General features: G+C 37.3%; 1 protein-coding gene across 2 annotated transcripts; it reads left to right on the top strand.

Annotated features, from left to right (window-relative positions):
- The first annotated feature begins 1,588 nt into the window (after positions 1 to 1,588).
- SLC15A2 (solute carrier family 15 member 2) lies at positions 1,589 to 34,729 on the top strand. 2 transcript variants are annotated; one of them, XM_028110656.2, is made up of 23 exons: positions 1,589 to 1,631; positions 3,160 to 3,349; positions 5,173 to 5,260; positions 5,850 to 5,991; positions 10,730 to 10,822; positions 11,922 to 12,021; positions 14,314 to 14,404; positions 14,683 to 14,760; positions 19,772 to 19,854; positions 20,302 to 20,388; positions 20,561 to 20,650; positions 20,743 to 20,787; positions 21,933 to 21,965; positions 22,685 to 22,773; positions 24,038 to 24,119; positions 24,677 to 24,811; positions 25,972 to 26,136; positions 26,285 to 26,331; positions 27,862 to 27,972; positions 28,440 to 28,536; positions 33,364 to 33,510; positions 34,107 to 34,211; positions 34,553 to 34,729. In XM_028110656.2, exons 2-23 carry the CDS (start codon positions 3,245 to 3,247, stop codon positions 34,727 to 34,729), a joined length of 2,190 nt encoding a protein of 729 aa, XP_027966457.1. In that variant the 5' UTR covers positions 1,589 to 1,631; positions 3,160 to 3,244. The 2 variants fall into 2 exon arrangements, with proteins under 2 accessions (XP_027966457.1, XP_027966458.1); XM_028110657.2 differs by lacking the exons at positions 1,589 to 1,631; positions 10,730 to 10,822 and having other exon boundaries at positions 3,245 to 3,349.
- Positions 34,730 to 52,426: the final 17,697 nt, after the last annotated feature.

Here is a 52,426-nt window from a genome sequence, read left to right on the forward strand (position 1 = left end):
GGAATATTGACATTTTTACAATATGAAATTTCTAAATCATGAGCATGGTATGTCTCTTCATTTATTTAGATCTTCTTTAATTTCTTTCAATAATATTTTATAGTGTTTAACATTGAGGTCTTGGACATCTTTTATTAGATTTATTCCTAGGTATTTTTATGCAATTATAGCTGGTATCACTTTGTGATACCTTTTCTATTTGTTTTTGCTGATATTTAAGTACAATTTATTTTTGTGTGCTGATTCTTTTTTTTTAAGATTTTGTTTGTTTATTTATTTGAGAGAGAGAGAGCACAAGCGGGTGGAGGGGCAGAGGGAGAGGGAGAAGCAGGCTCCCCACTGAGCAGGAAGCCCAATGTGGGGCTCAATTTCAGCAACCTGGGATCATGACCTGAGCCAAAGGCAGATGCTTAACTGACTGAGCCCCCAGGCGCCCCTTTGTGTGCTGATTCTATATTCATACACCTTGTTAAACATGTTTTAATTTCTTATTTCTCTTCTCTCTGAGTATATTAGTATCTATCATTTTAGAGCTTCAGTCTCCTTTCTGAATACGTGTAAAATATCACCCTGCTGATATGTTCACTGAAGCCATAAATATTTTTTACCCTTATCACTTATATTTTAGATTCTTCCACTTTCATTACCTCTTTTGTCTCTGAAGAGTTTGTGCTCATTTCTATCCAGGAGTTACTCTTCTCTTTTATTTCTTCCCTTTTATTCTTCTGTCTGATTTCAACTTAGCAAAAATGATAGGGTGTAAGAGACATCTTGATATATGATAGAAAGAGCTCTAGAGTAGGCCATGGGAGGCTAGAGTTCTAGTCCTTGCTCTGTCCCTTCTGAGCTTTGAGCTCTCCTGTAATATTCTGTAAGCTGGACTAGAAGAGAGATTTCAGATCAGTGTTTCCTAAATTCCTGTCATAAGAATCACTAGAGGTGCTTCTTAAAAACAGAGGTTCTTGCATCCCTACTTAAATCTATTGAATAAGTATTTTCAAGAAAAAGGCCTGCAAATCTGTGTGTGTATATGTGTTTGTGTACATATGCATACATACAAAGATACATACATACATATATATGTATATATATATGAATTGTGCTGGAATAAATATATATATGAATGAATAAAATATATGTGAATGAATTACCCTACATCACTCTCAGCATCAGGGAATTTTAGTTTATATAGGACAAGATTAAGATTCCTTCCAACTCTGATATTATTTGATTCTATGAATGCTGCCATTATATTGCCATAATCAAAAGAAGAATTACATCTAAAAGAGTATCAGAGAACCAATGCCAGTACTCTAAAGTTTGGTGTTTGGGGTACCTTTGAGTACGAATGAAGGTACATTGCATCTACAGGTGCATTGTATCTGTAGGTGCTCTGCCAAGTCAAATGCTATTCTAGAGGTATAAGCCAGAGCTGGGGAGCCATTGATATAATTAGATCTTCAAGGCATCTCAAGGTTAACTTGACCAGTAAATCATGACTATTTATTTATTTTTCATTTAAAGTTATAACCACACTAAGTCAGAAGGAATAATACCTTTTGAAAGAATAACTACAGCTTAATCATTAATGCCACAGTCAGAAATGAAGCTGGACTCTTCTTTGGTTAAAGGTTGGTGGGAGAGAGAGGTGATGGGGAGTGAGAAGACATGGTCAAAGTCTGAGGTAAAGTTTGTTCTGGCCTTATTCATCAACAAGTTGTTCAAATAGGCAATTTAAGAATTTTTCAAGGCATAAATTTATACATTCTCTCTCATATTCTCAAATAAAATAATTAATTCTCCTGTTTTCTGATCTCCTTGTTGGTTTAACACTCATTTTCCTTATAGCTCTGTGGCCTTTCTTTTCCCTTTTCTTTTCACTGATAACTGGAAAGGCATCACACTCTTGTTCTTCTTTTATTTACCCCATCAATTTACTGTATTAAATGCATCTATCATCATTATACCTGTTCTTGTTCCTCCTCTAATAAGGGCTAAATATTATATTCTGGAGACATTTGGGAGTTCAACTACTAAGTATTAAGGAAAATTATGTTTGCAATAGTACCTAGATAGTAACTAGTTCATGGGGCACCCGGGTGGCTCAGTTGGTTAAGCATCCAACTTTTTATTTTGGCTCAGGTCATGATCTCAGGGTCATGGGATCAAGCCCCACATAGGGCTCCATGCTCAGCATGGAGTCTTCTAGAGATTCTCTCTCCATCTGCCCCTCCCCCCACTCATGGGCATGTGCGTGCGCTCTCTGTCTTTGAAAATAAATGAAATATTTTTCTAAAAAAGAAAGTAACTAGTTCATAATTTTTGCTCAAATTGAATTTTATTTATTAATGAAATGATGGACTCATCTTGAAGTGATGAAAACACAAGGAATGAATTTAGCAAAGAAGAATGATTTTCCCAAATGTACATCACCAAAACTTTTCTCTCATTTTCTCTAGCTCCACCTCTTTAACTGTTTATAGGATATTTCTAGTTGAACTTTATCATGTTGAAAACCAAAACCAACATCTTTTTCTATCTTTGCGAATTTAATTTTGTGATGACTTTCTCTCTTCAATGCCTTTCAATTCCCCTATATTCCTACATTCCTATTTCCATACCCTCCATTCCTGAATAACGACCATAGGCAAATCTAATACAAATCTCCCATCAATCATGGCAGTTAAAATTCCAGACCTGCCACTTGCTGGCCACATGACTTGGACAAATTACTCAACCTCTTAGGATATTAGTTCCTATAAAATGGGGATTGGGCTAAGAATTAGAATATAGATAGATAGATATGATATATACAATATATATGTAAAACATATATATATTATTGTTGGCCATAATAGATGTTTAATAAATGGCAGCTCCTGTGACCCTCAAATCAGTTTTTTTTTCCTGAAATCAGTTTTTAAATCTATACTTGAGGCATTGTATTCTTAGCTATTTTGTACTCTTTTGCAATTCTCTAGCATTATCTTGCCCCATCTTGTGATGTGTTACTCTTACTTCCTCATGCTCAACGTTTTAGTTAATCATTATTTTGACCAGTCTCTGAGACCTTTTTTTTCCTATAGCTTTGTGCTTTGCTTTGGGCCAGGCAGCTGCTAAAAGCTGAGACACACAGGGTTAAACCTAGTCCACTCCCAGTGCCCGGTTTTACAGCAGGCTGGCAGCTGTCCCAACTGCCTACTGAAGCCAAGTGCTTGAGGAGAGTGAGAGTAAGGAACCAGCTATGAATACTTTCCAGAAAAATGAGTCCAAGGAAACTCTTTTTTCACCTGTCTCCACTGAAGAAGTACAACCTCGACCCCTCAGCCTTCCAAAGAAGCCAACTCCGGTGAGTCCCCAAATTCCAATCTGCTTCTGACAGGAACAGAATTGCTCTTCGGGTTCTACTTCTTGGCCTCTGGAGTGTCAGGCTGACTGTATTAGGTTATCAAAAACTATTCTCACTTGGAGTTAGAATTAACCTGAAAACCAAATCTAAACAGAAGTTTCCTTTACTTAGGAGAAGAAGCAGCAGGAAGAGGTAGTTAAGAGTTCTTCAGTTGGGATCCAGGACTTTGCTGTATCTCATTGTATATTCTGAGTTTCTCTGGGGTGAAAAAAGAAGCAATTTGAATATCCAGGGAAACTTGGCAAGCATTCTTGCCCGGAGAACTGTGTGTGATTGTTCTTTCTAAACCAATATAAAAACTCAACCCTTCATTCCCCCCTGTATTCAGAATCTTATGCTGGACACCAAGGAAAGTTTTAGAAGAGATCCAGTCTCTGTTACGATGTGTGCCAGTTTACCGTGGGAGACAGGACAGAGAAATAAAGAATAATAATGTTTGTATTATATACTTGTTAAACACTTCCAAATTCATTATGTCATTAAATCTTTATATCAAAATCTTAAAAGTGGAGAGGGTAAAGGAATAATAGCCAATATTTACTGAGTTCTCACTATGGTCCAAGAGGTGGTAGTATTCTCATCTCTTTGGAATAATAGAAGTGAACATAAAGACAGGTGCAGTGGCATGGCCAGGGTCAGTAGGTTAACACAGCCAGTACTAGTAGTACATAGCTAGTAAAGTGTGTTAACTAAACTCCAGGTTGCATAATTCTCAAGCTGTGAGCTGGGAAGGTAAGAAGCCAGTTTATTGTGTCTTTCAAGTAAGTAAATATATTAACATATATTAATATTTAGGAGGATTGTTCATGTCTATCCATCTGGGTAAAAATGAAAACATTAATTTATCACTTTATTTATTTAGCTAATTATATATCTTCTGGTCCTAAACAATTTAAGTCTGCTTATAAAGATGCATATATTTCTTATGAAATAAGAGGCAATATAAATTTCATGATGAGATTTGACCGTCCCAAATACAGATATCTCCATCCCCCCCTCATGTTAGTTTGGCTATCATAATAGGTAGGGATTTGAAATAAACATGACATTCCTTACATACTGACTGATATGGTACATGTAATAGCATAGTTCTTTTAATGTCTCATAGGATTAACAAGAAAATGTTATAGAATGTCTTTCACAGGAAGAGTGGACATTTAATGTTACAAGATTTAAGAACTCTCTGCCCAAGTTTAAGGTGATCAATCAGCTTACTTTTAGTTGGGCTCTGAGCCTGGCTCCAGCAGGCTCTGAATGGGAAGCCATCATAACTGCCAGGATTCCTCCCAGCATGATGAATAGGGCAGGTGGGGACAAGAGAGGTTAGTTCTAACACTGTAGCTAAGGAGGTTATTGACCTCTAAATGTAATTGCTTGGGCATCAAGTGCTCCATAGTCTAATTCTTTGTTCTGTTCTTAGAAATAAGTATGATTATTCTCCTGCTCAGAGCCCCAGGCTTTTCAGTTAGTAGTTATAGGAAGATGAGCAGGTCCTGGTCTCTGGGATCAAGGAATGTCTGAGTACTTCCATGTTAAATGAATGAGGAGCAAAGTAATATTCAGAATAGCTTCTATCACTCCTAAGTCAGCAATGCAAGCACTTTCAGGGTGATAATAGGTGTTTCATGAAGAATAGGAGCCATTTCTACGCATTACCTATCACAGTGATTTAAAACAAATACATTTTTCTGTTATAGGGCAAGCTACTGATTTAAATGCGGCGGGGGAGCTCATGCTTGAACCATTGTCTTTTTGTTTCATAGAAAATCTGTGGCTCCAACTATCCACTGAGCATTGCCTTCATTGTGGTGAATGAATTCTGTGAGCGCTTTTCCTATTATGGCATGAAAGGTAATTTTGTGTCCCAAGGACTTCCTTTTCTCCACTCATCCTCACCCCTTATTTGGCAATGTGGTCTTCTTTATGCACTTATTTCCCTTATCCACACTTTCTGCCTTCATCCAAATTGGTCCTTTCCTTTGGCCAACCCTGCCAATAAATACCTCATGGGATTTCACCTAGTAACTCATACAAGCCAAGAACAGAAAGGCCTAACAGTAACCAAAACACAGTCTGTAAAAATAAAAGTGTGACAACTTCCATTTTCACATCTATTTCTCAGGTCTATGAACTATATTGTTGGGAGGCAGAAGGTAGGGATATTGGAAGCACCATATGATCTTTGTGATTGGCTTAAATGCTGCTATGTATGCACATGGACTGAAGGGAGGAGTATTGCATTTGCCCACTAAGCAAAGTCCCATCCACTCCCACAGTTCACATGGGTCCTCCTTCTACTGCCTGGCAGTACCCCCTCAGTCACTTCATTGATAGGAGTGTTGAAGGTCGGGATTACCTTCAAAGACCAGAGATGAAATGTACTTCTCCATAAATCACTTTAATGCATCTATCTTGTTTTGTTTCCCCTTCTCCACTTCAGCTGTGCTGACCCTGTATTTCCTGTATTTCCTGCACTGGAGCGAAGACACCTCCACATCTATATACCATGCCTTCAGCAGCCTCTGTTATTTCACTCCCATGCTGGGAGCAGCCATTGCTGACTCATGGCTGGGAAAATTCAAGTAAGGAAAATGGGTGGTCACATCCCCACATCACAGATTCATCGTGCAGAGATTTTGCCACTTCTAGCCTCTTGCTTTCAAGCAAGAATATACTTATGTCATCCATGACAAATAAGCATCTCTCTAAAACTGACAACACAGAAAGATTATTTCTCTTCATTATCAGTTTTTCCAATTCTTTATATCCTTTCCAGCCAGGAATTGTTATTTTTATTTTCCCTGAATCTAATTTTAATCTTCCACTCTGTAGTTTAAGACCAATTCTTGTTCTGATCTTGAGACAATAAAGATTGCTACCCACCAGAAAATTTAAAATTTTAGAGACCTCAATGTAGTTATTTCATATACTGTTCATCTCTTCTCTGGTTGAATCATCCTTTAGTATATTCTTATGAGTCCCTCTTCTTAGCTGTTTTACTGTTTCTTTTCTCTAATCTCTGTGGTTTCCTTCTTAAGAATCTAATACATATTTTCATGAGTTAGACTGATGGTCTATTCAATTCCATATCTTTTAAGTCTCTGAAAATAGCACCAAGAGACATTTATGGGATAATGTTTTAGTTGTCTCCTATAACATTATCCTCACAGGTTAGATATGAATCTTGGCTATTCATCACCAAGTTATTTCCATAGTCTTGTCATCTATAGATTTATTTTAATTAGTATTTCTCAAAGTGCATTTTGTTGAAATTGGTTGATAGGATACAATGAGTGTAATATAGGAAGATAAAGTTCTCATGGTCAAATAAGTTTGGAAAATGCTAGGCTGAACAAAGTTAAAAAGATTTCTTTACTGCATGACTTCTTATAGCCTTTAACATGGTAATAAACACTGTACATTCTCCAAGAGAAGGTTATGGTAGTAGTGATTGCCAAACTTATTTGAGCATGAAATATTGTTTTAGGTTATTTTGTGGATGTGGTGTTCCAGGGAATCCTCTTTAGTAAATATTGGTTTATATCTCACTTGGGATATATATATATATATATATATATATTCATTGTTCTAAAGTGTTTTTTTAATATTTTAATTATTCATTTATTTTATTTATTCATTTGACAGATAGAAACATAGTGAGAGAGGGAACACAAGCAGGGGGAGTGGGAGAGGGAGAAGCAGGCTTCCCACCGAGCAGGGAGCCCGAAGCGGGGCTCAATCCCAGGATCCTGGGACCATGATCTAAGCCGAAGGCAGACACTTAACAACTGAGCCACACAGGCGCCCCATTGTTCTAAAGTGTTTAATCAGCATTTAATATATAGCTACAACCATAGCATGGTAGTAAACACAGATTCTTGACTTGAGAGAAGGTTGGTGGGAAGGTGTCTAAGATTTATGCTTGCTACTTACGTAGTATTGGTCACCAAGTCCATCCAGATAGGATGTTGGCATTATATGCAGAATAAAAAGTATAAGCCATGGTCTTTATTCAATAAATAAATTTTTATAGAATAAAAGACTCTCATACATGACATAGTACTTTCTTTTATTTTTAAAATGACTTCCTCCAAAATTGAAGCATGGATATGGCTTCTCGTGATGTCTATAAACATCTACTGAGAGGCTTAACTGCATGCTAGAACGCTATTTTTTATGTCAAGTTGCTTTTACAGAGAGCCAAACATTTTTAGTCAGTCCCTAGTGTGGTGTTTATACCCTGTGACCCATGCCTATCAGTTCAGGCTTACAACCACTCTCTTAAATGTGTTTATTGCCAAATATGCTTTTGGGTATCATCTCTACACTTCTCTTTTCTCTTTCTCTGAGTAGGTCTAGAGCATGTCCTTTCCATCTCCTATCCTTTTTGTCTCATCAGAGCTGATCTTCTTCATGCTAGGTCTCTTTCTCTGCCATCACTGCACATCCTTCTCAGTTCCTACACTTTAATTAACAGTGGCTCTGGTAGTGAGATAAAACCTAAAACTTCTTTCTCTTTTCTACATTAACCTGTCTATAATAAAACTAAAGGAACACTAACACTGGTTAGACATAGAATTCTAGACCTAACCCTAACACTAATTAATTAGAATGTCACTTTACTTATTTTTTTTTTCTTTTTAAGAAAGAGAGAGAAGAGCAAGAGCTAGCATGTGAGCAGGGGGAGCAGAGGGAGAAGGAGAGAGAGAATCCCTAAGCAGACTCCATGTTCAGCATGGACCTGGCACAGGGATCAATCCCATAACTCCGAAATCACAACCTGAGCCAAAATCAAGAGTCAGACATTCAGCCAACCTGGCCACCCAGGCACTCCAAGAATGTCACTTTAGGAATGTTCTTTGACATCTCTGGATTTCACCTTCCTCATTTGCAGAGGGAAGATTGGTCAAGTCTGTCCAGAAAAGTTCTGTTTCCTATAGTTAGGATTTCAGTGGCCTCCTTTCAAATGCAGAGTGTCCAAATCCATCTTGGCTTCTTTCTCTTTCTGTTAAAGTTTCCTGCCATTAGCTTCCTCTCTTATATTCTTCATATCCTAGACTAATTCCCTGAGCCTTTCACCTAAAAGTTTGCTTATTTTCTTTCTAAACCATTTATACTTTCTGCATCCATTTAGTCCAACAATCTGATATTGCTCTGATCTCCCTACACAGACTCTATTACTCCAGCTCACACTCCTTTTGTTTTTTCTCTCCAATGATCTAGCAGAGATCATCTCTTTTGGGTTCATGATAGCTGGCCTTTTTTCAATCCCTTTTTATTCCCAGTCTATTTATTCTTTTTATTCCAACAAAGAAAACTTTTCTTTAGAAGATGCTACAAGGCCTTTTGGGAAAGCCTGCCCCCTCCCTCTGATGTTAATTGCTTTGAGCAATTAATGCCCCGGATTAGTCACCCAACCTCTTATACCCTACTTGCCATTATAAACCCCCTAAGGTCCCTTCCCTGGACAGCCAACCTAGAGAGATTAGGCATTTAGGATGAAAAATCCACAACCTGAAATTGCTGGCATCTCCAGCCTCTCTCTGATACCTTCATTTCATTCTTTATATTCCAGCATATAACACTTTAAAATCACAGATGTAAACCATGTAATTTCCAAGGTTCCTTCTAGTACTAACATTCTACTTATATATAAAAAGAATGCTGGCATAGTAATGCACATAAGGAATATATTGCATGTGTGGTAGTGTGCCATATTTCAGTGTGTAAATCTCTACATATTCTTCCTCAAATTCCTCACTGTTCCACTTCCTATTTGCCATTCAGATTTCTTGGAAAAAATAATACAAGACATCCCAACCAACTGCATGATCTTTATCACTGGGCACTCTATTCATAGTTCCCGACTGCTTTCTTACCCTTGGAAACTTGAACATGGAGTAACTGTGGTGAGGATTACAATTAACCCAAGTGTTCAAGTGACCAGGCTGAAACTGAGAGCCCTTTATCTTTCTGTATATCCCAGTGGTTGGGTTTAGAGAAAGTTCTTTGTGTTAACCATCCCTTTTTCCTGTTTACCTGGAGTTTTTTCTTGACCCCTACTGATTTCTAGAGCCAAAGATATTCCTTGATAAAAACATCACAGATCAAAGTATCCTGTTGTCCTGGTTCTCCTAGCTTAAAAAAACCACTTGCCGCAAATCCATCCTGTGGATGCTCTGTGTCTGTGTGGGGTGAGTGAGGGGAAAGGACAGGTCACATATGAGAAAGGAGCTTGAAGGGAACGTCCTTTACCTCTAACACCACAGGGTAAAGAGTTCATTCACCGTTACTATTTCTATGTACATTTCTCAGGAAGGTCTTTCCTCTTCCACCCCTTCCTCCTCCTACTCCATTTATCCTAGTACTGAGAACAGTATGAACTCTGAGGCTCTTACTCAAGCCTCTCAATTCTGTTTATTTTTTTATTTTTATTTAAATTTTAGTTAGTTAACATGCAGTGCAGTATTGGTTTCAGGAGTAGAATTCAGTGATTCATCACTTACATACAACACCCAGTGCTCATCACAAAAAGTGCCCTCTTCAATACTCATCACCCATCTAGCCCATCCCTCACCCACCTCCCTCCATCAACCCTCAGTTTGTTCTCTATCATTAAGAGTCTCTTATGGTTTGTTTTCCTCTCTCCTTTTTCCCCCCTCCCATATGTCCATCTGTTTTGTTTCTTAAATTCCATACATGAGTGAAATCATATGGTGTTTGTCTTTCTTTGACTGACTTATTTCACTTAGCATAATACACTCTAGCTCCATCCACATCATTGCAAATGGCAAGATTTCATTTTTTTGATGGCTGAGTAATAGTCCATTATATATACACAGCACATCTTTTTCCATTCATCAGTTGATGGACATCTGGGCTCTCCATAATTTGGCTGTTGTTGATAATGCTGCTATAAACATCGGGATGCACGTACCCCTTTGAATCTGTACTTTTATATCTTTTGGGTAAATACCTAGTAGTGCAATTGCTGGATCATAGGATAGTTCTATTTTTAACTCTTTGAGGAACATCCATACTGTTCTCAAGAGTGGCTGCACCAGTTTGCATTCCCACCAACAGTGTAAGAGGGTTCCCACATCCTCGCCAACACCTGTTGTTTCTTGTGTTGTTAATTTTAGCCATTCTGACAGGTGTGAGGTGGTATCTCATTGTGGTTTTGATTTGTATTTCCCTGATGATGAGTGATGTTGACCATCTTTTCATGTGTCTGGATGTCTTCTTTGGAAAAGTGTCTACTCATGTCCTCTGCCCATTTCTTAATTGTGTATAGACTGACTGATTTAACTCTCTCAACAGGACAATCATCTATCTCTCCTTGGTGTATGTGCTTGGCCATGTGGTCAAGTCCTTGGGTGCCTTACCAATAATAGGGGGACAAATGGTACACACGTGAGTAAAATCATTGAATAAACTAAACCACTATTCTTCCATTAGACAGGTAAATGTCTCACACATTCGTTACAGGTATTTTCTGTTTTCTTAGCAGAGATATCCCTTTATTTTCAACCTATTGTTTTATTACCAAAGTGGTTGGGAAAAAAACTATTTTATGACCAGTTGAACTCTTTCCTACTTTATCTTCCTCATTTGTTTTTATTAAACACCTGGAGACTTGTAGATTGCCTAGCTAGTATCTTTTTCATAAAAACTCATCATATGCTTGCAGACAATTATTAAAACCTCATGTCCCCCATATTTCCTCACCTATTCACCTACCCATGCATCTGTACTTTGCTAGGATTAAAAAATGTGCATAATATTTCCTTAGAACACAGTGTAGAAGTCTTGTTCAAAGCTTGGATTATTTCCATTTATGTGTAGTTCCATATATTCCAGTTGCTCTGTTCCTCTTTACTTAAGCTATTGATGTTTATTGTGCCAGAAGCATTTGATACATTCTGATAGTTGATTCGGTAAGTAGAGAGGATTACAGTTGTTCAAGAAGTAGATCGTTTATATTCATGTTTATAATGTGGCTACACATGTATTTATCCAATGAGTTAAGAATTTTAAATTTTAATAAATATTAGATGCCTCCTTTTCAGTGTCGCATCAAAAATTAGTGACAATTCTTTTAATTACAATGAATTTTACCATTTTGTTCTGTGGTTAGTAAGGGTATGTGGGATAGGTGTTTATAAGGTCCTTCTATTGGTGAATCCCTTAAATTAAGACAAGATTGAGAAGCAGTGATTTAACTTTGGAGTTCCTTCAGTATCTGCTTCTATCTATTGCACACAAAGGGTAAATGGACCATCAGGGACAAAACCTTCCCATGCAAAGTATACTTTCTGGCAGAGGCCAGAAAGTCATAAAGATTGTAAGTGTCCCTGAGTCTCTCTGAGGAGTGAAGGAAGATGGAAACATGAAGAAATGTGAAGGGGGTGTTTGTCCTTGTGCACATTTTTTTTCTCCTGTATATCTCTATCCAATTTCTGCAGTTGTGTTTAGTATCAATATGGTTAGTATCCTTGCCTCTCCATTTCAGAGTCCTATCATTGGTTGGCCTGAGTCTAATAGCTTTGGGGACAGGAGGTATCAAGCCCTGCGTGGCAGCTTTTGGTGGAGACCAGTTTGAAGAAAAACATGTAAGAATCCTGTTATTTCTGTGATTTCAAGAATGTAGAGCAGGCATTAAAAATGTACCTGCCAGGTAGCTATTTGCCAAGATTGACGTAATCCACAGGTCAGGAGTTCTGTTCAGTGCTGGGTACTGGTCATTAATAGAGGGAAACATTGGAAGATGTTTAAAAGAAAGTGACCAGCGTGGTGAATGGCCTAAGACACATCTTATGAAGAAAGGTTGAAGGAATTGAAGAATTTAGCCTATATAAGATAAGAATTAAAGAAAATAGTATAGCTGTCCATAGATATTGGAAGGATGTCAGTAATTAAACCAGAACTAGGAGTGAAAGCTATAAGAAGTTTTTTGCTCAATGGAAGGAAAAACTTCAAATAGAGTTTGAAGTAGTGAGTTTACCCTCTCTTGAGGTATTTCAGAAGAAACTTGGTAGGTGCTTCAGGGATGGGAGATGATGAGCAGTGTAGAGATGATTTAAGCATCTCTGGCTGAGATCCTGTGAAAGGGAAAATGATTGTTCAGAATAAAACAGAAAGAGATTTTATAGATGAACTTGTCTGATCATTCCCTCTTTCCTAAACACTTTCCACTATTAATGCGGGGGGGGGGGGGGACCCAGTATGGATAAGCTAAAAATGGGCCTGTATGAGGAAACTGTGACACATAGGCAAGGAAAAGAGTCTATTTTTTTTAACTATGTTATGTTAATCACCATACATTACATCATTAGTTTTTGATGTAGTGTTCCATGATTCATTGTTTGCGTTTAACACCCAGTGCTCCACTCAATATGTGCCCTCCTTAATACCCATCACCAGGCTAACCCATCACCCCAACTCCTCCCCTCTAGAACCCTCAGTTTGTTTCTCAGAGTCCATAGTCTCTCATGGTTCATCTCCCCCTCCGATTTCCCGCCCTTCATTCTTCCCCTCCTGCTATCTTCTTTTTTTTCTTAACATATATTGTATTATTTGTTTCAGAGGTACAGATCTGTGATTCAACAGTCTTGCACAATTCACAGCACTCACCATAGCACATACCCTCCCCAATGTCTATCACCCAGCCACCCCATCCCTCCCACCCCCCACCACTCCAGCAACCCTCAGTTTGTTTCCTGAGATTAAGAATTCAGAAAAGAGTCTATTCTTAAGTAGCAACATTTCTGGTTTCCTCTTTTTTGCTCTCTGTTTTCTTTTTTGCCTGTCTTCATGTATTATTCCCTAATCTATAGCTATTTCTCATGTTTCTGGTTTTTCTCTCTCTGTTCTTTCTCTGTGTCCTGCTCTTGTGTTTCTCCTACCATTCAGACCATCTGAATTATTATTTTATATTCTTTATCTGTCTGGGGTACCATAGATCATAATTGCTTGCTGACTTTGGAGAAATACCGACCTTTGGCAGCCTTTGGGATTCTATGCACAATGAACTGTACAAATAGGTGAGTGGAATAGGTTGAAAAGGGGACCAGAGGAGGAAGCAAACACACTGTGAATAGTAAATAAGGAAGGACAGATTATTCTATTGTGTCAGGAAAAGACCTGTGGTGCCAGAATGAGACATAATGAATAAAACATCAGCAACTTCATCGTAAAGTTGCTTCATTTGGTAACTGCTCCACAAAGACATTTCAGTAATAAGACAAACCCACCTCCAAGTTTCCACCAACAACTTCTAAGCTCACAGATTTCCTTTTATACTCTTTGGTAGACTTCCTGTAAGCACTAGGTGAACTACCTTGCTTAATCAACAGTTTAATCCACTGTCCTGTAAGCACTTAGTGCTTACAGGAACTGTGTTCAAGTGCTATTCCTAGCACACATTCCACAATATCTATTATTTAACTCATTCACTTAATTAATTCAGTCAATAAACATGTGTTGAGTCTATAATATATGTCAGGTGCTATGCTAGGTAGTAGGGATTACAGAAACGAGTAAGATATGATTTCTGTTCTAAAGGAACTCTCAGCCTCCTGAAAGAAACAGACATTTAATGCAAAGAAATTAATATTAGAATAGACATGTATAGGGCACAAGTGGCATAGTGTATAGGATGATCATTTTTGCCTACGAAGGGTATAAGAGTGTTAAAGATACTGGTACTGGGATTTGAAAGATGGGTACATGTTTGGGTTATGTGTTAAAATATCTAATCTGATTTTCAGATAGCATGGAGGCAATATCTGAATCTGTTTCTGTGTATGTACCTCCAGCTTAGTCTGAACATAGGGTGGATCTGGAGCTGGGAGGCCCATTGCATTGATGATTTGTCCTGGTTTGGTTTTTGTTTTGTTTTTCAGGCAAAGGAACGGACTAGATACTTCTCTGTCTTCTACCTCTCCATCAATGCAGGGAGCCTGATTTCTACATTTATCACACCCATGCTGAGAGGTTAGGATCTTTTCTGAGGGGACTTGTATAAGGTTTTCCTCTGGCCAGTCAAAAATCTTTTCACGGCTTCCTGATGTCCATCCTCTCCTTTTAGAGGGGTTTAAAAATCCGAGATAATTTTTTAAAATCTTGATTTGCCTGACCCTAAAGAAGGATTATGGATTAGTTGATAGGAGGAAAGAGGATGGCTGTCTATGACGTTACAAACCTGAGCTTGCAGAATAGAGCCTCAAACATCAAAGACTCAAGATTCAGGGTGACTTTTTTTTTTTTTTTAGGAGATGTGCAGTGTTTTGGGGAAGACTGCTATGCATTGGCTTTCGGAGTTCCAGGATTACTTATGGTGATAGCTCTTGGTGAGTGCACTGGGACAGGGGAAATTAATAACCACTGATGTCTGTTGATGAGAAACATCATCTAAGCCATTTAATTCAATCCTCACACTAACCCTATTAGGTAAGTGTTATTGCAGGAATTTTCCCTAGACATTGGAAATAAATTAACTGAATGAAGTCAGAAACCAAAGGAAGGAAGGAAGGAAAGGGAAGGAAAAGAAGAGAAAAGAAAAGTGAAAAGAAAAAAAAGAGAAAAGAAAAGAAAACATACCCAAGGTTACACAACTAAGAACTTTCCTAGAGAGCTTTTAAAAAGACTGATCCCTCTGCCCCATATGGGAGCGATTAAGTCAGTATCTCTGCAGGATGGGGCCTAGGTATCTATAATTTTTTAAAATTCTTAGGTGATTCTAATGTGTAGTCAAGGCTGAGATCCACTGCTCCACACTAAAATATGTAAGGAAGCAAGGAAGATAATTAATTCTTTCTCTCAAACTAGCTTATTTCATCTGAGAGTTATTTATCTGGTAATTGGAAAACAATTTTAATTCTTTTCTTTAAAGATTTTTTAAAATTTATTTATTTGTCACAGAGAGAGAGAGAAAGAGCACAAGCAGGGAGAGCGGCAGGCAGAGGGAGAAGCAGGCTCCCTGCTGAGCAAGGAGCCTGATGCAGGACTCTATCCCAGGACCCTGGGACCATGACCCAAGCCAAAGGCACTTAACTGACTAAGCCACCCAGGCGTCCCTTAATTCTTTTATTTATTTATTTATTTATTTTTTAACACCCAGTGCTCCATGCAGAACGCCCTTAATTCTTTTAAAGTAGCTTCTAGGTTTAGCTGTTTCTGCCCTGCTCTTCAGGGCTCCCAAGGAGTTTTCTCTTGATCAAAGAGAATGAGGGCAGTTGGATAAGTAGGTGGAAACCCATGTAGCTTAGATCAAGTGCCTTCTGTTTACCACTGACAACCCAGTAAAGGAAAAGGAAAGAGGGTGTGTGTGTTGTTTAGTTTACATAGTCTAAGGGGAAACTTGGACGTGATTGTTCCTGATCATTGACCTGGAAACCTGTTCTCACTCTGAACCTTTGGGTGACACCCACCCCTGGAAGATATCCAGTCCAAACACATAAAGAGCTCAACAGAGGAAGAAAGAGCCCAGAGACTCAATGTCCAGTCCTGATTATTTTCTATCAGGAGGGGGTTAATAGTCACAGTCAGATTCTAATTCCAATTCCAAGTTAGTTTATGTGTTATACCAGGAAAACTGTGATAATACATTCCCTGCTTCCTTCTTCCATTGAAGCCAAACATTTTCCCAAATATTGTCCTGGTTTTCTACTTATTAGTGCCGTGTCTCCTCTGGATCATGGCACAATAATATTAACATATTGGAGTAATTATGAAGATCAAAAGAGGTGCTATAAGTGAAATGTTATATAAACTATGAAATGTTAAATAAGTGTTAGTTGCCATTATTAGTCAGCAGCTTCAGTTTTCTGTGTACCAATAAATAACAATTCTCTGGCCTTTCACAATAATTTAATTTAATTTAATTTAATCTATATTTTTCATTCATTGATTCAACACACATTTATTTAGTGAACTTTCATTGTGTCAAATCCTGTGCTAGCTATTGGGGTCACATTGGTGAATTAGAGAGCCACAGAGTTTATGCCTTCAAAAAACTTACATCGTCCAGCAGGAAAAAGGAGACAGACATAGTAAAAAAGAATTTGTAATATAGTATGATCAGTGTCACAACTGGGGAAGTACAGAGAAAGCTATGGGAGCACACAGAGGGGATGTCTGACTAAAACACGAAGACCAGAAAAGGTTTGCCTAAAGAAGTGGTATCTAAGGTGAGACCTAAAGGATTAGCAGCAATTAATCAAAGAAGACAGGATATCTGTAAGACAAGGAGGTGAGACGTAATTGTGACATATCTGAAGGCCTTAAAGGAATTCAGATTGCCCCAGGTATAAAGGAGAAAGATAAAGAGGAGAAACTGACAGAAATCACATCATGAAGGACCCTTTAAGTCATTAAGGAATTAGAACTTTATCTGGAGTAGGGAGCTATAAAAGGATTCTGAATGGGAGTGATTGTTAGATTTTTATTTTTCATTGATGTCTCTGACTATAATGTAGAGAGAGAATGGGTTAAGGGTGAGGCAAGGATATTATTTGTCTTGATTACTGAATTTTTGGCATTCTTTAAAATTTGTGTGTTCAGGATGAGTGCCTCCCTCAGCTCAGACTAGTCTCAACCCTGGTGGAATTGACAAAACTTGATATGTGATTGGATATGTGAAGTGATGGAGAAAATAAGTCAACATTGAATGTAGCGTTCTGACTAGAGCAACTAGGTAGATAGTGGGATCATCATCCTAATGAATTTAGTTTGGGACATGTTACATATTAGATGTCCTTGAAACATCTAATTGAAGTTATCAAACATTTATCTGGAAATACAGGTTTCGAGCTCAGAAGAAATGTTTGGGCTGTAGATAAAGATCTGGAGCTATTAGTGTATGGATAGCTATTAAACCATGAAAATGGATGAAATAACTAAGAGATAATTAAGAGTAAAGTACAAAGAGGACTAGAATAGAACCCTGAGGAATACCAGCATTAAAAAAGATAGGTAAAGAGGGAGGAACCTGGGTGGTTCAGTCAGTTAAGCATCCGACTCTTGATCTTACCTCAGGTTTTGATCTTAGGGTTGTAAGTTCAAGCCCCATGTTGGGCTCCACGCTGGGCATGGAGCCTACTAAAAAGAAAAGATAGGCGAAGAGGAAAAGCCCACAAATGAGACTAAGAAGGAATGGCCAAATTGGTAGGAGTTCTAAGGGAATTGTTCAGAGTAACAAATGTTACAGAGTAGGAAACTGAGATCAGGGAGAAAAATGTCCATCGAATAGAGCAACAAGAAAGTCACTGATGCGGTGAATGTCAGTTATGGTAGATTGGTAAGATTCAAGACTGATTAGAGTAGAGTAGAAAGTGAATAAGAGGTAAGAAAGGGAAAATGATCTGTATAGCTGAAAGTGCCATGGAGTCAAGAGAGGATGGTAGGCATGCTTGAATATTATTAGGAAGACTCCAGTAGAGAAAGAGGTTGATGGTTTAAGAAAAAGACAGTATAATCAGTATGAAAATGCACATGGCAGAATTACCTTTGTACAGAGGTACATCACCTTCAACTAACTGGAGGGAGGAGAGGATAGGTGTGGATACAGGAGTTAGGAAGTTGAGACAATTTCCACCCAAGGGCTTCTGTTTTCTTTGTGAAGTAGGGGGCAATATCCTCTAAAGCAAGGAAGAACTAGTGGGGAAACTTAAGGTTCCCACTCCTCTTCTTTAGTTAAGTGGCCTTTGACATTTAAGTGTGATCGTATCCAGTTTATCACCTGGCCTTCCTTTTATCATTTCCACTGTCCCCTCCACTATTGAGATTGCCAGATCATTCTTAATTTCAGAAGCAATCAATTTCCCCTCCAAAATCTTCCTCTTGTCTAGATACCTCTTTATCTGCCCACTTGTCTCCCAGGATTAGCACCCTTTCTCTTAACTATTTTTTTCTGTCAACAATAAGAAGGCTGTGGTAGGTAAAGAGTGCTATTTGGAGAAGCTTTGGAGAAACTGAGAGGATGAATAAAGAAATAGTGGTAAAGTGAATATGAGAGGACTAGAGAATTTAGAAAGTTAAGGTAAGGAAAAGTAAGGAGATTCAGGCATTCTGGTGTGTAAAGGTACTGGAAAGTTCTACTGCTCACTGACAAAGACATCTTCGGTAGAAGGCCTACTAGAGGGACAGCTTGCTGGAATTGGGAAATCGATTAAGGAAGGAAGTACATCCGGGATTGTACCAAGATAGTCTTCCTGCTGATTTTAGTTAATAAACGTGAAAACAATAATATTTATTATTTCATAATTCTAAAAATAGTATCATCTAATGCTGGTAATTTGGAAAATAGAAAGAAAAATTAGAAAATAAAATTCACTTATAATTAGCTGTGGAGATGTGGTTAAAGAATATGAGGTGAGGAAAAGAGAATGAACTCAAGTACAATAATGGTACAGAATAGAATTTTTTGTAGGAATGATGAATAGTGGTTAGAATGTAGAATACCTAATGGAAAATAATGAAACATAAAGTGGGAAGCAGTAGATTGAGGTGAGCTCCACGGGGGCCACATCTTTTTTGTCATCAGTCCCGGTAGTGTTTAGCACAGTGTTTAGTGCAAGAATGAGTGAATGAGATGCTTTGTGGTGGTTAAGAGCATAGATTTTTGAGTCAGACAGACCTCAGGCCAAAAATGCAATTTCTGGCATTTTCTAGCTATGTAATCTGCATAAATTGCTTAAATTCTTTTATCTTCAATGCCCTCAATAAAATGCAAAGAGTAGTACATATTTTTTTCAGGTGAAATCAGTTAATGTATATAAAATACTTAACACTTTACATAGAATAATAAACCTTCAAAGATGGTTGATAATAATAATCATCAGGATAATATGAATTTGGGAAGGCCTTTCATGCCAGGAGTTTGGGCTTTTTAGGTAGGTCCTGGAAAGAAGGTTTTAATTTGGCATCAGATAAGAGAAGGAAGATAACAGGGATTGAGAAACTAGTTGCAAGACATTTTAATAATCCCGGGCGGAGGTCATGAGGTCCTAAACACGAATTGTAGTAATAGTAAAGCAAAAGAAAGGCAGATGGGAACTACACTGAAGAAAGAGTCTCAATGAAAAGTTGGTAAAATATCAGATGTAGAGGTGGGGAAAGAAGAGAGTTCCATTTCTATGATAGAGGAAGGTCTCAACGGATTACTTCCCTAACAACTAACCATTTTATTCTTCTCTTGGCTCGCATAATTTGTATAATTCCAAAAGTCAGGAAGTTTAAATCAGTCCCCTCCCTTTAAAAGATTTGCCAGTCACTCCTACACTTCAGCAGCCTGTCCTTAGCACTGACATACCGAATGTGCTACAGGAGAAGTTAAGAACCTTGTTTGTATATCAACTGCAGTTGTGTTTGCAATGGGAAGCAAAATATACAGAAAACCACCTCCTGAAGGAAACATAGTGACTCAAGTTGCCAAATGTATCTGGGTAAGTCTGAATTATTTACCTGCCTTTTTCAATCAATGGGAAAGAGATGCTATGCTGAGCTTAAAGACCTTCAAACATGGGTATTCATTTTTCCCAATGACCCCTGTTCTACCTCTGTACCTTTTGGCAAACAGATTAATCCATCTTCCTCTGTGCCTCTACTCAACCATTAAGTAAAATGATAATAATAAAATAATAATAATAATAATAATAATGTAACCATTTTTTTAAAATTGGCAGAAATCTTCTGAAATGTGTATATGTTACATATGCTGCCAACAGGATGTAGGGATAGATAAAATTATATCTGAACTATTCTGAAATTCCATGTCTGATGAAATCAAAGGGTTGGAGTAAGTCACTTAAAGTATGTGTGTCTGAGGGAAGGGATAATGAATTAGAATGGTTTCTTTTTGTCTCTCCTCTGATATCTATGCTCTGCCCTAGTTTGCTATTTCCAACCGTTTCAACAACCGCTCTGGGGACATTCCAAAGCGACAACACTGGCTGGACTGGGCAGCTGAGAAATACCCTGTAAGTTGGAACTGCAGAAATATCTTATGCCTCCATGGAGATTTTCCTGAGTCCAAACTGATTCCCTCTTGCTGCATTTGACCTCTTCTCTTACTGTTCTGGCACATTTCTGCTCTAAGCAAGAAAACCAAGTTTAGCAATTCAACCTGTTCCTTCTTCCCCTTTCTTGCAGAAGCAGCTCATTATGGATGTGAAGGCACTGACCAGGGTACTATTCCTCTATATCCCATTGCCCATGTTCTGGGCTCTTTTGGATCAGCAGGTAAGAACAGTTCTTTTGAAGGCTACCTCTTCTTCCAGCCCCTTTCCTCTCACAGGAAAGAGATTTCTCATAATCGTGTCTGTCTGCCCTAGGGCTCACGATGGACCTTGCAAGCCACCAGGATGAATGGTAATTTGGTGAGAAAAGATTTTCCAGAGAAATCTATTCTTTTATTCATATTAAATAAGTTTCCTTTTTTAAGGAAAAACGATTTGTGTTTTTTGCCTGAAAACTGACTTAAGATCAGAAGAGAGGTGTCTTTAACATGAAGGTACTGAGTAGGCAAAATTTTAAAAAGCTACTCTAGAAATAAAAAACAGAATCTTATCTTTAGAAATCAGAAATATCAGGATGGAAAGGTTTCAAGTGTGTACAGGGAAGTACTGAGAAGATAGTAAATGAAGTGATCTAGACGTGGGATCGAGATTGTTTGCTCCCCTCAGCCTTTCTGGGGCACAGCAGGCTCAGGGTGGACTGCTGCTACTACACATGTAGCTCTGTCTCCGGGCAGGGAGCATGTGGAGGACCTGGAAGTGCAATATTTTGTGTATGAATAAGGAACGGGAAAGTTGCAAACATTATTTTCTGTTTTTCTAGTCTCCATTCTTTGGCAAATGCAGAGTTTCATCTCTGCTCTCAATTGTTCTACTTAGATTATTATGTTGTTTTTCTACTATCTCAGTGGTGAAGAAGGCAGGGTGGAATGATGCCAGGATTTCATTAACCAGCCCATTTGGAGCCCATCAAATATAAGTTGACTCTTCCCCTTTCTCTTGTTGCCCAGGATTTACTATAGTTGTTCTCTTGTTGACCCTCTGGAGAACAACTCTGGAAACACTATGTGTTAGTGGAAGTCTTCACCCTAACCATGATGTCTTGTGCTACACATTACCACCTACAACTGCAGTGACTGAAATTATAACAAAAACACACTGACCCTATTCTCTTGCAAGAAAAAAAATATTCTCCCTTAGGCCTACCTGCCTTTAGCAAACATAGCCTGAAGCCATTCCCAGTCTGTTTCCCCAAATACGCTTAAAAGCACAATGTGGCCCTGAACCAAAGACCTGATGGATTTTATCTTTTGTGTCTCACCTGCTAATAAGCTTTTTTTTTTTTTTTAAGAGAGAGAGAGAGAGAGCACAAGGGGTGGGGAGGGACAGAGGAAGAAGGAGAGAGAGAATCTCAAGCAGGCTCCATACTCATCACGGAAATCAGCAGTATTTTTGATCTAAGCTTGTCTTTAGCCCCTGTATAAATGTAATTTGTTATAATGTTTCAGGGTTTTTTTGTGCTTCAGCCCGACCAGATGCAGGTAGGAGATTTCTCTATACTCATGGGAATTATGGCTTTCCTCATCTATACTTCTATCTGAAGTATTAGGATTACCAACCATAATTGGACATTTCTTTCCTTGTATGCTGAGGAGGGTTAAAGATAGGGATGGAAATATTCTCCTTGAGCACCACACTTCTCTTTCACATCCACTTTTAAGTAAGCAGCTCCTGCCCAACTCCAAGGAGGGTGAATTTTGAGCTCACAGGAAAAGTATAAGCATTGGATTTTTTTTCCATGTTAAGGTAGTATCTTGGAAATATTGTTCAAGAAAGTGTAAGGCTTTGTTGTGTGAATAACGAAGTCAGAATCTCAGTTTATTGGTGACTCCCAGTTCTTTTTTTAACCCTTGTTTAATCCCCAATTCTTCCTTCTCTCCTTTTCTCCATGACATTTTCCCTTTGGCTGTGGAACAGGAGAAGATAAGTGAAAATGAGGGGGAAGAACTCCTAACTGATTGACAGAAAAACAGGTTCAAAATGAAACTGATTCTGTAGGATATTTAGAAGCTGAGGTGCTATGCAGGGGAAATTAGAGTCCTGGGTGTAAAGGGACTGAGAGATGTGGAATCATTCTGTACTTAGTATGATGAAAGTATGTTTGAATGTTAGAGAGAGTGCACACAAGGAACTGAGAGCACATGCTTACACTCAAGATAGAACATTTTGTTAACTAATCCTTTTTACCATGGTATTACAGGTACTAAATCCCCTTCTGGTTCTTATCTTCATCCCATTGTTTGATCTTGTCATTTATCGTCTGGTTTCCAAATGTGGAATTAACTTCTCGTAAGTGCTCACTATGCCTTTGTTGCTCAGACTGACTTAATATTTGCTCAGTTTGATAAAGATTCAATGTCAGCACTTTCTACTTTGTATTATTTGTTTCAGTGTATCATTTTTCTGCTTCTATGTATCCAAGATAAACTAAATGCCTACTGGTACTGGAGGATGGGCATTAGATCTAACTAATTCTCATTATAAAGAGTCCAAGCCATTCCTGCAGACTTAACTGTGTGATGTTGAAGGGGTAGATCTAAGCTTCACAGAAATTCAAAAGTATGTGAGAATAGGCTCCTAAATCAACTTGTTGCTTTGTTCCTGAATGTTGCCTCTTCAAAGTCTAAATCCTATAATGACAGTTAATCGCTTTAAATCTTTTATTGTCCATATGCAACAAAGTGGGGACCTGGTAAGAGGAGAAATAGGTTGTCCCTAATTACTGCTTTTCTCCCATTCTAAATAGAAGCACCAGATGTTGTATGGAACTGTTGAATCACTATATTGTACACCTGAAACTAACATTACACTATGTTAATTAACTGGAATATAAATAAAAACAAAGAAAAAGAAGTGTTATTCTTTGTAAATTTGACAGAGGAGGGTTTCAAGTCTCCTCTAATTCCGGATTTAATAGCAATTTCTTTTTGATGGCCACATTACGATATTCAAATGGCCTTTTGTCATTTACTCATTAGTTGAGCAGATACTACTGAGTTCAGCACCAATGCCATGCAAATATAACAGCACAAATGAGTGCTGAAAGAGTTCACTGTTTAGTAAGGGAGGTAGAACACATGCAAGGATAATTATTACCCAAAGTGAAATATATTAAGTGCAGCAAGTAGGGAAGCTAAGTGCCAGGGAATTATAGAGAAAGAAGAGAGTCCTTCTTGCTGCCAGAGTCAAGAAAGACTTATGGAGGAGAAGAAAATGGGATAATAATGTATAGTTCATGGCATAACTGTATGGACATTGGTAAATGTCCAATAAATCTGGTAAATGTCCAATAAATCTGGCTGCATTACTATTATTTTTTGGTATGATGACATAATGGATAGAAAGACCATCAAAAACAGAAGTTGAGGTGGGAAAATGTGGTGAATTAACAGAGAACTGTTCAGTGTGATGAGTAGAGGAAGAAAGCTGTGTGAAGGGGAGAAGTAGCTGGGACCAAATCAGGAAAGGTCTTTAATGGTAGGCTTAGAGGGTTTCAGTTTTAGCCTTTACAGTCTACAGTTTCCATATAATTGTCTCTCCCTTTCCTCTGCAGATCGCTTAGGAAAATGGCTGTTGGTATGATCCTAGCAAGCCTGGCATTTGCAGTTGCTGCAGCTGTAGAGATAAAAATTAATGTGAGTTCAATAAATCTTAAGATCCATGAGGGCAAGACCGTATCTTTGTTCACTCTTCTGCCTGTTCAATCCTGATTACCTGGGACCTAGCACAGAACCTGTTTTGAAGAAGATGCATCATAACTCTCTGTGGTAAATGAGTAGATACAGGGGTAGAAGAGCAATGCAAAATGAGGCCCACCTCCCACCTAAGTGATTCAGAGTATATTGTCAAGGAATTCCCCAACACTAATATCTAAGCTATCTCTTCATCTCTTTGGGAGGACAGGCTTTTGAATATTTGGCAGATTGAATAGCCATTGGGGAATGACGTATGAGATCACAACTGAGTCAAAAAGCATGGAGTTTTTTCATGTAGCATCAGTGCTTGCTGCACTGAGCTGGTGTTTCCCTCTCCAAACTGCCTTCAGAGTTTTCTAAGCCAAATGCCCTTGAGAGGGAGAAAACTGTGTCCTCCTGACTAGATGGACTAGGATGTCAGAGGTAGGACTGAGATATGTGTACTCCTTGTATCGGAAGGTTTGTTGGTAATTCTGACATGTGTTCTCTGTCCTAAGAGAATGACCCCACTGCAGCCTGGTCCCCAAGAGATTTTCCTGAAAGCCTTGAATCTGGCAGATGATGAGGTGAAGGTGACAGTACTGGGAGATGAAAATAATACTCTGTTGGAGGAGTCCATCAGATCCTTTCAGGTGAGATATGGACTTGAACAAATTAGAAACACATTCCGATTATGCAACAAGGTGACAGCATAATATAGTGGTTAGAAGCATGCACTTGTAGAGTCAAACTGTCCCCAGTCCAATTCCTGGTTCTGCCATTCCCTAGCTGTAAGACCCTGAACAAGTTATTTTATCTCTAAACCTCAGTTTCAGCAACTGTAAAATGGCAATAATTTTTACGCCATGAGCTGTTGTAAGGATAAGTATTATATGTACAGCACTTAGCATAGTGTCGGGGACATTGTAAGGTCTCAGTAGGTTGTAATTTGTATTGTTATTTCAAACTGCCTCCTAATATCACATCCTCTGGAAGGATTTGGCTTGCATATTTTCACTACTATTACTGTACATATTCTGAAATATTTATATTTTCTAAAGATTTATTTATTTATTTGAGAGAGAGAGAGAGAGAGCATGAGCAGGAGGGGCAGAGGGAGGGGGAGAGAGAATCTCAAGCAGACTCCATGCCAAGTGCAGACCCTGATACGGGGCTCGATCTCACCACTCTGAGATCACAACCTGAGCTGAAACCAAGTGTCAGATGCTTAACCAATTGCACCACCCCAGTGCCCCTGAAATATTTATTTTAAAATATTATTTTTAACAATAAAAGTAATGTACATCTGTTGTTGAAAATTGGAGAGTGTATGGAAAGACATAAAAACCACCTATAATTCCATCACCCAGAGATGATCAATCAGCATATTGGTATACACAAATAAACTAATTTCTAAAAAGTAGTCAAACTCTATATGCTGTATTGAACTTTTTTTCCTTAACATTAATCATGTCATAAGCATCCGTCTGTGTCCTTAGATAATTTGAGAACATGATTTTAATGGACATATGATATTCCATTTTATGGATATATCATAGTTTATTGAAGCATTTCCTTATAGGTATTTAAGTTTTTGTTATTAATATACATAATCCTATAAAGAACATCCTTACTCATAAATCCTTATGCATGCCTCTAATTACTCTCACATGGAGTGTTCCTAAAAATAGAATTGCTGGGTTAAAGGGCAAAGTTGAAAGTATCTGATGAGCTCACCCACCATGGGATTCTATGAGACAGTGATGCCTGTGATAGGGTAGAATGTGAATGTGACAGTTTCTTCATTCTACAGAAGATGCCACGCTATGCCCAGCTCCACCTAAAGACAAAAAGCCAGGATTTCCACTTCTACCTAAAATATCACAATCTGTCTGTCTATACTAAGCATTCTATGGAGGAGAAGAACTGGTACAGTCTGATCATTCTAGAAGATGGAAAAAACATTTCCAGCATGATGGTAAGTTGAGGAGTAGCCTTAGGGTCCAAATTGTTATTTGAGTTTGACCAGCTCATTAATACCTTACCAAAGATATGCTTGATGATCAGATTTTCTGATTATCAGTTCCTTGTCAACTGTAACTGATTTTTACTTTCCTCCATTATAGGTGAAGGATGAAGAAAACAAAACAACCAATGCGATGACAGCTGTAAGGTTTGGTTGTCAAGGAGATCCAAGGCCACTCTGTTTTGTATCTTGGTCTCTTCTGATCTGTGAGGCTTCAGATAAAGCAGCCTCACATTCTACTTGTCTTGTACATGGATTCTCTCTTCTATAATATCAAGGGCACTGGTGTCAGAAGCATTTTCCAGAACAATGAGAGGCATATAGGCTTGCTTTCCCATGTGTGTTAAAAAGATACCCCTATATGTGTATATGCTCCCTGAGCTCTGTTGCACACATCCCTTTCTGTTGAATTTTATCCATTTATTTTGCTCTCAGGAAAATAATTGAGTACTTCCATCTCTGTGATCACCAGAGAAAAATTTAGAAGTGAGCAGATAATCCTCCCTTCATGGTTGGTAGTTGAATATCTCTTACTGTGTTTTTAAAGTATAATTTTATGATAAACCTGTAGAGGCATGGTGTAGTAAAGGTAACACCTTTGGAGTCAAAAACTTGGTTTTGAATCCAGATAAGGCTGAAAGTCATGTCAGACAGCTAAAGAAAGTTACAGAGATGGAGCCCCCAAGAGGTCACCTGCTCTCTGTAGCAGATAATCAGGCATTAAATAGAGAGATGCACGTGCCTATGGCCATCAAGATTAGGTGGTTGCTGTTGAGACTAGCACTTTAGAGGAGAACTTCTAATGAAATGTCTGAACTTTGCTGAAGGGTGGAACAGTCATAATAATTTGCTTTTGAATATGCTTTAGAAAAAGTAAACAGTTCAAAATAAGTAAGACAATAGTGAGGATAGGACTTCCCTGGGGGAAAGAGCCAGAAGAACCACAGGAGCTCCCAGAAGGAGTAAAAGGAAATTTCTAGATTAGTGCAGGATTATCTAAAGTGCAGGAATCAACATTAGGGGTTCTAGAGGAAACTGCCCTTCTTATCTTGTGGGCCAGAGATTAGTACAAAAGCTATCAAAATACCAAAACCCATACTGAGGAAACAGTTTAGGAATCCAGGTTCAGGACACTTTAAAAGATCATTCTGGAAGTGTCCAGGATTGTCTGCAGATTCCAAAATGATAACTCAACCTACCAGGGGCTGGGAGTCTGAGTTTTGCATAAGTCAAATCAGACTTCATTTATAAGAGGATACAGTATCAGTTTATATAAATTCTAGTATATATATTTATACATATACATAATTATTTTTCTTAGTGGAGTCTCAACTGATGAATCCCACCATTATAAAAGGGAAAGAAATTGGATGCACCTAAGCTGGATTAGTGAGGAGACTCAGACTGCCATGGGTGATCATGATAGTGTCCATCCTAGCTAGAGATGACGTGAGGGTGTGGCAGATGGAAAACTAATACCTCAGGAAAGATAAAGTTAAGGATAACTAAGACTACTGATTATTTCTTACATGTGAGTTCATTTATTCATCCACTTAACAATAAATAACATGACCTTTTGTGTGCCAAAAACTGTTCTAGGCATTGGGGATATAGTGGTAAACAGGTGTCCCTGTTTATAAAGGTTTGTCTGATGTGTAACAATGTCTCTACCCTTAGGTTTGTTAATACTTTACATAAAGAGGTCAACATCTCCCTGGGTACAGATATCTCCCTCAGTGTTGGTGAAGACTATGGTGTGTCTGCTTACACAACTGTACAAAGTGGAGAGTAAGAGCATTACCCTCGTGGACATTTTACTTTTATCAACAACTGTTTTTTAAATGTTTTATTTGCATATAGGTGAGGGGATTAGGTATATCTCAGCTCATTTTGAGTATACTCAGGTTCACTTTTTTACACTGTTCCACTAATTCAGAAGACTTGGAGGAGAAAATTTCATAAGAATTCAATGAAAACACTTAGGGCCTGAAATCCACAAAAAAAGATGATTTGTGCCTTCTTTATTTAGATGTAAGATTTAAAAAAATACCTGATAGGCAATGAAGAGCTCAGATCAGCGGCAGAAAAACCTGGCGTAAAGATAATTCACTCCTAGAGACTTCTCTTCAAAGAGAAATGGTGGCTTTTCTGCTTGACTCACCCTGAGTAGAGAGATGAGATCAGTCTTTCCCCTGGAGATGGGAGTGCTTTTCTAGGCTGTGGTGTTTATTCTAACCAAAATTGTCCCGTTCCAGATACCCTGTGGTACATTGTAGAACAGAAGATAAGAACTTTTCACTGAATATGGGTCTACTAGACCCTGGTACAGCTTATCTGTTTGTTATTATTAATGTAAGTAGCTCATGGCCACCCCTACTCTCTCCTTGCATGTAACTGTTTCTATATTTATATATCTATATTTGGATCTGAATTTATCCTGTGATCACATACTTATTTCTAGTGTAAAGTGATAGGTTCTATCATGACTTTAGAAAGCCTACTAAGGTCTCTAGAAGGTATGTTAAAAGAGATAACATTGGCAGCAGGCGTATAATAGAAATATAGAATGATATAATATGTGGCCCTTTACGTCTGGATTCTTTCATTTGACATATTTTTCAAGGTTCATTCATGTTGAGGCATGTATCAGTGCTTCATTTCTTGTTACTACCAAATAATATTCCATTGTATAGATGTAACACATTTTATTTGTCCATTCATCAGTTAATGGACATTTGTGTTGTTTTTACTTTTTTGCTATTATAATGTTGTTATGAACATCATGTACAACTTTTTGTGTGGCCATATATTTTCACCTCTCTTGGGTATATATCTAGGACTGGAATTGCTGGATCACATGGTAGTTCTATGTTTAAACATTTGAGGAACCCCTAGGAGAATTCCATCTTACATTCCCACCAATAGTGTATGAGGGTTGCAATTTTTTCACATCTTCACCAATACTTGTTTTTCTGTTTTGTTTTTGTTTTTTTTATAGCTATCCTAGTAGGTGTGAAATTGTAGCTCATTGTAGTTTTGATATGTATTTTCATAATGGCTACTGATGTTGAGCATCTTTTCATGTGCTTATTGGCCATTTGCATACCTGCTTTGGAGAAATGTCTATTCAGATCCTTTGCTGAATTTCTAATTGGGTTCTTTATTATTGAGTTGTAAGCATTCTTTATTTATTTTAGATATGTCTGTTATCAAATATATGATTTAAAAATATTTCCCTGTTCAATAGGTTATTTTTTTAACTTTCTTGATGTTGTCCATTGAAGCACTAATGTTTTTAATTTTTATGATGTTCAATTTATCTATTTTTCTTTGGTTGCTTGTGCTTTTGATGTCATATCTAAGAAACCATTGCCTAATCCAAAGTCATGAGGATTTGTGCCTATGTTTTCTTCTAAGAGCTTTATAGTTTTAGCTCTTATATTTAGGTCTTTAATCCATTTTGAGTTAATTTTTGCATATGGTGTGAATTAAGGGGTTAACTTTATTCTTTTATATGTGAATATTCAGTTGTCCCAGCACAATTTGTTGAAATGACTGTTCTTCTCCCATTAAGTGGCCTTGGTACTCTTGTCAAAAATCAGTGGACCATAAATGTGAGGGCTTATTTCTAGATTCTCAGTTCTATTCCATTGATCTATATGTCTGTTCTTGTGCCAGTACCACACTATCTTGACTGTTGTTACTTTGTAGAAAATTTCAAAATCAGGAAGTATAGGTCCTTCAACTTTATTCTTCATTTTCAAGATTGGTTTGGCTACTCCGGGCCCCAGGGATTTCCATATAAGTTTTTGGATCAGCTTAGAATCAGACAGAAGCCAGCTGGGTTTTGATAGGGATTGCGTTTAATCTGTAGGTGATTTTGAGGAATATTGTTAACAATATTAAGTCTTCTGATCAATGAACATGAGATCTCTTTCCATTTATTTAGGTTTTTTTAACATCGAATTTTTTTCAACAATGTATTAGAGTATAGGTTTTACATTTACTTTGTTAAATTTGTTTGTAAGCATTTTATTTTTTATGATACTATCAGGGTTTTTTGGTTGTTTTTGTGTCAGAGAGGGAGAGAGAGCATGTGGAGGGGTCGGGGGGGGGAGGGGGGGGGAAAGAATCTTAAACAGGCTCCGTTCCCAGCCCAGTGCAGAGCCGGACACGGGGCTGGATCTTACAACCCTGAGATCATGACCTGAGCCGAAATCAAGAGTTGGGCACTTAACCAACTGAGCCACCCAGGTGCCCCATGCTGCTGCTGTTAATGGAATCATTTTTCTAATTTCAGTTTCAGATTTTTCATTGCAAGTGTATAGAAAAACCAATTGATTTTATATGTTGATCTTGTATCCTGGAATCTTACTGAATTCATTTATTAGTTGTAATAGTTTTTTTAGTGGATCCCTTAGGACTTTCTACTACAAGACCATGTCATCTATATAGAAATAGCTTTACTTCTTCCTTTTCAACATGGACGCATTTTATTTCTTTTTCTTGACTACTTGCCAGGCCTTGAACCTCCAATAAAATATTGAATAGAAATAGTGAGAGCAGACATTCTCCTGGGGGGAGAGGGAGAAGCAATTGGTCTTTTATCATTAAGTATGTTAACTGTGGGTCTTTCATATATATCATTTATTTTTTTCTTATTTTATTTAAATTCAATTAATTAACATATTGTATCATTACTTTCAGATGTAGAGTTCAATTATTCATCAATTGCATATAACACCCACTGCTCATGACATCACGTGCCCTCCTTAATGCCCATAGACGTCAGTTAGTAGGTTAAGTTGCCTTCTATTCCTAGTTTGTTGAAGTTTTTGTTTGTTTGTTTTTTACCATGAAGGGGGGTTGAATTTTGTTAAATGTTTTTTCTATGTCTATTGAGATACTTATGTGGTTTTTGTCCTTTATTCTATTGATATGATATATTACCTTAATTAATGTTCAGATGATAAAACAACCTAGTGGTAGTTTTCCAGGGCTGCTGTAACAAGGTACCACAAGTGGAGTGGCTTAAAAACAGAAGTTTATTGTTTTACAGTCATGAATGCAAGAAGTCCAAGACCAGGGTGTTGGTAGGGTTGGTTCCTTCTGAGGGCTGTGAAGAAGAATCTTTTCCATGCTTATAGTGGTTTTCTGGCAACATTTGGTATTCCTTGATGTGTAGAAAAATCACCCAAATCTCTGCCTTCATCTTCATATGGACTTCTTCTTGTATGCCAGTTTTCTTCTTTTTTACCAAGATACCAGTTATATTGAATTAGGGCCCACCCTAATGCCCCCATTTTAACATGACTAATTATATCTGCAACAACCCTGTATCCAAATAAGTTCACATTCTTCAAAGAGAAATGGTGGCTTTTCTGCTTGACTCACCCTGAGTAGAGAGGTTAGGACTTCAACATACGAGTTTTAAGGGGACACAATTCAACCCATTATACTTGTATTCCTGTTATTCCACTTATCATTTGTTCTGTCTTTTATATGATACTCAGGATAGAAGTCCTATATATTGTTTCTGAATGCCAGGATCTAATAAGCATTTAGAGTAGAGACCACAAATTGGAGCCCGGGGGCCCAGTTTTTTCCATAGTCCTGTTTTGTTTGGCCTGCACACTACTGACAAAAGTAATAATAATCCTTAGTAACTGACAATATTAAAATTCAGGAGATTTCACCTAAGAAGCTGGGTTCTTAACATTTCTTAAAAACAAAATCAGAAGATTTAATAACAGGAATTACCATGTCAGTTGGCTGGTGCTATAGTGGCTCTATCCTTTAGATGGGGCCTGTGCTATCCACTTTACCACAGCCCCCATCATTCCCATTCAGCCGGCTTCATTTTCTTAATTATCTGCCCGTGGGTATTTGAGTATGTGACCTTGATTTAGAAGTTCAGGTCATGGTCTTCCCTTAGCCTAAGAAAACGCAAACATATGCCCATGTATTGTTCACAGTATCAACTGAAGCAAAAGTTACCTTCCTATTTTGAACCGAAATGGCCCTTTGACTCAGAGAATCAAGGACATCTGGATACCAGAGCCTTTTGATCTTGATGTTTTAACTGCCATTTTAATCACATAATATTTTAGATATTATACCCACTACCTAATAATGGTTTCACTCCAAGAAATACATATAATTTTAGAATTTTTATCCTCTTTATAACAAATATTAGTAGACATAGACTATATAAAATAAAACCAACCATAGCTAAAAACCTGCATAGTAAAAGTACTTCTAGACAAAGAAATAAAGATTAATCATGTATATTTGGTAAGATAAGCAACAAAAATTTGACCCTGAAAAAGTTCTTTTTGACCAAAATTCTACAGAAAAATTGCCTTTCTTTCTTTTTTTTTTTAAGATTTTATTTATTTATTTGACAGAGAGAGACACAGCGAAAGAGGGAGCACAAGCAGGGGGAGTGGGAGAGGGAGAAGCAGGCTTCCTGCGGAGCAGGGAGCCCGATGTAGGGCTCGATCCCAGGACCCTGTGATCATGACCCGAGCCGAAGGCAGACGCTTAATGACTGAGCCACCCAGGCACCCCAAAAATTGCCTTTTTGACATAATTTAAATGTGTAAGATTTGAGTTTAAAAATGATGGCCAATAAATAGAATTTAAAATAGCAGGCAACATTTGATATAGATTTTTCAAAATTGATCAACAAAATCTTTAAGGTTTACTAAGAAAATAATTCATTTTGATAAAAGCAATTTTAGTAAAATAAAAATTTTAATGGAAAATTAAAAACAGTTTAATTGTACTTACATAGAAAATTGGACAAGGAATTAAACTCTTCTCAAGAATGTGCTTTCTGAAAATTCATTGTGTTTGTATAATTCAGATGCCATTTTATATTTAAAATGTTGGCCAGGATCAAAATACCTATAGGTCAAACAGTGGAAATCCAAACTACAATATCAAAATATTCTGCCATTGAAGGACTCAGTCAATAATGGTATCTGAGTGACTGAAGCCAGATAAGTGAGGGCAGTGTTACCAAAAGGAATTTCAAAAAACTGAAATTGTATAGAATTTGCTCAATCTCTTGAAGGATAAAAATACAAAGAGGGGATCGGTATATCACAGAATGCTGTAGATCAGAATATTTACCTGAGACTGCTGATAAGCCCATCTCTTCTTTTCCTCACTAAGAGCACCAATCATGATCCTCAGGCCTGGAAAATGGAAGACATTCCTACCAACAAACTGTCCATTGCATGGCAGCTACCACAATATGCCCTGGTTACAGCGGGGGAGGTCATGTTCTCTGTCACAGGACTTGAGTTTTCTTATTCTCAGGTAGGTTTTTGCAAGTGAAAGTGGAGGTGGATATATTGCTCAGGGAAGAATGAATTTTAATCTTCGCACTGCCTTAAATAGGTATGTGATCCTGGCCAAGACCTCTATATTTTTTGGTCTTAGATTTCATATATATGACCCTGAACAGAGTCATCTTGACTCCCAGGATCATGGCAGTGCAGCATAGTAACTGATGCTGTTTGGGATCTAGGAAAGCATACTTTAGGAATAAGGATGGTGGAGCCAAATTGCCCAAGTTCAAATTTTGATTGTACAACTTATCGTGTAAACTTGAGCAAGTTAATTATCTCTCTAATGCTATTTTTCTTTATGTGTAAAGTAAGAATACTGATAGAATTTATCTCCTAGGGTATAATAAAGATTATATGATATCATGAATTAAATATTCAATTAAGAGGTCCATCTTATTATTACTGTTGACATTATTATCACCCCTTGAATCAACATGTTAGCTGAAGTTGGAGGGGGAAGGAGTTCAGATTTGGAAACTTGTGGGAAAAGTTTTCTGGACAGATGCGTGGGTCATCGGGTGGTGTTAGGGAGTTTGTTTACTCACAAACCTGTGTTCTCTTTAGGCTCCCTCTAGCATGAAATCTGTACTCCAGGCAGCCTGGTTGTTAACAGTCGCAGCTGGGAATATCATCGTGCTTGTTGTGGCACAGTTCAGTGGCCTGGTACAGGTATGGATCTGATGCAAGCAGGAGTCTGTGTCTACCCAAGATTCCCCTTCCAAGTTCCTTTCCTTCCTCTTACCCCACCCCTTTGCCCCCACATTCCCCACTCAGTGCTGTGTGTAAGATGGGTTACATATAAACAGACTTTGCCAGGAAAATGGACATGTAAGAGTGGCAATCATGGCCACCGTAGGCCATATGAGGAGAGGCCAGTGAAGCCATTGTTGTTTTAACAAACTTCTGCCTACATTGATGACCCTGAGTCAGTCTGCTCCCTAGTCCTCATCCTATGAAGATCCATTTAAAGTTTCTTCATATTCTTCTTTTATATTTATTTCTTCCTGCAGTGGGCTGAATTCATTTTGTTTTCCTGTCTCCTGCTGGTGGTCTGCCTGATCTTCTCCATCATGGGCTACTATTATGCTCCTACAAAGCCAGAGGATTTACAGGAGCCAGCGGATAAGCAGATTTCCCCTACCCAAGGGAACATGATCAACCTGGAGACCAAGAAGACAAAGCTCTAATGGCTCCCCGGACTCTTCCTAGACCCCAATTCTGGGCTTTGGTCTTGGTCATCACCCATCCTAAGACATTTTTTCTTCTATTTGGTTAGGGAAGAGAAGTAGCATTGTATCTGAGCTGATCTCCACTTTTCTCTCATGATAGAGGCAATTCTAGGACTGGATATTCCAATACATTAAAGAGCAAGTCCCCTGAGACTCTATATCTTCCCATTAATTACTAAACTCTGTAAACATTGTGTAGTATTCCTGAAGCAGGCCTAGCATTTCTAAATGGCCATTAAAAACACAAATGTGTAATTGAAATTAGTCTCTGGGGTTATGCAAAGTTATGTGGGAATCCCTTTACTTGCCATTTAGAACTGATGACTCCACTTTTTAAGGGATTGATTCAGGGGTAAAATTGCAGAATTACAGAAATGGCATTTCAAGTTTCTTCATAAGCAACATAATTGTACTATTCACTAGGACCTCAAGAATTGGTATTTATGGTGCAATCTGGTTCAGGGCCTGGCCTGTCAGCTATCCAGGTTTGATAAGACCTTAGTAAAGTTTTCAGTCCAGGTAGTAGGAAACAAATGACATTTTATTAATACACAGAAGTATTTTATCTACTAACCCAAACACCCCTTTCTTCATACTGATAGATCTTTGGAAACCAAATTGAAGTATAAATTGTAGAAATCCTGTTGAGTCTTCTTTAGTACACATTTTTCTTAGGGACTACAGTGTTTCAGCTGGATTATGCTTTGCTGTGGACAGTTTTATGGATACTAATGATAATTTTCCAACCATGCATTTTCAATGTTGTTGGGACAGCTTTTTCTTATTATTATATCATTTCTTGCTTATTGTAACAGATATTTAATAACAACAATATTTTTATGAATCCAACTTCCTTTTTTTATTATTACCCTATTCAGCCTCAAAGTAGTTGGTCTGTTTTGATAAGTTTTTCCTATTTTACTTTTACCATAACTTTAATTTCTTTTTCCACGTTTTTATTATACTTCCAGCTAGTTAACATACAGTGTGATATTCATTTCAGGTGTACAATTTGTTGATTTATCACTTACATACAACACCCAGTGCTCATCACAAGTGCACTCCTTAATCCCCATCACCTTTTTATTTATTTTTATTGTTTTAAAGATTTTATTTATTTATTTGACAGAGAGAGACACAGCAAGAGAGGGAACACAAGCAGGGGGACTGGGAGAAGGAGAAGCAGGTTTCCTGCCAAGCAAGGAGCCCGATGTGGGGCTCGATCCCAGGACCCTGAGATCATGACCTGAGCCAAAGGCAGACAATGACTGAGCCACCCAGGCACCCCTCCCCATCACCTTTTTAACCCATCCCCCTGCCCACCTCCCCTCTGGTAACCATCAGTTTGTACTTTATAGTTAAGAGTATGTTTTTTGGATTGCCTCTCTTTCCTGCTCACCATATTCATTTGTTTTGTTTCTTAAATTCTACATATGAGTGAAATCATATGATATTTGTCTTTCTCTGACTGACTTATTTCACTTAGCATAATACACCCTAGCTCCATCCATGCTGTTGCAAATGGCAAGATTTCATTCTTTTTATGACTGAATAATAGTCTCTCTCTATATCATATATATATATATATATATATCTTTATCCATTCATTGGTCCCATAACTTTTAAATGCCATTTCTTCATTTAGGCCTGGGAATTCCCTGTTTACTAAAAAAAAAATTACAGCATTCTAGGTTTAAGCTTGTAAAATGGTGATGCTAGGTGGAGGGGCTTGTCCCATATAAAGATCCCATCAAAATCTGTAGGGAAGTACAAGAGTGGTAGAACATGAGGGGTTTTTTTTTCTGTGTTAATTAAAAAGGTGAAAAACATTACCTTGCATGCAGTGAATGAACCAGTGGACAGGCATGGGGATATCATTACACTACTGTGTATTTCTAGGGAAAAAAATTCAAAACCACTATACCATATAGCCTTATTTCCGTTGGTTTTGCTCTGTCATCTAGAACTGTGTTGAATCTCACATAGTAAATATAACAAATAAGAGAAGTTGCTCCAGTTTCCCAAGTGTTACATACTTTAGTTTTAGTGACCATGGTTTCAGAAATAACAAAGTGACAGCAACACCATTCAGTTTCCCCAGATATTGTGCTGTGAACCTGACCCTACTTCTTCAGAAGATATTCTATTTATTTTTGAGCAGCCTTAACTCAATCTGTCCTGTGAGGTATTGTTTCAAGAGAAGTTAGTTCTCTGTGAATGAAAGTTTCTATGCACAAATAAATTTTGGGAATGAGGCATATTATATCCTCTTTCATAGTAAAGATTCTGGGAAATTCTGCAGTAAAAACACAAGACACTTTGTTTAGCCTCAAATGGTATAGTATTCTGAAGAACGTTGGTTTGGGAAAAACTGTGGTAGGCAATTCTTCACTATGCTGAACTGAAACCTTCCTCTCTGAAACCTCCTACCCTTGGTTCTTTCCTTCATAGCTAACAAGAATAAGCATAACCCCCTCTCATGTGGCAGATTTTTTGCTATTTGGGGAGAGCTTTTATGTCTCTTCAGTCATCAAGTGGATATACATCAAGTTTAAGATTCTCAGTTCTGTTAATGGGCCTTCACAGGACATCTTTCAATACTCTGTTTTACCTCTTCTGAAAAATATATTAGCCACTCTGGAAAATGGTATGGAGGTTCCTCAAAAAGTTAAATATCCTACAACCCAGCAATTGCACTACTAGGTATTCATCCAAAGGCTACAAATATAGTGATTCGAAGGGGCACATGCACCCCAATGTTTATAGCAGCAACGTCCACAATAGCCGAACTATGGAAAGAGCACCAGATGTTTATTGACAGATGAATGGATAAAGAAGATGTGGTATATATATATATATATATATATATATATATATATAATGGAATATTACTCAGCCATCAAAAAGAATGAAATCTTGCCATTTGCAATGACATGGATGGAACTAGAGGGTATTATGCTAAGCAAAATAAGTCAGAGAAAGACAAATACCATATGATTTCACTCATGTGGAATTTAAGAAACAAAACAGATGAACATAGGGGAAAGGAAGGAAAAATAAAATAAGATGAAAATAGAGAGGGAGGCAAACCATAAGAGATTCTGAACTCTGGGAAACAAACTGAGGGTTGCTGGAGGGGAAGTGGGGGGGTGGGGTAATTGGGTGATGGGCATTAAGGAGGGCACTTGATGTAATAAGCATGGGGTGTTATATGCAACTGATGAATCACTAAATTCTACCCCTGAAACTAATAATACGATATATGTTAACGAAATTGAATTTAAAGAAAAAATAAAAAATGTAGCAGTGGCTCAGAATCCCTCTTAAGATGTGATACCTAGAGCCAAATACACTTCCAGAAGTGGTCTGACTAGAAGAACTAAGATCAGCCTTTCTCTAAACCATATACTTCTGTAAATATAGCCTTAGGTAACATTAGATGTTTTTGGCATCTATACCATAATATAAGCTTAGATTCCAACCAGATGGTTGCCTCAAATCTCCAGGTTTTAAGAAAGCTATTGCTTATCCAAATACATCTTTGAGTTCCACTATGTGCCATTCACCAAATTAAGTACTGGCAAAACAAAAATGAATAATATACTCTACCTGTGTGGGAGGTTACCTCACTTATCTTTACTGACTGTAAAGATCCTACAAAGTACAGAGGCCTTGAAGAAGTTATGGTATATTGAGGAAGAAGAAGAAGGACAGTATTACAGGGCTGCAATAACATTTAAAGAGGTAAAGGATGCATTTAGCAGAAGCTATGGACCAGATGATGTGTGCCTTGTGATTATGGTAAGACATTTTGATGTTATTCTAAGTGAGATGTGAAACCATTGGAGGTTTAGAACATGGGAATGACACAGTCTGATTCTACAGTTAGGGTAACTCTGGCTGCTGAGTGGAGAATTGTCTGTAGGCAGGAGGGAATGGAAGCAGGGATTCCAATTAGAAGACTTTTGTAATAGTCCAGGCAAAAAACAATTGTGACTTGGACAAGGTTGTAGCAGTGGAAGTAGGAAGAAATGGTTTGACTTGGAATTGAACTTTAAGTAGGACTGACATGATTTGAGTATGGTTTGCATATATGGTTTAAAAGAAAGAAATCAATGTTGACTCTTAGCTTTGGGGTCCTGAGTAATGAGGATGAATGATGGTGCAATTTGGGGGGAGTAGGAAAAGTAGGGTTAAGAGTACTTGTGGGGCATAAAGTAACAAAGAATTTTGTTTTGTGTATGTGGAACTTCAGATGCCAATTTGGTGTCCAGTTGGAGATGTTGAGCTGGCAGTTTCATGAATCTGAAGTTTAGTTAAGAGGCTGGAGCTGGAAATATAAACTTGAGAGTCATCAGTATATAAATGGTATTTAAAGGAATGAGATTTGATGAGATATCCCAGGAAGTGAATGTATACAGGGAAGAGGTTCAAGGACTAGTACTGGGATTTTCTAATATTAGAGGTCAAGAGGTATATGAGTCTAGACTTAAGTTATATTACAAAGCTGTAGTAATCAAAACAGGATGGTACTGGCCAAAAATAGATACATAGGGGCCCCGGGTGACTCAGTAGTTAAGCGTCTGCCTTCAGCTCAGGTCATGATCCCAGGGTCCTGGGATCGAGCCCTGCATCAGGCTCCCTGCTCGGCGGGAAGCCTGCTTATCCCTCTCCCACTCCCCCTGTTTGTGTTCCTTCTCTCGCTGTGTCTCTCTGTCAAAAATAAATAAAATCTTAAAAAAAATAGATACATAGATCAGTGGAACAGAATAGAAAATCCAGAAATAACAATTATATGGTCAACTAATCTTCAACAAAGCAGGAAAGAAAATCCAATGGGAAAAAAACAGTCTTTTCAACCAATGGTGTTGGGAAAACTGGACAGCAACATGCAAAAGAATGAAACTAAACCACTTTATTACACCATACACAAAAAATAAATTCAAAAATGAATTGAAGACCTAAATGTGGCACCTAAACTGTAAAAATCTTAAAAAAGAGCACAGGCAGTAATTTCTCTGACATTGGCCATAGCAAATTTTTCTAGATAGGTCTCCTGAGGCAAGCGAAACAAAAGCAAAAATAAACTCTTGGGACTTCATCAAAATAAAAAGCTTCTACACAGCAAAGGAAGCAGTCAACAAAACTAAAAGGAAACCTATGGAATAGGAGAAGATATTTGCAAATGGCATAGCTGATAAACGGTTAGTATCCAAAATGTATAAAGAATTTATAAAACCCAACACCCCAAAAAACAAATAATCCTATTAAAAATGGGCAGAAGACATAAACAGACGTTTCTTCAAAGAAGACATACAGATGGCCAACAGACACATGAAGAGATACTCAACATCACTCATTAACAGGAAAATACAAAACAAAACTACAGAGAGATATCATCTTACACCAGTCAATGGCCAAAATTAACAAGACAGGAAACAACCGGTGTTGACGAGGAAGCAGAGAAAAGGGAACGCTCTTATACTGTTGGTAGGAATGCAAACTGGTGCAGCCACTCTGGAAAACAGTATGGAGGTTCCTCAAAAAGGTAGAAATAGAACAATGCTATGATCCAGCAATTGCATTACTAGGTATTTACTCAAAGGATAGAAATACTAATTCAAAAGGATACATGCACCCCGATGTTTATGGCAGCATTATTGATGATAGTCAGATTGTGCAAAGAGCCCAAATATTCAGTGACTGATGAAGGGCTAAAGAAGATAGTATATATACTAATGGAATACTACTCAGGCACCAAAAAGAATGAAATCTTGCCATTTGCAACGATGTGGATAGAGCTAGTGTGTATAACACTAAGTGAAATAAATCAGTCAGAGAAAGACAAATATCATATGATTTCATTTGTATGTGAAATTTAAGAAATGAAACAAACACAGAGGAAAAAGAAAAACCAAGAAAAAGACTCTTACCTATAGAGAACAAACTGATGGTTACTGGAGGGGAGGTGGGTGGGGGATGGGTTAAATAGGTGATGGGGATTAAGGAGAGCACTTGTGATGAGCACAAGGTGTTGTATGTAAGTGCTGAATCACTAAATTCTACATGGGAAACTAAATTTATACTGTATGTTAACTGGAAATTAAATAAAAACTTGAAAAGAAAAACACACATACATTTAGAGACACATAAAAAAATAAAAGAAAATTTAAAAAACAACAACAACAACAACACTTCATTGCTCTCTATTCACTCCAAAGATAAACTTCTAATTCCTCAACCAGGCCATCTGACCTGGCCCTTATTATAGAGTTTATTATAATAGCAGATGTCTCCTGCTATGATTATTGATTTGTCTACTTCTATTATACCTATCTGGGCTCATCCCCGCCACTGGCTCTTGTCAAGTTGCATACTCCCACCCTCAACAGAGATCCACTAAGATTTTCATCAGGATTTTATTGCATTTATAGATCAGTTGGGGGAGAGTCGGCATATTTACCATATTGAGTCTTCCAAACTTTGAATCTCTCTCTTTTTTTTAATGTCCTTCCTCTACTTTCTTTGTATTTAATTTGCTTTTCCCTTTCTAATTTCTTGAGATGGAGACTTAGATCATTTATTCTCATTCTCTCTTCATTTTATAATTTGTGTGTTTAGGATAGTAACGTTTTTTAACTTCATTAACTTCCTCTAATTACAACTTGAGCTGCAACCCATTAGTTTTATTTTTTGTTTTGCTTCTATCCTGTACCTCTCCATTTTCATCATATTTGTGTTTAAAATACCATTCAAATGTCACTATTTTTATGAGGTCTTCTCTAATACACCACTGAGATACCATGATTGTTGCAACCTCTCAGGCTCAGTAGTGGTCTGTTTGTTATTGGATGGAAGACATTCTCATCATTTTCTGTCTCATAGCACAGGTATGTTGCTTTGTTTTATTTCCTCTGCTCATCTGCAGGATCCTCTTAGTTTTTATATGTTGTATTTTCATTATAATCAAGTTTAAAATACTCTTTAATTTCCTTTGTGATTTCTTCCTTGACCTATAGGTTGTTTATGAATGTATCACTTAATTTTAAAGCATTTGAAGACAGTCTATATTATCCTTTTTATTATTAATGTCTACTTTAATCCCACTGTGATCAGAGAATATATTTATAATAAAATGAAATCCTACAAAACTTGTTGAGGCTTGTTCTATAAGCCAGCATATAGTCCAGGTCACTTTTGGTCAATAGTGCATGCACACTTAAAAAAATATGCATTCTGTCATTGTCAGAGGCAATGTTCCTTATTTGTCACAGCAAATGGCTCCTGCTATGATTGTAGATTTGTCTACTTCTGTCTAATTTTACTTTATATATTTTGAAACTATGTTGTGGGTGCATATAGACTTAAAAATTTTATATCATCTGTGGTGAATTGATTTTATTATTATTATGTCATGTCCCTCTTTATCTCTACTAAAGCTTATTGCCTTAAAATCTACTGTATTGAACATTAATATAGCTAAATCTGTTTTCTTTTAGCTAATATTTGCATGGGATAAATTTTTCTATCTTTTTACTTTCCATCTTTCTTTGGTTTTACCCTTGAGGTATGTCCCTTATAGGCACCATATGTTTAAAAAAAAAAATCCAGTGCAAGTCTTCCAACTGGAATTTTTAGTCTGTTTATATTTAATACAATCATTGGTATATTTAAGTTTTATCTACCATCTTTTTTTCTATTTTTTCTATTTTCTGTTCTACTAGCCTATACTATATCTCTTTTGCTTTCCTTTTCTGCTTTCTTTTTAATCGACTATTTTTGTTCCATTTTCTCCACTATTAACTTTTACTGGTTATACATTCTTTTATTTATTTTTTTTATCTAGTGATTATCTTTGGGATCATTACATATACCCTGGGCTTCTTACAGTGAATACACATGATTAATGTAACCACTACCATGGCAACTCTTGTATTTTAGAACACTGTAATTTCATTTACTCTCTTCTACCTTTTGTGTTATTGTTTTTATGAATTTTAATTCTATATACATGTTGGATCCCACAAGATAATATTATTGTTTGATACACTCAATATTCATTTACATTTATTTACATATTTACTCTTTCTGTTTTCATTCCTTCCTTCATTTGCATGCTTTTATCTGGGATCATTTCCCTTCTTCCTGAAGAACTCTCTTTGGTTGCTCTTTAGTGCAGCTCTTCTGGGAATGTATTCTCAGTTTTTGCTAATTGAAAAAAAAATTCTCCTCTATTTTTGAAGGATATTTTTGTTGTTGTGTTTTGAGGGTTCACATTTCTAGATTAGTGGTTATTTTTTTTCACATCTTATATTCTGGCTTCCATTATTCTGTTAAAAAGTCAGCACCAAATCAATTAAGAATTGAAGGGAATATTTTCCCCCCTCTGGCTGCTATAAATTTCTTTTTACTTTGGTTTTTATTAGTGTTACTATGATGTGCCATGACGTGATTTTCTTTATATTCATCCTGCTTGGAGTTTGCAGGGCTTCCTGAATTAGTGACTTGATGTCTTTCTTCAGTTTTGAAAAAAAAAATTGCCATTATGTCTTGAAATATTACCTCTGTCCTATTATCTATCTATTTCTCTGTCTCTCCGTCTTTGTGTCTCTTTCTGTCTCTTTCTCTCCCTCTCTCCTTGTCCCACTCCCTCTTCTTCCTTCTTCCTGTCTCTTTTTCTCCCCTTCTGGGACTCTAATTACATGAAACTAGAATATTTCATGCTATTCTTTTTGTTTCTTCTGTTATTTTCTATATTTGACATTCTTTTTCCTCTCTGTGATAAGAGCTACTACTGAAGGAAACTGACCTGACTTGGAGCACCTCAGAAAAGTTCTATGCTTTGACGTTGTTAAAAAAAAAAATCAACCAGCAGCAAAATGGTCAAGATCAGCATCACAGCTGCCTAGGACCACACTATAGGCTGAAGCAACAAGAGATCAGCAAAATATTTAAAAGGAGAGCTGGGGAACAAGAGAGCCATAGGGAGCTTCAGAATGCCCATTCCATTGTTTATTCTTTCCCGAATTCTCAAGCCTCATTCTGTTATCATTTCCTTTCTGTTTAGAGAACTTCCTTTAGCCATTCTTACTGGTAGGTCTGCTGATGACAAATATTCTTAGTTTTCTTCTTTTGAGAATGCCTTTATTTCCCCGTCATTCCTGAAGTATATTTTTCCTAGATATAGAAATAGGGTTAACAGTTCCTCTCTTTCAGCACTTGGAAACTGTTATGCCAGTTCCTTTTGGCCTCCATAGTTCCAGACAAAAATTTGCTGTCTAGGACATGGGCAGAATCACTTTGTATAGTCAATAAATGGTTTAATACATCAAAAAAAATTGCTGCCATTTGAACCATTTTTCTATTATAGACAGTGCATAATTTCTCTGTAACTGCTTTCAAGATTTTTATTCATTTCTGGTTTTTTTTTTGATGTGTGATTATGATGTGCTGTGGCTTGGATTTTTTTCCTTTTGGTTTCTTCTTTTTGTGGTTCCTAAACTTTCTTTCACCAAATTTGGAAATTTTACAGCCTTTGGATATTTCTTTGAATATTTTTCCAGTCTCATTCTCTTTCTCTTGTGTTTCTGGGACTCTGATGGCATGAATGTTAGATATTTTGTTATTGTGCCACAGGCCCCTGATGCTCTGTTCATTTGTTGGTATTCAGATTGCATAGCTTCTCTTAATCTGTTCCTTTATTAATCTTTTTTCTTCTGTCATCTCTAATCTACTTTAAGCACATCCAGTGAGTTTTCTTTCATTTATTATAATTTTGTTTTACAATTTCTCTTTGTTTTTTTTTTTTAAGATTTTATTTATTTGTTTGACAGAGAGAGACACAGCAAGAGAGGGAACACAAGCAGGGGGAGTGGGAGAGGGAGAAGCAGGCTTCCCGCGGAGAAGGTAGCCCGATGCGGGGCTCGATTCCAGGACCCTGGGATCATGACCTGAGCCAAAGGCAGATGCTTAACAATTGAGCCATCCAGGCGCCCCTCTTTGGTTCTTTTCTCATAGCTTTATTTCTTTGCTAAGACTTTCTAGTTTTTTTCATTTGTCTCAAGAGCATAATTGCTAGTTGAAACATTTTTTATGATTGCTGCTTTACAGTCCTTGTCAGATAATTCCAACATCTGAGTCATCCCGCTGACATCTGCTAATTGTCTTTTTTCATTCAAGTTGTAATTGGTTGAGGAATGAAAGTTCAACCTCCTGCTCAGTTCCACAGACACTGTAGTGGAGGAGACAGTTTTTCCATTAGTGTTTGGCTGGAGTAGGATGGGGATTGTCAAAATGTTTCATGTTCTGCTACATTGTTCTTTTTCCAGTTCTTTGGCGAGGGGGGACAGCCACTATGGAGTACATTTTTGGCTGCACCTGTTGGTAGTTTCAGCTAAAGCCTTCTCCATCCCCCTGTACCAGATATATAGAAAATAAAAAGAAACCCAGGGAATTACCAAGCCAAATCAGGAGCAAGAGTCCTGCATGGCAAAAAAAAAAAAAAAAAAAAAAAAGTTACAAAATTGCACTAATGTTTATTAGTGAAAACCTGGCAGAATATACATGGAACTGAATTCCGAGGGTACTGCATTAGGGGTGAAGGAAGATAAATTTCAATTAGGCTGAAATTATTAGATAGGTGCACTTACCAGAAACTCTGGAATCAATGTGCTATCACACAGTTGACAGAGTTATAATTATTTTCTCTTTTTGTTGTTTGTAGGCTGAAAATTGGATTCACTTCTGGCTTATGCGGAGTTGAGATGCCAGAAATCCTCTGTAGAGGAAGGAATAAACAGATTTATTAGAGAGTGGGGCGCCTGGATGGCTCAGTCAGTTGGGCATCTGACTCTTAGTTTCAGCTCAGGTCGTGGTCTCAGGGTCATGGGATTGAGCTCTGCCCCAGGCTCCCAGGCAGTGGCAGTACTGGAGATTCTCTCCCTCTTCATTGGCCCCCTCCCCCTCTCTCTCTCTCGTGCTCTGTCTCTCTCCCTCTCTCTCTGTCTCCCTTTCTCTGAGATAAATGAATGAATCTTTAAAAGAAAAAAAGATTTAGGGAGATAACAGCATAGAGTGGATCTGTCATGTATTACCTACTCAGCCATCCCAGCCCTGAGGACATGCCTGTCACAAATAACATGGAGAAATGCATTAATGAAGGTAGTACCAACATATTTGAAAAGCACCATAGTGGCTGTCTTCTGTAGGTCAGAGATGAAGGTGGCAAATACTGATATTGAAATGGGTCCTATGATTTCAATAAGGTATATGATATCTCAGGGTGGCAGAGACTAGTAAGTAGCACCAAATTATCAGAAACAACTTGGGCTGGTTACTTAAGTAGACAGAAGAGCTGGTGGGGCAATCATAATGGTTTGACTCACAGGGATATTTGGAATTAAATAAATGATCATAGGGTCCCCAGTGCTGAAATAGGAAGGTCATCATGTTTACCTAGGTAAAGAAAACTCCGTGGAGTAAAGGCCCTTTGGTGAGCATTATATAGGACACAAACATTCTAATACTCTGAACTCATTCTGAGAGATCCCTTCACATACCTTTTTCTCCAGACCAACTTGTTATCAATTCTCATATCATTCCTTTCATGTCCCTGACTGTGCTGCCAAATCATTAGCCTGTATCCATGTATTACTGTAGAGCTGCTCCTTAGGCAGCTTTCATTTGGGCAAAATGGGCAATGAGGTGTCATGCTTAGGATTCTGCCCACTGATTAGAATTACGTTTCCTTTTTTGCAGGGCCATGAACTTGGGGGGGCTGCTGCATTGCAGAAGTCATCACCAACTGTCATACAAAACCATCTACAGAATAGGCTCAGATTTCTTCTGGCCATAGAGAGCACTGCATGTGGCTTAAGCCAAGAATGAGAGCAGGATGGCAGTGCAATGGGAATAGACGCACCAGGATTAAGAGCCACCTGCTCATCCAATTTACACTTGCTCAAGCTGAGTCCCAAATATACCACATGATAAAGGAGTATTGCTGGACATGACTGATTCTATGGCTTGGTAGATAAAACACTCAATTCATGTGGGGCAACTGGTGTTCCATAGTCAAATGAGTATTCAGTCTCTACCACAGCCCAGTAGCAAGCCAAGAGCTATATCTCAAAACGAGGATAATCACTATTTAAAACAGGCGTGATTTTGCTCCAAAACCCTATGGGCCTCTATGCTGAATCTCCTATCCGAGCTTCCAGAGTCCATAGCACATTTGATCATGGATATTTTAAAAACCACTGGGCTCGCTGGTCATAAAGAGGGTGACCATATAATCTATCATCCAAACTAGGACAGTCTTGAAAGTGAAAGGAGGCACTAGTAATAAATACACTGGGACAATAGGCATAAATTAAAACTATCCTGAGATATAATGTCATTCAGTCGTAGTAGCCAAGTGATTAATTTGTTTGCTTTGCATCCTTGACCAGCCAGAGTGCACACTGAAAGGAATTCAGGAAATTTTGACAGAGAGCTCTCAATTCTAAAATATCCTGGATTAGTGGATTAGGTCATTGAATTTCAAGGTAAGACATCTTTAAGTATCCAGGCAGAAAAAAGTAAATATTTAGTCAGTTCTCAAACAATAGTATGCATGAGAAACATCTCATAGTTTGTTAAAACGGTCCTGGACTCTCTACCCAAAGTTCCTAATTCAGTAGCCATAAAATGGGGTCTGATAATTTGCATTTTAACAAATTCCCATGTGATGTTGATGCTGCTGATCTGGGACCATATTTTAGGAGCCATTGATCTACAGAGAAGAGAAAAAATATCCCCACGGACCGTCCTCAGTCTTTTCCACATCAGAATTCAACACCAAAATATAATGGGGCAACTGCTACAATATTCTAAAGGAAAATTAGACCAAGATGTGGTTGAAATTGTAAGGACCTGACAGCTTTCATAAACATGAACAAACAAGTAAAATTGCCTTTATGAGAACCTCTTGCAAAAGCTATGCAATGATGAAGTCCTGATAAGAAAAGATGAATAAAAATAACTTGGGAATGGAGAAGTTGCATGAAATATAAAACCAATACTAATTATGAGAATTATGATTGTAAAATAAATGTTATAACTGATAAAATATACGTTTATGTAGACAAACTAACATATCTCATCTATAAGAAATAAAATATGTAAATTTGAGGTTCCTTTTTTTTTTTAAGATTTTACTTATTTATTTGACAGAGAGAGACACAGCAAGAGAGGGAACACAAGCAGAGGAAGTGGGAGAGGGAGCAGGGAGCCCGATGTGATCCGATATGGGCCTCGATCCCAGGACCCTGGGATCATAACCTGAGCTGAAGGCAGACGCTTAACAACGGATCCACCCAGGCACCCCTTGAGTTTCTTTTTTTAAAAGATTTTATTTATTTATTAGAGAGCTTGAGCAGCGGGGGGGGGGGGGGGGGGAGGTGCTGAGTAGTTCATATCTTGATGTAGTTGAACTTAAAATGAACTCTCTCCTCCATGATATTGAGACAGGAACTGCTTTTGATTTTTAAGATACCTGTATCTTTGTATCCGTTTTGTAGAATTTGAAAAATAACCTTGAATAAAAATTATATCTTCTTTGGGTTTTTAAAAATAAATATAACTGGGAACTATGTTTACTTTGACAACAAAACCAAATCAAGAGTTGAGCAGAGATTACAGGGAATGTGAGAATGGCTAGCATTTGAAACCTGGGGTTTTAAAGCACAATGATTCCTATCTGCTCAACATTTTCTTTTGTCTTTTTTCATAATACAGGAGGGCTCTTTTCAAAAATAAGATCTCTTCAAGTGAAATATTTGAAGTTTAATGATTCTTCCAGTTTTGCTTCAATTTCCCTTTTTCTGATAGAAAAGAAAAAATTTTTAAATTAAAACTAGTATTCATATGAACACATTTTAAAAGGATTTTTTATCACTCATTATATATCAGAGAACACGTTTTGTAATGACGTTTGACCTACTATACTTAAGATTTCTATTAAGGTATAGTACGTATCATAGAATTTACCCACTATAAGCAACACAGTTTCATGATTTTTAGTAAGTTTACAAGGTTGTGCAACCATCACCATAATCCAATTTTAGAACATTTCCATCACCCCAAAAAGAAACTTCTTGTCCATTTGCAGTCAATTCCTGTTCCAACCCCAGTCCTAGGCAACCACTAACTTATTACTATCTATATAGATTTGCCCTTTCTGGACATCTCATATAAATGGAATCATATGATTTGTGGTCTTTTGTATCTGGCTTCTTTCACTTAGCATAATATTTTTGAAGTTCAAACATGTTGTAATATGTATCAGTACTTTGTTTTTCTTTATTACTGAATAGAATTCCATTGTATGGCTATACCACATTTTGTTCATCTGTTCACCAGTTGATGGAAACCTGGGTTTTTTCTACTTTTTTTGTTATCATAAATAAGACTTCTATGAACATTCATATATGTTTTTATGTAATTTCCCTTGGGTAATAACAAGAAGTGGAATTTCTGTGTTGTATGGTAAATTTATGTCTAATATACATTTTTTAATTGCCAAAAGGCTTTCAAAGCAGCCACATCATTTCACATTTCCATCAGCAACTACGAAGATTTCCATTTCTTCACATCTATGCTACCACTTACTATTGTCTGTCTCTTTTATTATCGTCATTCTAGTGGGTTTGAAGTGGTGTCTCATTGTGGTTTAAATTTGTATTTTCCTAATGATAATAATATTATATAGAACATCTTTTCATGTATTCATTAGCCATCTTTATATTTTCCTTTGTGAAATCTCTATTCAAATCTTGTCTATTTTTAAAAATCTTGTCTTATTGAGTTGTACGATTTCTTTATAGATTATGGTTAGAAATATTTTTATCAAGGATTTGTGAGTATATTCTCTAAGTTTGTGGTTTGTATTTCTATTTCCTTAATGGTGTCTTTTGAAGTCAAAATTAAATTTTGATGAAGTCCAATTTATAATTTTTTTCCTTTAAGGATTATGCTATTGGTGTCAGATCTAAGGACTCTTTACTTAATCCAAGGACACAAAGGTTTTCTTCTATCTTTTTCTCTAAATGTTTTACAGTTTTAACTCTTACATTTAGACTGTTATCCATTTTGAATTAATTATTTGCATATGTATGAAGGGTCTAAGTCCATCTTTTTAAATGTAGCTATCCAAATGACCTAGCACCATTTGTAGAAAAGACAATCCTTCCCTCACTGTTGCCTAAACAGCTTTGTAAAAAGTAAAAAAATCAATTTACCATAAATGTAAAGATTTATTTCTGGACTCTCAATTCTGTTCCACTGATCAGTATGTCAGTACTACACTCTCTTAACTACTATAGCTTTATAGTACATTTTAAAATTGGAAGGTATAAGTCCTCCAATTTTGTCTTCCAAGATTGTTTTTACTATGCTGGGAACCAGGATTACGTATCTGGACCAACTCCCACTTGTTCATGGTGTATAATTATTTTTATGTATTAAGATATTTGGTAATACTCTGTTAAGGATTTTTGCATCTAAGTTCAGGAGGGATGTTTGTTCGTAGTTTTCTTTTTTTTTTTTTTGTAACGACTTTTGCGATGGCTTTGCACTGTCCTTCTTAAATGAACGGGGAGTATTTCCTCCTCTTCTGGAAAGGATTGTGTAAAGTTAGTGTTAATTATACCTCTAAAGTTGTGCTACAATTCTCCAGTGAGACTATCTGGGTCTGGAGATTTCATTTCAGAGAGCTTTTAATTGAAAATCCGATTTCCTAAGGTGGCAGCGCTTGTGGTGACTGAGCAGAGCCCATGGACAGGATGTTGGTGTTGGTATTAGGAGACCCACATATCCCATATGAGTTTGCCAGCTAAAAAAACTCCTGGTGCCAGGAAAGATTCAGCACACTCTCTGTACTGGAAACCTTTGCACCAAAGACAATTATGACTATCTCAAGACTCTGGCCTGTGATATTCATATTGTAAGAGGAGACTTTGACAAGAATCTGAATTATCTAGAACAGAAAGTTGTAACTGTTGGGAAGCTCAAAATCGGTTTGATCCATGGGCATCAAGTTATTCCATCTTGATTTATTTATAACTTTTTTTAGAAACTTTTATTTATTTTTTATTGTTATGTTTAGTTAGCCAACATATAGTACATCATTAGTTTTTGATGTAGTGTTCAACAATTCATTAGTTGCGTATAAAACCCAGTGCTCATCACAACACGTGCCCTCCTTAATACCCGTCATCCAGTTACCCCATCCCCCCACCCCCCTCCCTTCTGTAACCCTCAGTTTGTTTCCCGGAGTCCAGAGTCTCTCATGGTTTGTCTCCCTCTCTTGTTTCTTCCCATTCGGTTTTCCCTCCCTTCCCGTATGGTCCTCTGCACTGTTTCTTATATTCCACATATGATTGAAACCATATGATAATTGTCTTTCTCTGCTTATTTCACTTAGCATAATCCCCTCCAGTTCCAACCATGTTGATGCAAATGGTAGGTATTCATCCTTTCTGGATGGCTGAGTAATACTTTTGAGTTTGTCTCTCTGTATCATTTTCGTAGTGGTTGCTGTGGGTGCTACTTCTAACGATGTACTGGTATTTACATTTATCACTTTAGATGAAAAATAGAAACTTCACTTCCATTTAGGTCTCTTTACCTTTCCCACCTTTAAATATCATAGTTTTAGTATTAGTATTATAATTTTTGTTTCAATAGTCAATATGATTTATAAAACTCATAAGGAAATGAACTGTCTATTGTATAGACTCATATTTCGTTCTATTGTTTCTTCTTGATTCCCAATGCTGTAAGTTTCCTTTTGTCATTTCCTTTGTTTGAAGAACTTCAGTCTTTTCAGGATAGGTCTGCTAGTCACAGAATCTTAACTTTCACTCATCTATGAATGTTTTTATTTTCCCTTCATTCCTAAAAAATAGCTTTTCCTGATAATTACGGTTAACAGTTCTTTTCTTTCAGCACTTAAAAAACATTTTGTCATTTCCTTCTTCATGATTCTACATAAGAAATCCACTTAAATTAGTGTTTCCTTGCAGAGAATGCTTTGTTTTCTCTGGCTGCTTTCAGGAGTTTTTGTCCTTTTTTAGAAGTTTAATTATGATGTATCTTGGCATGGATCCTTTAGGTTTATCCTGTTTGGGTTCATTCAACTTCTAGGTTCATTCAATCTCTAGGTTTGTGTCTTTCATCAAATACAGGCGGTTCCCAGCCATTATTTCTTCAAATACTCATTCATCCCTAATTTTCTCCTCTACTTTCTGGGACTCTGATAATATTAGATATTTTGTTACAGCCTCATAGGTCCCTGAGACTCTGTTCATTTTTTCCAGTTTATTTTCTATTGTTCAAATTGAGTGAATTCTATTGTTCTGTCCTCATGTTCACTGATTCTATCCTCCCATTTCCACTCTACTGTTGAGCCCATCTGGTGAGTTTTAAATTTCTGTTGTATTTTTCAGTTTTATAATTTCCTTTTCTTTTTTGCATAACTTCTATTTCTTTTTTGAGATTTTCTATTTTTTAAGAGAATTTGTAATGATTGTTGCAGTATTTTTATAATGTCTGCCTTCAAATTCTTATCAGTCAATTCCAACATCTGACTCATATCAGGTTGGCATGAGGTGATTT

Source organism: Eumetopias jubatus, unplaced genomic scaffold (genome assembly GCF_037043125.1).
Source record: "Eumetopias jubatus isolate StellerSeaLion01/CBP00866 unplaced genomic scaffold, mEumJub1_p1.0 scaffold_1, whole genome shotgun sequence".
NCBI lineage: Eukaryota > Metazoa > Chordata > Mammalia > Carnivora > Otariidae > Eumetopias > Eumetopias jubatus.

Coding starts and splice junctions, on each gene's coding strand:
- SLC15A2 (XM_028110656.2), top strand. CDS start 3,245: ATGAATACTTTCCAGAAAAATGAGTCCAAGGAAACTCTTTTTTCACCT. Junction 20,389..20,560: donor GGGCAGCTGAGAAATACCCT/GTAAGTTGGAAC, acceptor CCTTTCTTGCAG/AAGCAGCTCATTATGGATGT. Junction 21,966..22,684: donor TTCAGCCCGACCAGATGCAG/GTAGGAGATTTC, acceptor ATGGTATTACAG/GTACTAAATCCCCTTCTGGT.